Source organism: Heterocephalus glaber, unplaced genomic scaffold (assembly GCF_053883595.1).
Source record: "Heterocephalus glaber isolate CG9 unplaced genomic scaffold, H.glaber_assembly_v1.0 deba00001463, whole genome shotgun sequence".
Lineage (NCBI taxonomy): Eukaryota > Metazoa > Chordata > Mammalia > Rodentia > Bathyergidae > Heterocephalus > Heterocephalus glaber.
In genome coordinates, this window is record NW_028258310.1 from 4,112,946 (window position 1) to 4,185,034 (window position 72,089).

The following is a 72,089-nucleotide window of genomic DNA, read 5'->3' on the forward strand; positions in this document are numbered from 1 at the left end:
AATATATATTTATTGGTACATTTTAGGTATAAAATACATTTACATTTATCATTGTTTGTACCAGAACATGATGCATCTTAGTTTTTATTTTTTCTCCCATTACCTGTGCACCCTTCAGTCCCTCCATCCTTCCCTATCTACACAGAGTTCGATTCATTTTTTTTTTCCTCGTAATTTTTTTCTTTCCATTCTTCCCTTTCCTCTTTCCCTTCCACCATCCCCAAACCCTTGGACCTTTTCTTATTTCAAATTATCAATTATTCATTTTAATCATTTTCCTCCTTATTTACACATTTAATTTCTCACACTAGAGAAACAATTTGGTATTTACATGTGTGTCCTATTTATTTCACTTAAGAGTATGGCTTCAATATGCATTCATTTAGCTATAAATGTCTCTAGTTTCTCATTCTTTATGGCTGAGTTGTACTCCATTTTATAAAAAAACCACATCTTCTTTATCCAGTTTCCAGTCGATGGGCATTTGGGCTGTTTCCAAGCTTTAGCTATTACAAACTGTGCCGCTATAAACATAGGTGCATATATATCGTTGCGGTATGATTCTTTTAATTCTTTGGGGAAGATTCCCAGTAGGGGAATAGCTGGGTCAAATTGGACCTGTAGTCCTAGTTCTTTGAGGTATCTCCATACTGATTTCCACAGTGGTTGCACCAATCTACATTCCCATCAACAATGGAGAAGGGTTCCTTTCTCTCCTCACCCCCGCCAGCATTTCTTATTGGTTGATTTCTGGATAGCAGCCATTCTTTCTGGGGTGAGGTGGAATCTCAGTGTTGTTTTCATCTGGATCTCTCAAATGACCAGTGATGTTGAACATTTCTTCATATATTTACTTGCTGTTTTTACTTCTTTGTCTGAGAAATGTCTGTTCATTTCAGTTGCCCATTTTTGAATTGAGTCTTTGAATTTGGGAGGTCTGATTTTTTTCAGTTCTTTCTATATTCTTGATAGTAGACCTTTGTCTGAGCTATAGCTGCTAAATGTTTCTTCCCACATTGTAGGTTGTCTCTTAGCTCTGTTGGTAGTTTCTCTTGCAGTGCAGAAGCTTTTTCATAGGATGAGATCCCAGTTGTTGATTCTTTGTGCTAGCTCCTGTGCTACTGAAGATTTGTTCATAAAGTCTTTTCCTATGCCAATGACATCAAGGATTCTACCTAACTTATCTTCCAGCAAGTTTAATGTTTCTGACTTAATATTTTGATCTTTAATCCACTTCGATCTTAGTTTGGTGCTCAGTGATACATATGGGTCTAGTTTTAATTTCTGACAGGTTGAAATCCAGTTTTTCCAACACCATTTATTAAATAGGCTATCTTTCCCCAATGAGGGTGGTTGGCTCCTTTGTCCAAGATGAGGTGACTGAGTATGTCTGCACTTGTTTCTGCATCTTCTAATCTATTCCACTGATCTTCAGGTCTGTTTCTTTGCCAGTACCATGCTGTTTTTATCACAGTAGCTTTGCAGTATAGTTTCAAGTTGGGGATTGTGATGCCCCCAGCCATGTCTCTGTGGCCTAGAATTGCTTTTGCTATTCTAGGTTTCTTCTGTTTCCAAATGAACTTTTGGATTGTTTTCTCTAGTTCTGTGAAGTATATTGTTGGAATTTCAATTGCCATTGCATTGAATCTATATATTAGTTTTGGAAGTATGGCCATTTTCACTATATTGGTTCTTCCTACCCCAGAACAAGGGATGTCTTTCCATTTTCTTGTATCCTCTTCGATCTCTTTTTTCAGAGTGCTGTAGTTTTCAGTGTAGAGGTCTTTTGCTTCCTTTGTTAGGTTGATTCCTAGATATTTCATTTTTTAGATGCTATTGTAAAAAGAATTATTTCCCGAATTTCTCTCTCAATGGGTCTGCTATTTGCATATAAAAAGGCTATTGTTTTTTGTGTGTTGACCTTGTATCCAGCTACTCTACTGAATCTGTCAATTAGGTCTAGAAGACTTTTGACTGAGTTTTTTGGGTCTTCTATGTAAAGTATCATATCATCAGCAAATAATGACAGTTTCACTTCTTCCTTTCCTATCTTTATTTCTTTTATTTCTTTCTCTTGTCTAATTGCTATGGCTAATATTTCCAGAACAATATTGAACAGGAGTGGTGATAGTGGGTGTCCTTGTCTTGTTCCTGATTTTAGTGTGAAAGTTTTAAGTTTTTGACCATTAAGTATGATGTTGGCTATTGGTTTTTCATATATAGCCTTAATCAAGTTGAGATAAAGACCTCCTATTCCAATTTGCTGTAGTGTTTTTATCATGAATTGGTGTTGGATTTTGTCAATTGCTTTTTCTGCATCTGTTGAGATGATCATATGGTTTTTGTCCTTGACTCTGTTAATATAGTGTATTACATTTATTGATTTATGGATGTTGAACCATCCTTGCATTCCTGGGATAAATCTGACTTCATCAGGGTGTATGATCTTCTTGATGACACTCTGTATTCTGTTTGCCAGTATCTTGTTGAGGATTTTTGCATCTATGTTCATTAGGGAGATTGGTCTGTAGTTCTCTTTTTGGGTTGGGTCTTTCCCTGGTTTTGGAAACAACGTAACACTTGTTTCCAGGAATGTATTTGGAAGCCTTGCTTCCCTTTCAATTTTCTTGATGAGTTTAAATAGTAGTGGTGATAGTTCTTTAAATGTCTTGTAGAATTCAGCAGTGAAGCCATCTGGACCTGGGCTTTTTTTTGTTGGTAAGTTTTTTATTACATTTTCAATTTCACTCATTGTAATTGGGGTGTTTAGAATTTCTATATCTTCTTCATTTAATTTTGGCAATTCATATGTATCTAGGAATCTGTCCATTTCTTTTGCGTTTTGCATTTTATTAGAGTACAGCTTCTCAAAGTAGATATTGATGATTCTCTGGATTTCTGCTGGATTTGTTATGACTTCTCCTTTTTCATTCTTAATTGCATGTATTTGAGCCTTTTCTTTCCTTTTTTTGATAAGGTTGGCTAAAGGTTTATCAATTTTATTTATTCTTTAAAAAAACCAACACTTTGATTCTTTTTTTTTTTTGTATCATTCTCTTAGTCTCCATTGTATTGATTTCTGCTCAGATCTTTATAATTTCCTTTCTTGTATGAGCTTTGGGTTTGTTATGCTCTTCTTTTTCTAGGAGCTTGAGGTTCTGCATTAAGTTATTTATCTGAGTTCTCTCTGTTGTCCTAATATGGGCATTCACTGCTATGAATTTCCCATGTAGAACTGCTTTCATTGTGTCCCACAGATTCCTGTATGTTGTACTGGCATTTTCATTTACTTGTGGAAACTGTCTAATTTCTTCTTTAATTTACTCTGTGATCCATTGGTTGTTCAAGAGGGTGTTTTTCAATTTCCATGTGTTTGTGGGTGTTTTGCGGTTTCTTATGTTATTGATCTCCAATTGTATTGCACTATGGTCCGATAATATACAGGGGATAACTTTGATTCTTTTACATTTACTTAGATATGTCCTATGAGCTAGAATGTGTTCTATTTTGGAGAATGACCTGTGTGCAGCTGAAAAGAATGTGTATTCTGATTTTGTGGAGTGGAACACTCTGTAAACATATATTAAGTCCATTTGTTCAGTAGATTCATTTAGTTCTAGAATTTCCTTGTTAACTTTTTGTCTATATGACCTGTCTATTTGTGATAGAGGGGTGTTGAGGTCCCCCACTACAATTGTATCAGTGCTTATTTGGTTTTCCATGTCCATTAATATTTGTTTTGTATAGTTGGGGGCATTCGTATTTGGTGCATATATATTTAGGATTGTCATCTCTTCCTCTTGGATTGTTCCTTTCACAAGGATGTAGTGACCATCTTTGTCTCTCTTAATTAGTTTTGGTTTGAAATCTACTTTGTCTGCAAATAAGATTGCTATGCCTGCTTTTTTCTGGGTTCCTGTCACATGGAGAACTGTTTTTCATCCTTTTCCTTTTACTCTATGGATTTCCTTTTGAGTTACATGTGTTTCTTGTATACAGCATATTGCTTTGTTTTGCTTCTTAATCCATTCTGCCAGTCTATTTCTTTTGATTGGTGAATTGAGGCCATTAATATTGATAGTTATAATTGACAGATATTGACTCATCCTTGTCATGATGTTTTACTGTTGTTGGCTCTTTTATTTCTTATTTCCCCCCCTTTCACTTTAATGTCTTACCTTGCATGGTCTCTTGTCTCTGCTGGGCCTCATGGAGTTGTGACTTCCATTGCCTTTTTCTAGGATATTGCTTAAAATTGTTTGGAGTGCTGGTTTTGTGTTCATGAAATTTCTCAGGTGTTCTTTGTCATGCAGGTATTTAATTTCCCCATCAATTTTGAAAGATAATTTTGCTGGATACAACAGTCTAGGTTGGAAGATTTTTTCTTTTAGGGCTTGAAATACTTCACTCCAGGCTCTCCTTGATTTGAGGGTTTGTGTTGAGAAATCTGCCGTGATTCTCGTGGGCTTTCCTTTGTAGGTGATTTGTTTCTTTTCTCTAACTGCTTATAGAATTTTGTTCTTCTGTTGGGTTTCTGGGATCTTGACTATTATATGTCTAGGTGTAGATTTTTTTTGGTCATGGCTGGATGGAGTTCTATATGCCTCACTTATCTGTACATCCAACTCTCTACCTCTGTCTGGGAAGTTATTTACTATTATTTCTGTGAACAGTTTTTTTTATGTCTGTTGTGCTTTTTCCTGTTTTTTCGTGGACTCTCATGAGTCTTATGTTATTCTTCTTTGCATCATCTAGCAGCTGTTGGATTGATTTCTCATAGTCCCTTACTATCTTTAAGAAATCTCTGTTTTCATGGTCCTTAACCACAAACCTGTCTTCTATATCTGATATTCTGTCTTCAGATTCTCTTAGTCTGCTCTGAATACTTTCAATGGAGTTTTTAATCTCCTGAATATCTGTTTGAATCTGTTTCATGGATTCCATTTCTTTCTTATGTTGAGCAATCATGTTTTCCATTTCTTTCTTATGCTGGGCATTCATGGCTTCCAGCATGTTTCTGATCTCATCTATTTTCTTATCTGTTTCTGCTCTAGAGCTTCTAATCATGTCTTTCACTCTGCTCATCATGTCCGTATGTATCTGGGAGATTATTTCTGTTTTGAAATTTTCTAGAGCCTCATACATCTGCTTTGTTACTTCCTGTGCTATCAGTTCAGGCTGTCCAAGTGTTTGCTTATCAGAGTTTTCCACCTCATTTCCCCCAGAATTTCCTTTTTGTGGCATCAAAGCCTGCCTTTGTGCCCTGCTCAAGTGTCTTCTCATTTTTGTTTTTGGCACTGTCCTTGATTTAATTCCTGGGTCAATATTTCAAGATTGCTGAATGTAGGTATCTTTGTTGCTTGTGTTTAAAACCCTTGTGGAATGATTGCTTTTCAGAGGTGTCTTCTAGATATGGCTTGTGTTTGTGTTTTGAGACTCTAATGACTCTGAAGCTATTATATTTTTCTTATACCAGGAAGGAAAACTTATTAGATCAATCACAACATGTTAGCCCAAATGATATAGTCAGCAATACCATAGCATTAAGCACAGCTTAGAAAATGACAATTTGTGGTAGTTATTAATCTATCACTTTTAATTATGTGAGTTAAATTAAAATGAAGGACCAACCCAACATAAGTTTATCATGAATAAACTCTTCAATATAGCATCTTTCCCCTTCGGGATGGGGAGCTAAATGGAGTTGGGGAGGGAGGGATAGGTAGAAAGAACAGATAAGATTAGCAGTGAGGCCAGAAGACACAGAAAGATAACACAAACTCTAAGAAGTTGTTAAAGGCAAGAGAAAATGGCAGAATGAAAGAACAAAGATGTGAATAGAACCACCTAACAGCAACAGGGAGGGTAGATACCAAATTTACTTTCCTTTAAACTTAATGATAATCAAGAGAAGGAAAAAGAGAAGAACAGCAAGGGAGAAATCCGAATTCAGTGCAGAAAGGAACAAATGGGGAGATGAGGGGCACTGTGGGACAGTGAGAGAATGAGAGAGAGAGAAAGAAAAGACAAAGAAAAGAAAGAAAAGTAAAACTTTGAAGAGTTAAAAAAAAGGAAAAATTAAGAATTAAAAATGAGAAAAAAAATTTTTTTTTCTTTTTTGCAAATAGCAATAGAAATTATGGGCCTCCTTCAGGGTATGTCTCTGTTGTCACAGTAGGCAACGTAGGAATCTCTGTGCATACACAACTCAATGAGTCTCAGCAAGCCAGCAGCAGACCAAGTACAGTGGTCTGATGTGCCTTTATTGTAGAGGTTCTCTTTACTTTTCTGTTGAGCTTCAGTTTTCTTCCAGAAGCCTGAGAAGCCCTCTTTCTGTTACTAACTTCTGCTCTATCTTGTGGCCCTCAGGGCAAGGGTCTTTATAATCTCCTGTGCCTCTGTAATGTGGGACCAGGTAGCAAAAAAGCCAGAAGGTAGGCGGTGCACTGGGCGGGGGCGGCGGCACAGGGTGTTGGAGGCACCCGCGCGGCTAAGCGGACCTCACTGTGCCGTGGGCGTGGCCTGGGACGGCTGCAGGAACCCCAAGCTGCTTGCCTTGTCTTACCGGGCGATCCAGCTTGAGAGCAGAGCGTCGGGTGAGGGTGGGGCTGCAAGACGCCTCCTCAACCTCACTTCTGAAAGCAAGCGTTACCATGATCCAAACAAAAAAGAAAACTACAGGACAATCTCCTTAATGAATACAGATGAAAAAAATCCTCAATAAGATACTGGCAAACAGAATGCAGGAAATCATTAAGAAGATTATATATCATGACCAAGTAGAATTCATCCCAAGGATGCAGGGGTGCTTCAAAATAAGCAAATTTAAAAATGTAATACATCATATTAACAGGGTTAAGGACAAAAATGATCATCTCAATATATGCAGAAAAAGCATTTGATGAAGTCCAACATCCATTCATGATAAAGGCCCTACAGAAAAATTGGAATAGATGGTCTTTATCTCAATCTGATAAAAGCCATCTATGACAAACCAACAGCCAACGTCATACTAAATGGTTAAAAACTGAAAGAGTTTGTTCTCAAATCCAGAACAAGACAAGGATGTCCACTATCATCACTCTTATTCCATATAGTTCTGGAAAGATTAGCCAGAGCAATAGACAAAAGAAAGAAAGAAAAGTAATAGGGATAGGAAAAGAAGAAGTTAAATTATTGTTACTTGTGGATGACATGATATTCTACATAGAAGATATCAAAAACTCCACCAAAAGACTTGTAGATTTAATGACCAAATTCAGTAGCATAGCTAGATCCAATTCAACACTTAAAAATCAATAGCATTTCTGTACACAAATAACAAACTCACAGAGAAAGAAATTAGGGAAACCACACCTTTCACAATAGCATCCCCCCAAAATGAAATACTTAGGGATAAATCTAATGAAAGAAGTAAAAGACCATTACATTGAAAATTTCAGTACTCTGAAAAAGAAGTTCAAAGATGATATGAGAAAATGAAGTTATCTCTTGTTCTTTGGTAGGAAGAACCAATATAGTGAAAATGTCCATAATTTTAAAATTGTTACACATATTTAATGCCATCTTGATCAAAATACCAATAGCATATCTTACAGAATTAGAAAAAATGATGCTAAATTCATTTGGAACCAGAAGAGACCTAGAATAGCAAAAGCAACAAAGGCAAGGCCGGAGGCATCACAATCCCTGACTTGAAATTAAACCAAAAAGCTACCATGATAATAACAGCATAGTACCGGCAAAAAACAGACCCAGGGATCAATGGAACAGATTAGAAAATGTAGAAATAAGTCCAAACACACTTGGCCACCTTGTCTTTGACAAAGGGGCAAAACACCTTCACTGGAAAAAAACCTCTTTAATAAATAGAGCTGGTCCTGGGATTTAGCTCAGTGGTTTCGCCGCCTGCTGTTCGATCCCCAGTACCAAAAATAAATAAATAAATGGAGCTAAAAAATTAGCGGTCCACATGCTGAAGATTAAAACTAGACCCATGTCTCTCACCATGCACTAAACTAAAATTGAAATGAATCAAAGATCTGTATATCAAAACTGAAACACGAAATCTACTGAGAGACAGAATAGATAGAGTTCTTGAAGACATAGATGTAAGCAAAGACTTTGTGAACAAAACTCCTATCACACAAGAAATATTACAAATAATCAACAACTGGGATCTCATCTTACTAAAAAACTTTTGCATAGCAAAAGAAACCACCAACAGAGTGAAGAGACAACCCACAGAGCAAGAAAATATTTTCGATAAACATTTTTGATATATTAGTCCTCAAATGACTAATATCTAAAATATGTAAAGAACTAAAAAAAATCAGATTCCCCCTCAAATTTAAAAAACCCAGTCCAAAAATGGGCATCTGAAATGAATAGACACTTCTTAGTTGAAGAAGTAGAAATGACTAAATAAATATATGAAAAAAATGTTCAACATCACTGGTCATTCATGAGATGCAAATTAAAACAACTCTGAGATTCCATGTCATTCCAGAAAGAATGGCTGTTAGCAAGAAATTAACCAATAAGAATTGCTGAAGGGGCTGTGGGGAAAAAGGAACCCTACTCCACTGTTGGTGGGAGTGTAGACTGGTGCAACCACTGTGGAAATCAGTGTGGAGATTCATCAAAAAAACTAAAACTAGAGGCTCCATTTGACTCAAGTATTACCCTTCTAGTATCTTCCCAAAAGAATTAAAAGCATCATACCACAGTGATACATGCACACTCATGTAAATAGCAGCACAGTTTGTAATAGCTAAATCTTGGAAACAGCCCAAATGCCTGATGAATGAATAAAGAAGATGTGGGGTTTTAAAAAAATACATAGTGGAGTACTATTTTGACATAAAGAAGGATAAACTTGAGACATTTCTAGGTAAATGGATGCACCTTGAGACCATACTCTTAAGTGAAATTAATTGGATATATATGTTTAAATATTGCACTATTTCTCTGAAGTGAGAAACCAAAAGGGTAAATAGGGACCAAAATGTATAATAGATCTTGTGAAATAACAAGACAATGTTCAAATGGGAGGGGGAACCAGGGAGGGAGGAAAGGGAAAGGAAGGAAGGGAAAAGGAAAAAATTGAGAATAGATGCAAAACATGAAAACAAAACTTCTGTAAATAAGGAGAAGAGAGGTTAAAAGGAGAGGAAAGGTTTGGGGAAAAAAGAATCAAAATATGTTTTGTACAGGTACAAATTTCGTATGATGAATGCTATCATTGTGTATATCTAAAACATACCAATAATATTAATTAAAAAACAAAACTGAATACCTCATTCGAGAACCTGTTATTTGGGCTGTCAGTTGGATGAGAGTGGTTCTGCCATGTGCTGTTGGGCATGGTGGTTGTAGGTAGATATGCAGGTCTTGGACATTTGTTACCCTATTTATTAAGGCACTATTTGAACACCCACTATGGACCAGGTATTATTCTAGGTTCTGGGAATATACCATGGAATGGAATAGTCATTTTCCTTGTAGAATTTATATTCTAGTGAAACAGGTATGCTAATATAAGCATAATAAACCAAATGGTAATGAGTGGTTTGCTATGAAAAAAATAGAAACCAGGATAAAGGGAGAAGGTACTGAAAAAAGTGGGTTCTGTACTATATAATGTGGTCAGAGAAGTTTATGAAAAGATAAACATTTGAGCAGATATCTAACAAGAATAAGGGTGCATATGTCTACTGAAGAGATAAGCATTGAGGTCAGAGAAAAAATGCAAAGTTCCTGAACCTAGGCCATCTTTGATGTATTCTAAGAAGTAAGACAGAAGCAATGAAATAGAAGATAAATGCAAGGGAGTGGCAATTATGGTGCCAAATGGTATTTGTTGGGTAAAAATAAAAGTGAAACCATGAGGGGATGAGGCAGTAAAAAAGTGATGTGATAAGATTAATGGATTGTAGACCCAATAATTTAAAATTTATCAGAATCAGGATAGAAAAATAGCATAGCTTAAGGGAAGTAGTTGGTAGTCAAAAAGTAGAGAAACTAAACTTAAGATCATGGGTAGAATATAATTAAGAGTAATGTCAAGGTCCAGGATGTGAACCTGAGAATAACTAACTGAAGAACAGATGACTCAATACGAAGGAGAGGAAATGAACAGCTGAATATCAAATGGAAGACCCAAGTAACCATCAAAATTACCAAGGATTTAAATAGGATTAGTATTGTAAAGAAAGACAGTAGTCCAGGTCCTTAAACTTTCAGTGAGTAAGTGGAATAGATGACCAAGGAGGGGAAGGTGGCACAGTCTGGTGTAATAAGTTTCAAAACTAAGGAATTAAAGAGGAAGGGGGGACAACATTCTGAAAGAATCACAGAGGAGCAAAGAGAACATTTAATCTCTGAGCAGAAAGTGCAAGGTTAAACAGGTTTGGAAAAAAAAAAAAAAGAGATGGAACTGGAGAGAACTGCTGTAGAAGGTGTACTGTTAGAAGAGAGCCAAGTTTCAGAGTTTCACAAAAATAAGGAAGGTGAATATAACCCTGATTTTATGCATATGGGACATTGTTCTAAGGTCAGCTCATGAATTCCAGAAGGCACAGAGTCGGGGATTAGGAAGTTGGGGAGGGTTAGAGAAGGTGCCCAATTAAGGGAGACACAGATGATGGGGAACAAATGAAAGCAATGAGGAACTGCATCACAATAAAAGGGAGAGGGCTTCTTACTGTGATTAACATCAAAGGAAGGTGCAGCAAGTTGGACTTAGTCCAAATGATTTCTCAAGAAAATTGAAGCAGAGAGGCTGGACACATGGGAGAAGGAAGTGGAAGGATACAAGAAACACCAGAGCTTTCAGTGGTCTTTATTTATTTATTTTTTTTCCTGTACTGGGAATCGAATTTGGGTCCTTGAGCTTGGGCAGCAGGCGGTGAAACCACTGAGCTAAATCCCCAGCCTCAGTGCCTGACACACAAGGATCCTGTGGTAAATTAAAGATGTCCTAAAATAAGAAGAAAAATTGTTCTTTTCGGGTTCATCTCGACATGCTGTTAAGGGTACACCAATACCCAATAAATGATGAACCCAAAAGGGTTAAATCAGATACTCTGGAATACAGAAAATGAAACTGCAAGCTCTAGCAGTTTCCCTAATGCCTGGTTTTGAAAAGGCCGAGGGATCTTTTCCTGCTCCACAGTATGTTCTCAAGGACACAAGAATGCTTACTTGGGTCAATCTACCTCTAAAGTTGGATCCCATGCTAAGAACTGCAAGGGAATTTAAATAACTCTTTTTTTCAGACAATTTTTCTGCCCTTTTAATTTTTCATCTCTTTTTCCCTTGAGAGCATAAACAAATTAAATGCACACTAACATCAGTGCTCTTCTTGACATGATCATCTACTAAGCCCCACCTACTCTCTGCCTCTTCCCTGGCTGCTCTAGGTTACCTCCTCAAAGCACAGTTTCAAAGCTATGGTTCTAATTCATATAGACCTTAATTTATGAAGTTGTTTCTCATTCCTCCGGTAGGAGTGGAAAAAACGTTTCCTCTACCTTTAGATTCAGTGGCTGTTTCTGAATTAAACTTATAAAAGACAGATGAAGAGAAGTAAAGGCATACCCATTTCATTGATGTTGTTACTGTTTTGTGTGTGCAGATACTCAAAGTAAAGAAGCAAAAACCCAGGGAAGTTGTTAGACTCAGAAAGAGTGATGAAACTTATATACCATTTATACAAAGGGTAATACACTGTGGAGAAGGGACTAGGTAAAAATCAAAACTCACTGGGCTTCTAAGGGTGATAAATTGTGAGAAGATAAATACATGGAAAACCAGGATAATTTAGTCAGCTTCTTTGTTTTCACTCATTCTGGTGCTTTCTTTTTTTGTGGCCCTAAAACTCCCCCGAGACAGATTTTACAGCAGTACCCATTTTTCAAAAGTTTCTCCTTACAGTCAGATAAGTGTTACTCTGCTATATCTGTTGATTCTCAAGTACCAAAGTGGCATTTTTGAAGGTGACATGTTTTGATCCTCTTTATTCACAAGGAAATGAATTTCTCAAAAGTTTGTAACAATTAATAATGAAATCTTGACTTCTTGAAAGACAAGTATTCTAGAACTGAATAGAATAAATTAAATTCACCTACTCTAGGACTATACTTCAATTCTCTGCATTCAGTTACTACACTCATAGAGCTTTATGTGCCTTTTTTTCTGAGCTAAGCACTTCCACTTCCTGGATAATGTAATTTTTGGTGATTCACCATTTTGAACTCGTATGTGTTGCCTGCTCACATAGTGGGCTTTTGAGCACTTTTACCCTAGCATCATTTTTTTCCCATAATAGCTAGAAGTCAATGAAATATAAATTAGCCAGATTCTGCTCTAATAATTCTTTTAAAAATTGGGATCCCTTTTATTCAATAGGGGAAGAGAGGAGGCTATAGGGGTAGAGAATCAGTAAAGATATTGTGTAACCACTAATACTTGAAAGATAAACTTACAAATATGTTTAGCTGTCATTTCAGGAATCAGAAAACAATATCCAGAAACAATTAAACATGACTCGGGTTAATGTGAGAAAAGTGGGAGAGTAGTCCAGAATCCCAAACATTTGTCCAGTGGGTTCAACACTTGGAATAATCTTTCCAGAAGACTTAGAGGCCAACTGGAGGTAAGAGGGCCATCAGATGAGCGAAGGTTCTTATGGGATGGAACATTTGTGTGGAATGGTGAGGAAGAGAGAAAGGAAACATTTAAAGACAAGAAAGATAATAGTAAGCCTGGCTACAAGAAATGTATTAGCCATGATAGCAGTTTGAAAGAAAGATGGCTCAGCCAAGCATTTCTTTTTACTAGCTGCCAATAGATGATGGTGATAAAAAACTATCACTATGAGTACAACTGGACACTATTGCCTTGATTCAAGCTATTGAGTCAACAGTTTTATCTATAATTGCATTTATAATATTGCATTTATAATGAAAAAAATGACTTAGTATGACTACAAAAATATCTCTTAAACTTCAAATCCCCTAGAAAGGTCTTGGAGACTCCTCGTGTCTGCAAACCTCACTTTAAGATGACAATATATGTTCTAATTTGTGATCCATATGATAATCACTTTTTCAATATTCATTCATAGGTAAGATCTCTCCCCCTTCCCCTGCTATGGCCTGCCAGTGTTGGGTGGTAAAGTCGAGGGGTCACCTCATTTTCCTCTCACTCACTATCTATTCCCCCAGTCAACAATTGTTTCCAACACTTCCAGAGTTGGAAATCTAATTTGGTACTTTCTGGGCTATCCACAGTAAATGGCTTTCCTAGTGATTTCAAGGATTCTTCAGGGACCTCACACTTATGGCTAGGAATTTCTCATCTGAAGTTCCCTTGACTAGCCAGAGATGTCTGTTCTTATGGGTCATTTTTTCCTTCCACAGTCTCTAAGATTATGGTTAGCTTCAGCTGATCTCTGCCCAGGCTGTTTATAGTCCAGTCTACTCCCTGTGTTAAAGAATTTTCCTCATTTCTATAAATTTCTCAAGTATTTAGTAATATCACTATAAAATGTATAGAGTAGTCTCATAGTAACTGTTTATATACCCAACCTCTGACCTGGCCCATAACATTATGAACTATTTATAGTCAATATGATTTATCATAACCAAAATTAACCAAAAGATAATCAGTACTTTATTTTAGAGTGGACAAAATAAATTATTTAACCACTGTCTATGTTTCAGTATAACAAACCCAATTTTATGTACACAAATATCAACACATTATTTCATAAAATTATACTTGTATTTATACATCATTTATTTAATAGATTTTATGGTTGAAATCTAAAAGACTTGACCTATTTTTCATGACATTTTCTCAGAAAAAATTATCTATATATTGAACTTGTAGAGAATCTAAAATATTTCAGCAAGATATATGAAAAGGAATTATATATTTAAAGCAGATCAATCACTAATGCATACTCATTGAAATTTAGTGCCAATGTAGAAATCTTTATCTTTTATAATATTCTTAAACCTTAATAAAGTGCTTTAAATAATTGATTTTATTTTAATTAATATAAATAACTTTTAATAAATCTAATTTAAATGCCTATTTAAGATTTAATTTAAAGGGCTGCTCTGTAAACGGAGTGGACTAACCATACAAATGTTCTTAATGTCAGAGATGATTTGTGCTTTAAAATCCTCAGGGGAATAAATAGGTAAAAAGAAAAATGGATCAACACATCCTTAGCAGCTAAACCATTATTTACTTACTAGGTTTAGTACACAAGAGGGATATTATCAAAGCACTCACTGCTATGATAAAATTAAATCACGAGCATTTTTCACACTCAACAAAAGAAATTTGTCATATATATATATATGTCATATATGACATATATATATATATATATACTTCATTTTAAAGAAAAAAAATTACCTGCTCAGCTTAATAGCCTACCTTAATCTGGTGATTAAATTCCAAGGATGAGTGATCTTGAGCTGCCATAAAAATACAAAGTGTATCCATATATTGGATTTTATTAATCTCCTGATTTTGACTGTCTTGCTTTTATTCTTGAAATAAACTAGAAAAGTCCATTTATGCTTACCTTCTAAAGCATAATTAGTATGATTAAAAAGTTGTGGTAACTTATGAGCTATAAAACTAGTAAATTATATCCAGACTGTAAGTAGAACTAATTATAAAGCTGTTGCTTAAGGTGTTTATACTAAAGAGTATTAAAGGGATTAGTCCAAAGCTTTACATCCTGCAGCACAGAATTAATATGCAGGATTTAAACACTCCAGTTAATTCAGGTACAGCAAACAATTATATGAAATAGGAACACTAGACCCAGCTAATGACCACACTAGTCCACCAAGCTAATTTATAATGGTGTACTTATTGACCTCTCTGCATGCACACCAAGGACTGTTTTCAGGCTAATTCCTGTCTGCAACCACTGTCATAGCCCTGTGTCTAGGCATCCCAGACAAGAAGCACAGACTCTGCTTCCCACGACATCATTACTTGCTTGATGGCAGTAAAGCATCTCATCTTGCAAGAAGTTACATATGAATGATGAAGTGTATCTCATCTCCTTTTTCAAGAAACTACAAAAAAAGAAAGAAACTACATTTTGTAAGAACTTATTATAAACATCTCTAGTCTTTTCATCAAACAGTCTCATTATGCTCCAAACTTAACCTTTTGTGAGTTCGTGGGTTAACTGGAACAAATGTATGGAAGGAGAGAGAGACTAGATAAAAATAATAGCTATTACAGTTTAAGTTTTAGAATTCCTATATATGACAAGGTATCAAACCATACTCTAGTACCACTGTCCAGTTTTCTCTAGGATTTATTCTAAGTAAACTCAGTCTGGGTCTTGTAGATTTTATTCAGTCAAAAAAATTGCTTTTGGAAACAGTTGATAAAAACCATATAAGCTTTTTATTGTTGTCATAAAGAGGTATCAAAATTAAAAAGCAAAAATTACAGGGTAAGACAACAAAACTACTAGGAGCATCAAAGGAAGTGAAAATGTGTCTAGGCAGAGGGCAATTATGAATGTGGGAAGGACAATGATAGGGAGAACAGTGAGCATGTGCTGAAGATACTGGGCAACAGGATCTGGTGGAATTTTGATTTTAGACAAGCGCTTAGGTAAAGAAATATTGGGATGGGACTTCCAACCCCACTATGTGCTTAAGAGTCATCCTCTCCTTCCCTAGCCTCTTTTTAATCATCCTGGATCAACTCCAGCTGGTCATCCCTCCTCCCCTTCCCCCTCGCCCTCCCCTCCCTGTCCTTCTGTAGATCCTCTCCTCAGCAGTCACCTACAGCAGCAGCCTCTGACTCTGTCTTCACATTAGTCTCATCTTTCTTCAGGGAGGTGCTGGGCTGCTCCTCTTCTGTTTTGTCTCTGCTTGCTTGCTCTGTTCCTTTTCAATTTTCTCCAGGATTCCAGTTAAGAATCTACTTTTAGTTTTATCTGGGTCAGCCCCTTCTTAATGGCTTGAAGGTCATCTCCTTTCAAATTCCCAAACTCAGAAGAAGATTCCTGCTGTTCACTCAGAACTCAAGCCACTTTTGCCCTTCTGAGGTGTTTCCTGACACACTGGCATTTTGAGAGCACTGAAGCCCGGGGGGGGGGGGGCAGAGGTGGAGGAGGAGGAGGAGGAGCAGCAGCAGCACATGCTGGTTGGTAGCTGTAAATCTGGTGTATTAATCCCATGGAAAGTCATAGTCCAAGCCAAAAGAGGAGTCTTGCATCTCTGCTGTAGTTCTCTAAAGACCTGCTTTTCCTCTCTTCACTTTCAGCTCTGCAGCCAGATTAACATCTAAAACCTGGCCAGTAATCATTCTGCCATCCTCTCCTGCTACAGCAGCCCCAGGGTTTCTCTCATTAACATACTGGACAGAGGCAAAGCCCTTATGAATGGAGCAACCCACAGTTTTGCCATATTTGGAGAAGATTACCTCCACATCAGATTTCTCTACCACAGGATTGTTGACATTCCCAATGAACACATGGGAAATTATGCAGCCAGGATCTGTCTTGTTGGTAACATTGCTAGCCATCCTGTTTGATGGTAAGGTTGCTGACAAAGACAAATCTGTAGCTGAAGATCAAAAAATCTCCCAGGAGAGGGATGAGAGAAGACACTGGATTCCAAATCTCCTACTCCCAGTTTCTACGTGGAGACATTGACTGCTGCTCTAGGTCAGCAAAGTGGCCGCAACTGCTCAATCTTTGCCTCTTCACAAAATGCTCAGTCAAAACTTTTAACAAACAATTATTAGGCTCTACCCTGTGTAGTATGGAAGATTTAAAAGACAGAAATTGATAATACAGACCTTCCTTCAGTGAACCAAGGAACATGCACTGTAGTAGGAAATACAAGATGATCATACTATTAACTATGTATACATTTGAGAGAGAGTTAAGAGGCACAAGGAATGAGATTAGTTCATATGAAGAAAGATGATCCCATAGGTGGAGCAGCTGTGCTACAGAAGGCATTAGACCTAGACCCCAAAGATATTGATTAGACTTTTAGTCTGCTCATTATACTTGTCAAAAATTTTTATTTTATACAGATCTAACAGAATTATTGAACTGGGATGAAATTAATTTTCCATATCCATGTAAAGAATCATCCTTGCTATTCCTGAGCATCTACCAAAGACATGGCCTGCATTGTGGTCCACTGAGAGAAATCACAACTTGTCTCATTTTTTTAAAAAATTGTTATTCATTCATTGACTTATGGCTTCTTTAGCCAAAAACTCTTCTGTTCTAAGAGAGGGTTACACAGCAAACAAAAGCGAAATGCCATCTTCTCTCAATGGAGATTTTAAAATCACTACTCTGGCTTTATCTTCAAGGAAGAGTAAAAAGGAAAAATCTACAGGCTGGATTTTATGGCTGATGAGCTGTTAAACATTCTGTATGATCATTCATATGAAAATATGGGGGTTTTGAGGATGAAGCCCCTCAGGAAAATTTGGAATACACTGGAGACTTACTGAGAGGAAGGATTCTTACCCCAGGGTCCAGATACCCACCCCTAAAATTTGACCATTAGCCAGTTCATAATAGGTGAAATTCTGATACTGATTCTGGGCCGGAAAAGTGAGTCCAGATCCTCAACAAAATTTCTGACCACAAAGTCAGACAGAGGCAAATAAAATGACACAAATGAGTCTTAGGAGTCAGAACTTTCTAACTAACCAGGACTTTCCAAGAGGAAGACAGCTGGTTTTTTTCATTCCCCTTCCCTGTACTCCCTCCAGTGTTAGCAGCTTTGCAGTGGCTTTTGGAAGTATTCAAATCTGAATAAGACATTTAATAGGAATACATCAAATTTATCACTCCTTAGAATAAGAGCCCTGATATAAAATTCCTAAAATTATACTTAGCAGGTATATAATAAACATTGCTGAATGAATGAATGAATTTACAATGAGTCATTTTCATCTCATCCTAAGACTTGGGTTGATGAAACTCAACAAACTGGAGGTAATACATATCCAGGAAAGAGGAGATTCAAGGGAATTCTCTTCAATATTTGAAAGTCTTTCTTTGACAATTATTTCAGAAAGCGTTAAGAAATTCTACATACCTGATTATAAAATTTGTATTTACTGGTAGCAAATAAAGGACTTTTCATTCTAAATTCTTTAAGCTAAAACTGTCTTCAGAGGCCATCAGAACTAAGAGTAATGTGGTACCTGGTTTAATGAATAAAGCTTCTCTGAGCCAACCTTCAACAAGGAGGCCATGCCAAAGTCATGCAAATATTGAGCTATATGATGAATAACCTGGTTTTGTGTAGATTACCCAATTTTACAGTGATATGGAAACAAAAATATGTATATTTTATACATCAAAATTTTTAATGAGAAAATAAATAATTTCAGGATCTGTTAGAATGAAGAAAATGTCCTAAGGCCTGTTCTATCAGGAGAAACCTGCAAGGCATGAGGAAAGTAGAACAGGGAAAGGGAAAGGAAAAGAAAGCCATGCAAAGCAATTTCATTCCAATAAGGACATTGGACAGAGGGAAAAATAATGAAAATTAATGAAAAACTCAGATCTATGACATAGACATAATTTGAGGAGAATTTGTGCCATTCACATACTAGCTGCACATCAAATATTTACTCAAAAATGATTCAAAAGTGGAAAATCATGAGGATAAAATACATTTGAAAATACATTTGAATAGTGTAGAGATAGAACCATGATAAACAAATTTAAGAATCATGACATTAAAAGGTTGCACTTACTGCACAGAATTCAAATCTTTGAGTAAATTATAACTGTCCTACTCATAGAAATATCACATTCTTGATGTTCTGTTTCTTCATCTATATAAGAAATTGTCCTTATTCTACTTTTAGGGAATGATTGGCTAGTCACATACATCAAAGTGATTTGAAAATAAATAGTTTTTATAAGTAATAGTTATCCTTGTTAAAGAAATGTAAGGCATTTCAAGATGTTTTGAAAATGATACTTTTTCTTCTAATGACACTTGTTTCTCTCTATGCTATTGAGCACAGATGGATTCTGAGATTAGTTAAGTATCACACCAGCTCGAATAATATGGTAGTTTTAAAGATGCAAATGTAACTAATTTGTGTATGAACTTTCTCTCTCAGTAGAGTGTATTGTTTAATTTTCTGAATTTTAGTTAGTTGGTATTTCAGAATGAATGCTCTTTGCTAGTAAGGATCCTGCCTGTGAAAATCTCTTTGAGTTTTTCAAACTGTAATAAAAGATCAAACTTGTGAATAACAAAAGCAGGGTCACATATCAAGTAGATATGCATCAGTGTGAAAGAGAATGAATTTGAATTTTAATGTAAGATAGAATTTTTGAATTAAGATAAAATAAATGCCAAACTATAGGCATATTTGTGTGGAACTAGTGAAATGCATACCTCTACTGTGGAAATATTAAACAGTGACTTCAAATTATCTAGCCAGATGAAAGAAAAAGATCTTGATTCCAAAATAGATCTGGAACCACAATTTAATAATTACAGTACAAGAATCTTCCAAAGCTGAATTCAAACAAGAACTCCATGTGGATCAACACTGGTTGTTTTAAGATTATCATTTTATCCTTTTCTTTTTGTTTACAAATATCAGTTGTCTCCCCACTCATGAATAATAACTATGACACCATCCTGACTGTATATAAGGGGGGATTTTTGGTCACGTTTGAGTGTTGGGCAATAGAAATTTGAATTTGAATTGACTTTCATGATCTCTGTCCAAGAGTTTTAAAAATTATTGTGAAGGGTCTGCAGATTTATAGAAATCTGATCAGAAAAGGAGTTCATTTAGCTATTAATGTCTCTAGTTTCTCGTTCTTTATGGCTGAGTAGTCCTCCATTTTATAAAAAAAAAAAAAACACCACATCTTCTTTATCCAATTTCCAGTTGATGGGCACTTGGGCTGTTTCCAGGCTTTAGCTATTACAAACTGTGCCGCTCTAAACATCGGTGCACATATATTGCTGTGGTATGATTCTTTTAATTCTCTGGGGAAGATACCAAGCAGAGGAATAGCTGGGTCAAATGGGACCTCTAGCCCTAGTTCTTTAAGGTATCTCTGTACTGGATGCATATTGAGGCCATACTCTTAAGTGAAATAAATAGGACACACGTGTAAATACTGAACAGTTTCTCTAGTGTAAGAAACTGAAAGTGTAAATAAGGATTAAAATGATTAAAATGAATAATTGATAATTTGAAATAGGAAAAGGTCCAAAGGTGTAGGGGTGATGGGAGGGGAAGGGGAAAAGGAAGAAGAGAAAGGAAAAATTATGAGAAAAGGAAAAAATAGAAACAATGTCTTTGTAAATAGGGAAGGGAGCACAGGGAATGGGGAATAAATAAGAACCAAGATACATCATGTACAGGTACAAGCACCCAATGATAAATATAAACATATTGTATACCTAAAATGTACCAATAAAAGAATTTTTTTAAAAAAAGAAGTTCAGAGCTTTTAATAAGAAATCTAGAGTTGAAGGTTAATCACATGTCATATTCCAAACAAAACAATTAACGTAGACCACTGTATATATTCTCCTTCTCTTGGTCACAGGAATTTTTAGATTATTTTGGCCATTGCTTTTGATAAATTTGATGTAGAGACAGCATAAATATTGAAATGGTGATGAAATGAACTGAGGAGGTTAAAGTATGTGAATCACTTCAAGGCAAAGTAAATGTCCCTGGAAAATGGATAAAAGGAAAGGAAGACAGCAAGTATGTTTGGCTTGCTAAGACTTTTAAATTCTCCAATGTTTCCATCAGTACTAAGGTGGTGGCTTCCACTCCTGTGTTGATAACCCACAGCATTGGTTCCCATGTTTTCATACATGCAGACCTTACTGTGAGATAATGTACACTTCTGGTGGGACTTTCTTAAAAAATTGTTAGGAAAAATCATGCTACACATAATAGATCATGCATGACAAAATGAACATTGTGTTTCATTTCAGCCATCTGTTAACATTTTCCTATATGTTAAAGGGGTTTTTTTCCCCATGTTTAACTAAAATACGAAGGTGTCCTAAAGTAGTTCAGATTTCAAAGAACTTTATTTAGCCAATAACTACATGGAACAGTCGTATTTATGAAGCTTAACTAAGAATGATATTATTCTGTGAGTTAGTGTATCAAATAAAATGTCTATTTCATGTATAAGTAAATTATAAAATTAAATTGTATTTGCATTGCTTAAACTCTGACTTTTTTCTATTTGCTTTCATGTGTTAAAATATGGCAGGAAGCTTAGTATTTATGATTTATAAAAAACACTATTCCTTTTATTTAGCATTGAATAGCAGATTTTGAAAGTTTTAATAGCATGAAAAAAAATCTCCAAGAAAAGAGGAAAGAAGAACAATGAAAAATAATGAGAATGGTAAAGGAATGAGATAAATTATAAAAAAGAGAATGAAAAGGAGATAAAACAGAGTGCAGGTTTCTCTCCAGAGACAATACCCAAGGCTTTCCTATTAATATTTTTTAGAAGCTTGACCTGAGCTCTCTTAGAAAGGCCTCCTGTGGACGGATAATCACCTGTCTTTGCAGACCCATCACCTACTGCACAGTACTGGAGGCATCAGAAACAGAGGTCACCCATGCAGGCATTCAGAACAGTCAATCTTAATACTCAGCAGAGCAATAAAGGCCAAAGCCAGATTACTTCATGTACTAGGACATCGATTTTACTCAGACCACCTTCTGATAATTTGAGAAAATGCAAATTATTTATTTAATCTCTCAACATGGTGATCATCCTATTCTCTAGATAGAAGAAATGCATTTTAGTCTAAATATATAATTTTAAACATTACAATGGTAAAACAACCCTGCTAAACAATCATTTTGTCCTTGTAATCATTTTCAATTAGGTCACGTTGAAAATTTAATCTTTATGCTTTTCGTCACTCTCACCTATTTAATTCCTTGGTGTGGCATGGCAGTGCAGGACTGAGTGAATCCTACCACACCTTTATGGCAGTGGCCATGAGAAAATCCTTATGTCCTAGGGTTCCTTGTACATCCTAGGGTTCCTATGATCTATGTGACAATAACCCCAGTCCACTTCGCTGTAGTTTGCTCTGGTGTCATAATTAAACCTGGTATAATTCTTAAAGGGCTCCGGTTTTCTTCCCTTTCAGCCTTCTCTGAGCCCTTGTCTCTTATGCCTGCTTATTCTTTCCCAGGCTGTGCTCCCTGCTGACTTAGCCTCACAGGTTCTATATCTTCCATTCAGTTCATGGCTTAGGAATCTATTCCCAATTGTACTGTCAGGTCAGTGCTACTATCACCAAGAAATCTCTAAAGTGGGTTCACTAACTTATAGGTTAACTACAAACCCTTAAAAGTTTAACAGGAACATATGAGTCCTCATGAGGCATAGTATCCATTGGCTACCAAACATTAAGCTCTGGCCCTCATTCTGCCATATCATTCATTCCATGCCACTAACTACCTTTGGTAGGGTCACTTCTCAGATAAACAAAGGTAAAGGGTGACTGAAGAGATAATTCCTTCTGTAGTCCAAAAAAAATGAATCAGATAAAAGCTTCCATCTCTAGGGACTGCCCCCTCCAACAATGATATATCAGTGAGGGAGAAAGAGTGCATATTGTTTTATCTTCTGGCTCAATCTCCTACTATTTCTCAAGGATTCCAGGACCAAGACATGGGATTTTCTCTGCCTGATGAGGATCTACCTTATACAAAACTTAAGACCTGCCTTCTGGTTACTGACATCCCAATGGAGAAGAGAAAGGCATCCAGGGGAAAGGAAAGGGGCCCTTGGAGTCTGGTTTACCATTCCTTTATCTCACTGGAAATACTATTTTGAATATCTGAGGCAAACTATTCATTTTCTTTCTTCTTTTTTGGTACTGGGGATCAAACTCAGGACCTTGCACTTGCGAGGCAGGTGCCGGAACCACTGAGGTAAATCCCTGGCCCTCATTTTCTTTCTTAAGTCTAAATGTAACATCCCTTGTTCATCACTCCCATTGGCCTCTACACTGTAAGACTTACAGAACCCTTTGACAGAATGCCATAAGGATAAAAATAAATGCAAAACAAATTTTACTAATATCTTTCAAATTATTTTCTCTGTTGAGTTTTATATTCTTTTGGTGGAAGAAGGAGAAAGAAACAGTGGATGAACCTCTAGTGGAGCTCTCTTCATCTATTCTTCCTTTTTTATGCCATTTCACTATTTTCTCCAACCATCTTTTCATGGCATCTGACAGTTGGAAGCAGCTGCCCTGATGAGAAATGATCACTCAGTACCAACCATAATAGTGATAGAGGTGATCTTGGAGAAATATTCTTACACAGCAGCTCTGACCTTGGCTCTTTTTGTGTGCTCTTGGATTTCAGGTCTGTTGTGAATTTCAAGTGTCAGTTCAGCAACAAGAGAATAAGGTTAAGGAAATAAAGGGCTAAAACCAACAAACCCAGCTGATCATGATGATGCACATACAAAAAAATGCTATTTGGAGAAAGATTCTGATTCTTTTCTGAACAACTATAGAGTGGTGGTGTGAATGGCTGAGACAGAGCAAACTACTCTGTGGGTCATTAGATAATCCTAAATCTCTTTTGAACTCTTCTCCCAAATTCCCTTTTATTGATGAAGAAATCTCCTTTTGACAATTTGTGTTGTGTGAATAGTCAAATATCTGTTAGGAGTAGGTAGACCAGAAATGAACAAACCAATCCCCTGGTTTGAATCCATGCACCTTATTGGTTTAGACCACCATGTACATAGTTATTTAAATCCAAAGCAGCCCCATGGAAGAAGTATACAAAAACACCATAACAGCAGAAAAGAAGGTGGAATCAACAGCAGTGAGAGACACTGCAGTAGGTTTCAGGGAAAAGGTCATCTCTGGCTCAGCTTTGAGGAGGTGGAGAATTTCAATAAGTGGAATGAATGAAGAGGACATTTTTTTTTAATTTTTTTTATTCAATTCTTTTATTGGTACATTGTAGGTATACAACACAATTACATTTCTCATTGGGAATTGTACCTTTACATAATGCATTTTGGTTCTTATTTTTTCCCCATTCCTAGCCCTCCCTTCACGCCCTCCACCCTTTCCTATTTACAAAGACTTTATTTCCATTTTTTTCCATTTCTCATCATTTTTCTTTTCCCTTCTTTCCTTTCTCCTGCCCCTCCCACTACCTCTACCCCTTTGGACCATTTCTTCCTATTTCACGTTATCGAATATTCATTCTATTCATTGGTACATTTTAGGTGTACAATATAATGACATTCATCATTGGAAATTTGCACCTTTACATAGTGTCTCTTGGTTCTTATTTTTCACTCTTGCCCAGCCCTCCCTTCAACCCCTCCAGTCCTCCCTATTTACAAAGATTTTGTTCCTATTTTTCCATTTTCTCATATCAATCCCATTCGCTTCTATCCTTTCCTCTAGCCCTCCCACTTCCTTCCCCTTTGCCCCATTTCTTCCTATTTCACATTACCTATTATAAATTTAGTCCTTATTTACACTTTCAGTTTCTCACACCAGAGAAACTATTCGGTATTTATTCATGTGTTGCCTATTTATTTCACTTAAGAGTATCGCCTCAATGTGCATTCACTTAGCTATAAATGTCTCTAATTTCTCATTTTTTATGGCTGAGTCGTACTCCGTTTTATTAAAAAAAACCACATTTTCTTTATCCAGTCTCCAGTTGATGGGCATTGGGGCTGTTTCCAAGTTTTAGCTATTACAAACTGTGCTGCTATGAACATGGGCGCACATATATCACTGTGGTATGATTCTTTTAATTCTTTGGAGAAGATCCCCAGCACTGGAATAGCAGGATCAAATGGGACTTCCAGTCCTAGTTCTTTGAGGTATCTCCATACTGATTTCAACAGTGCTTGCACCAGTCTACACTCCCACCAGCAGTGGAGCAGGGTTCCTCTTTCCCCACAGCCCCGCCAGCATTTGTTATTGGTTGATTTCATGATAGCAGCCATTCTTTCTGGAGTGAAGGGGAATTTCAGTGTTGTTTTCATTTGCATCTCCTGAATGACCAGTGATGTTGAACATTTTTTCATGTATTTATTTGCTATTTCCACTTCTTTGTCTGAGAAATGTCTGTTCATTTCAGATGCCCATTTTTCGATTGGGTCTTTAAATTTGGGAGGTCTGATCTTTTTGAGCTCTTTATAGATTTGAGATAGTAGACCTTTGTCTGAGGAAGAGCAGGTGAAGATTTTTTCCCACATTGTGGGTTGTCTCTTCACACTGCTGGTGGTTTCTCTTGCTGTGCAGAAGCCTTTTAATAAGAAGAGATCCCACTTGATTGTTTGTGCTAGTTCACAGGCAGCTGAGGTTTTGTTCATAAAATCTTTTCCTACACCAATGTCTTCAAGGGTTCTACCTAACCTCTGTTCCAATGGGTTCAGAGTTTCTATTTTAATATTTAGATCTTTAATCCATTTTGATTTTAGTTTAGTGCATGGTGAGAGATGCAGGCCTACTTTTAATCTTTGGCAAGTTGAAGCCCAATTTTTCCAGCACCATTTATTAAAGAGGCTATCTTTCCTCCAGTGTGAGTGTTTGGCTCCTTTGTCAAAGATGAGATGGCTGAGTGTGTCTGGCATTGTTTCTGCATCTTCTAATCTGTTCCACTGGTCCTCAAGTCTGTTACTTTGCTGGTACCATGCTGTTTTTATCACAGTAGCTTTGTAGTAGAGTTGCAGGTTGGGAATTGTGATACCCCCTGCCATGTCTCTGTTACCTAGAATTGCTTTTGCTATTCTGGGTCTCTTCTTCTTCCAAATGAATTTTTGGATTGTTTTATCAAGGTCTATGAAGTATGCTGCTGGGATTTCAAATGGAATTGCATTAAATCTATATAGCAGTTTTGGCAGTATGGCCATTTTCACTATATTAATCCTTCCTACCCAGGAGCAGAGGATGTCTGTCCATTTTCTGATATCATCTTCAATCTCTCTTTTCAGAGTGCCATAGTTTTCAGAGAAGAGGTCCTTGATTTATTTTGTTAGAATGATTCCTAGGTATTTCAGTTTTTGTATGCTATTGTGAAAGGAATTATTTGTCCTATTTCTCTCTCAGTGAGTCTGTCATTGGTGTAGAGGAAAGCTATTGATTTTTGTGTGTTGACTTTGTAACCAGCTACTTGACTGAATTTGGTTATTAAGTCTAGAAGACTTTTGGTGGGGTTCTTGGGGTCTTCTATATAGAGTATCATGTCATCTGCAAATAATGACAATTTGACTTCTTCATTACCTATCTTTATTTATTTTATTTCTTTCTCTTGTCTAATTGCCAAGGCTAATGTTTCCAGAACTATATTGAACAAGAGTAGTGATGGTGGACATCCTTGTCTTGTTCCTGATTTTAGTGTGAAGGATTTTAGTTTTTGACCATTTAGTATGATATTGGCTGTTGGTTTTTCATAGATGGCTTCTATCAGTTTGAGGTAGAGACAGTCTAATCCAAATTTTTGTAGGGTTTTTATCATAAATGCATGTTGGATTTTGTCAAATGCTTTTTCTGCATCTATGGAGAAAATCATATGGCTTTTGTCATTGGCTCTATTGATATAGTGCATTACATTGATTGATTTTCGTATATTGAACCATCCCTGCATCCCTGGGACGAATCCCACTTTATCAGGGTGTATGATCTTCTTGATGATCTTCTGCATTCTATTTGCCAGTATCTTATTAAGGATTTTTGCATCTATGTTCATTAGTGAGATTGGCCTATAGTTCTCTTTTTCAGTTGGGTCTTTCTCTGCTTTGGGGATCAAGGTGATGCTTGCTTCCAGGAATGAATTTGGGTGTATTGCTTCCCTTTCAATTTCACTGAAGAGTTTAAACAGTAGTGGCAGCAGTTCCTCTCTAAATGTCTTGTAGAATTCAGCAGTGAAGCCATCAGGGCCCAGGCTTTTCTTAGGTGACAAGTTTTTAATTACATTTTCAATTTCTTTGGTTAATATTGGGTTGCTCAGAATTTTTAGGTCTTCTTCGTTCAACTTTGCTATTCATGTGTACCTAGGAATCTGTCCATTTCTTCTGTGTTGTCCATCTTATTGGTGTACAGGTTCTGGAAGTAAGTATTGATGATCCTCTGGATTTCTGCTGGGTCTGTTGTCATTTCACCCTTTTTATTCCTAATTGCATGGATTTGGGCCTTTTTGTTCCCTTTTTCTGATAAGATTGGCTAAGGGTTTGTCAAGTTTGTTGATTCTTTCAAAGAACCAACTCTTGGCTTCATTGATTTTTTGTATTGTTCTCTTAGTCTCCATTGCATTGATTTCTCCTCTGATCTTTATAATTTCCTCCTTTGTATGAACTCTGGGGTTGTCCTGCTCTTCTTTTTCTAGAAGCTTGAGTTTTAGCATCAGGTTGTTTAATTTTGCTCATTCTGTTTCCTAATATGCATATTCACTGCTATGAATTTCCCTTGTAAGTCTACTTTGATTGTGTCCCATAGATTCCGATATGTTGTATTGTCATTGTCATTGAATTGAAGGAACTGTATGATTTCTTCTTTAATTTCCTCTGTGAGCCCGTTGGTTATTTAGAGGTGTTTTGTTCAATTTCCACATGTTTATGAAATTTTTCAAGTTTCTTTTGCTATAGATCTCCAATTTCATTGCACTATGGTCTGATAATATACAGGGGATAACTTCAATTCCTTTGCACTTACTTAAACATGTTCTGTGTGTGAGTATTTGGTCTACTTTGGAGAATGACCCATGTGCAGCTGAAAAGAATGTGTATTCTGATTTTGTGGGGTGGAAGACTCTGTAAACATCTGTTAAGTTCATTTGTTCAAGAGTTCGATTGAGTTCTTGTATTTCATTACTTGTTTTTAGTCTAGTTGATCTATCTATTTGTGACAGTGGGGTGTTGAGGTTCCCCGCTACAATTGTATTAGTGCATATATGACTTTTCATGTCCATTAGTATTTGTTTTATATAGTTGGGTGCACTAGTGTTTGGTGCATAGATATTTATGATTGTCATGTCTTCCTCTTGGATTCTTCCCTTTACAAGGATGTAGTGTCCTTCTTCGTCTCTCTTAATCTGTGTTGGTTTGAAATCTACTTGATCTGCAAAGAGGATAGCTACTCCTGCTTTTTTTCGGGTTCTCATCACATGGAGTATTGTTTTCCACCCTTTAACTTTCAATCTATGAGTTTCCTTTTGAATTAAGTATGTTTCTTGTATGCAGCATATTGTTGGATTTTGCTTCTTGACCCATTCTGCCAGTCTATTTCTTTGGATTGGCGAATTGAGACCATTAACATTGATGGTAATAACTGAAACATATTGACTTGTCATTGCCATGACTTTTTCTTTTTGTTGGGTTCTCCCCCTTATATTTAATTTCTTGTCATGCCAGATGGGTTCATTCTACTTTGCTTCCTGGGGTTGTGATCCTCAATGTCTGTTCCTAGGATATTGTGTAAAATTCTTTGGAGTGGTGGTTTGGTATTCACAAAGTTCCTAAGGTGCTCTTTGTCATGAAAGTATCTTATTTCTCCATCCATTTTGAAAGATAGTTTTTCAGGGTACATCAATCTGGGTTGGAGGCTGTTTTCTTTTAGGGCTTGGAATATGTCACTCCAAGCTCTTCTTGCCTTGATGGTTTGTGTTGAGAAGTCTGCTGTGATTCTGATGGGTTTTCTTTTGTATGTGATTTGTTTCTTTTCTCTGACTGCTTGGAGAACTTTGTTCTTCTGTTGTGTTTCTGGAATCTTAACAATTATACGCCTATCTGTAGATTTTTTTTTTGATCAAGGCTATTTGGAGTTCTACATGCCTCACTTATCTGTATGTCAAGCTCTTTTCCCCTGCTTGAGAAGTTTTCTGCCATTATTTCTGTGAAGAGATTTTTTTATGTCATTTCCACTCTCTCCTGTTTCTTCATTAAGCCCAATCAGTCTTATGTTATTCTTCTTTGCATCATCTAGCAGCTGCTAGATTGATTTCTCAAGTTCCCTTATAATTTTGAAGCTCTTTTTCTTTTCCTGGTCACTAATTGCAATCTTATCTTCTATATCTGAAATTCTGTCCTCACGTTGGCTCATTCTGCTCTGTAGACTTTCAATGGAGTTTTTCATGTCCTGGAAATCTATTTGCATCTGTTTTATGGATTCCATTTGTTTCTTATGTTGGGATTCCATCATGTTCCTGAGATCCTCTCTAGATTTATTAATTATGTCTTGCACTAGGGGCACAATTTCTCCTGTTATCTGAGAAATTATTTCTGATTTCATTTTTTTCCAGATCCCCATTTGTTGCCAGTTCAGTGGGTCCAGGTGGTTGAGTATCAGAGTATTCCATCTCATTTCCCTTTGGGATGGCTGTAGGTGATCTGGAAGTCTGGTTTTGAGACTTATTTACATGTTTTCTCATTTCGACTGGGGTGGGGGGCTGCTAGCACCTGCATGGATTACCTCCTCTGAGCTGAGAGAGGTGGGACAGGGGCTGGGAGCAGCAGTAGGGTGGTGGCCCAAAAGCCCTTTCCTGTGGGCTGGGAGCTGCAGGAGCAATGGTGGCCGGAACCCCCTTCCTCTGGACCAGGAGCAGTGGGATGGTGGCCCGGAAGCCCCTACCTCTGGGCCAGTAGTGGTGGGAGGGATGGTGGCCCGGAAGCCCCTTCCTCTGGTCCAGGAGCAGAGGGACAGGAGGTGGCCCAAAAGCCCTTTCCTCTTTGCTGGGAGCAGTGGGAGGGATGGTGGCCCAGAAGCCCCTTCCTCTGGACCAGGAGCAGTGGGACTCAGTACCTTTGTCTGGTGGTCTGGTGTCCGAAGAGGAGATTTTTTACACATGTTAGGCAAGAGTTCTACCACTGAGCTATACCCCTGCTCGAGGTGAAATGTTTTAATGAAATCAGGAGTAACTACATGTAGTATACTGTAAAAGGCAGAGTAGGTATAGGGAACAGGAAGCCTACAATTAGGAAAACAACTTGGGTCAGATCAAGAGATGTCTGATAATTTGAACTTCACAACCCATTGGGAATGTAGGAGGGCTTCAAGCACGAGGATAGTTGTTTTTCCAATTTAGGAAAATAATGACTAAGACAAGAAAATAATCTTTCTACATGTGTGAGTTGCAATTAAAAGTTATATTCCTTCTTATTTCTAAAGGATAAGTAAATAATTCCCAAAAGGTGTTATTGGTGCTTTTTACAGCATAGTCTTGGAAATGAGTACCCTTGACTTCTAATCTATTCTTGAAATGTTATCTACCAACAACGTGCACACAGAAGAATTTTCTGCCAAGAATTTCCTTGCCAAAAACTTGTTTGAATTTTGGAAGAAGTCTCCCTAATCTAGCTTACCAACTAGGCCTTCCATGAACTTAACATTTATAGAAATTCATCAGTGGAGAACAGAGGTTGGAAATGGAGGGTTCAGGAAAACTGGTAACTCTATATTTGGTCAAATATTAGACTCAGCAGACATTGGCTGTCTCAATAAAATAAAATCTTTCCATTGTCACCTCTTCTTCAAGGAAAGCTGGCAAGATCTGGTTCATGATTCTTTTCAACTTAAAGAAGAGAGCAGGTACCCCTAGGGAGACACACAAACAGGCTGGCAGCAGCAGGAGCAGCTCAGGATGGAATCTGGAGGAAGCACAGCTAAAGACTTTCAGGTGTGCAGTCCTCAATTCAGAAGGTCCTGGACATAGGATGAGCTCCTGGCAGGAACTCATCAGTGTCTGTATGTGCTGAATTTCTCACACTAAAATGGATAGCTCTCAAATTTTTTTGTGAACTAATAGCTGTTTTTTATTCTCAAAATAGGCTAATTTACTTCTTACTTGAGATCATGATTCCTTTTTTAGAGCTGTACAGATAGCTAATGGTATAATAGAAAAGAGATTTGCAAACAACAGGCCTCTGTAGCTGGCAAATATTATGTAGGAAAAACTCTTTACTGATTTCTGAAAAGCCTTATAAAATTCACCTGTATATGTGTAGTCAAATGACATTCCTGTAGAAGTTTTAAGTTTGTCATGGTTTTTTCTTCTTGACAATGCAATGAGTTCAAAAGGGAAAATTCTATAGCACCCAATTTAATCTCCTTGGTAAACTGTAGTGAATATATTAAGCAACTTCTCTGAACTCACACAACAATAAAGCCTGACAATGAACACAGTTCTGTGTTTTCTCATCAGATGGTATGTGTTATGCATTTGATTCCTTGTGACAGTGTGTGAATAGTCCTCATACAATAGACCTGCCCTTTCTGCTCTCTCTTCTGCCCATCTAAGATTGAAATAGTAGTGTTTCCATTAGACTAAAACATGTATTTTCCCAATATCAAGTTATACTCCCCTGCTCTTGTGTTCATCAGGTTTGTTATAAGATGCAGAAATCATTTAATGGCACCCTTTCAGGGGACCTTGCAATGATTTTCGACAATGGCAGTTTCTCTAAGGAATTGATAAAGACCCCTGAATAAATTCAATTCTACTCAATAGTAAGCATCAGTCATTGTGGTGGATTAACTAATGGTCAACTTGGAACACCCAGTTGAACAGAATCAATGTGGTTCTGGATGTAGAGAACCCATTTAAGGATTTTTGCCAATGGTATTGAAAGAAAATTGGAGGGGAAGATCATTTGCTGCTGATTTTCTTGGAGAAGCTTGATGCAGCTTGTTTTCTTAATACTGACTCGTCTCTGTTCTCATTGTCAGAGGAGCTGGGGTTCTCCCTGTCACCAAGAATGGCTGCTGTTCTTGTCAGGGTAGTTCTAGTCTTTGCCTTGAGCCTGGCTTCCTGGCTCCAGGGCAGATCCCTCAGCCTGGTGGCACAAATCCTTCACCCACTGGTGCATACTTTGTGGCTTCCACCACTGGTCTTTTGGGCTTCCCAGTGCAGATCCTGGATATGGACTTGCTCTAGGCCACTGGCTGGACTTGTGGAGGACATTACCTTGGGCTCTAGACCTTTAGCTGGACTTGTACAGGACATTGTCATGGGACCCAGGCACTTGGCTGGATTCTTCGGATCTCTGGTGTGTGGATACATCTCTTGAACTCCTCTGCATTTGACTTTTTGAGTGAATATTATAAAAATAATTTTATAAATTATATGAGCCTTATTAAATCTATTCCTTTGCAAACCCTGACTATAGCAGTCATCATATTTAGATATTTTACCCTACTCCCCCTGTGTATCTATCAAAGGAAATCTGATTCACCACTTAGTGCCTGACATGAAAAGCCCATCCTTTTAGAAAACATGAAGGTTTTTTCCTCAAATAAATCCATTCATTAAAAATCTCTATTTTTGTCTATCACTGGGATATTTAGAGGTAGGTAATATGTTCTTTAATGAATGTGGAGTAATTCACTACCTGGAGAGATAAATTGGATAATAATATCTACTGTGGGTCAGATTTAGTTTTAAATATAATCCTAATTTTTACAAGCTGTTTTGAATAACATTTTAAAAGAATTATTTGTGTAGTTAGTTGGAAATAAAGCTAATAAATACTGAAAAATAAAAAGTTGTGGGTTTTTAAATTTTTCTGAAACTTTTTATCTTACAAAGTCAGTAACAGTCGTCAGATTGCATTGCTTAAAAGTTTAACAGTTAAAGGTAAAAACATAATTATTCATATGCATAATATAGTACAACAAACTTAGAAATATAGATCATTCTTGAAATATATGGCCTTAGATTTACCAGTTTACATACCATGAGAAAACTGAAAGGAAAAGGAAATCATCCTTATCAAATATTCCCTCTATTCTCTTTCCATGCCTCCACTTTGAATTTTCTTGCCTTGTAAATTAATTCTCCATCTTCACTGGGTATGAAGGAAATACTTTATTGATATGATGTTAAACATACATTAGACCCTATATTTTTGTACTAGTTATACCAATTTTGATATCTGTAATTCATGTGAATGCCTTCTAAAGTAGAAACACTTATCAGTGCGCTGACCTTTTAACTACCATAGTGATTCACACCTTAGAGTCAGCATGAGTCTTTAGATGGACTCACTAGCAAGGGCTGTTGGGATCTTCCCTGCTGAGTCACTTGAGGCAAATCCTCACTTGCTGACCTAGAAAACCTTCCAAGACCGCTTTCTCTGTAGTCATAAATGTAATTGGAGATTAAGAGAAGCTAAGAAGGTCAGAACTTTATATTATGCTGATAGTGAGCTTGTATTTGGATCCTCTACGCACAATTTTGGTGAGGATTATTTCAAGAAAATTGCATAAATGGAATAATATAGGGTACAGGATTTTTGAGGTCACTTTTTCATTCAATATAATGACATTAAGATTCATCCAAGTTGCTACGTGCATCAATGGTATGTTACTTTTTATTGTTGAGTAGTGTGCTAAGGTATATGAATAGCTCAGTTCAACCATTCACTTGATGAGTGACAGAAGAGCTGTTTACAGTTTCTGTCAATTATTAATAAAACTGCAATGAACATATATAGGTGAGTTTTAGTGTGACTGTATATTATTGTTTATTTTATATAAGTGCCATGGAGTGCAATTGCTAGAACTGATAATTGCATGTTTAATTTTTTAAGGGGTTTACCTGTTTCAATTTTAGCAGTATATATTTTATTTCAAATTAACATGAATAATCTTTAATACATATTCAGAAATCTCTGATATTGTAAATGTGGAATATAAGCCATTATATCTTTACTATGAAAACTGAATGACATAATTTAAAATATCACTACATTAATATGTTGAGATAAACAATAGAGAAACAATAGAGAAAGATATAAAATGGGACATCAAAAATTCAAAATGGAAGAATGGAGTGTAGAATTTTATTAGTTTTCTCTGTGTGTGTGTATTCATCTTCCTCTTTTTATAGTTAGGTTATATCATTATAATTTCAAAATAGCTTATAACTAAAAGAAGGTTCTTACAATTCTGAGGAGAGCGTCTAAAGGTCCAAAATCAAGGTGTCAGTAGGGTTGGTATCTTCTGAGAACACTTTCATTAGCTTGTGGATGGTTGTCTTGTGGTATCTTCATGTGCTCTTTCCTCTGTGTGTGTGTCTGTGTCTTAATTTCCTCTTCCTATAAGAGCAGCAGTCCTTCTGAGTTAGGCCCTCCCTAATAACCTCATTTAATCTTAATTTCCTCTTTAAAGGCTCTATCTCCAAATATAGTTACATTCTAAGATATTGGGAGATAAGACTTTCACATACTGGATTTTGAAAGAACAAAATTTAGTCTATAACAAATGGTAACATTCTACCATATCACGATGACTAAAACCCCTGCCATACACAACATGCACATTAACAAAAAGAAACTAAATTGCCTTAAAAATACAATGAATTTTCTTTTTAATAATAGTCTTCAAACTTGTAATCTTTTCCTTTATTAACTAATTTGGTCTTATGTCAACTAAAACTGAGTAAAAACATAGGCAATTCATCTTCTAGGTGGTTAAAACCTTTTCAAGCTAATAGTAACTTAGCAAATAATATTAAATAATTTATGCTTCTTTCTCATGAATAATAGCATTTTTACAGCTGTGATTTCAAGTTTAATATAGAATTTTTTGTCTTCTTAGGTTAATAGACTGATTTTGTATTTTAAATATTTTTATTGCTACAGGTTTGTAGTACACAACAATTACATTCATCGTGGGGATTTGGTACACATGCATAACATTTCTTAATTCTTTCTTTAACCTCCTCTCTCCCCTCCCTACCTCTCCCTGTATCTCTCAACCCCCTTCCCCTGTATGCTTTCTTGAGCAGTTCAGATTCGCAGAATAATAAACAGCAAGTGCAGAGTTTATCATATATCTACTTCCCTCCCACTGGCCCTCCCAGTTTCTCCTGTTAATATATTGATTTAGAGTAAAGCAATTGGTACACCTGATGACTCAATATTGAAATACTAACTACATCCCACAGTTTACATTAGGATTCACTCCTAGTGTTGTATAATCTATGACTTTTGATAAATGTGTAAATATCTGAGTCCACCATTAGAGTGTTAAAAAATAAATTTTTAGGGAAAATATTTTAATGGGGGTTATGTGAAATATTTTATTCTATTTTTACTCTAGTTTTCTTTCTATGAAACTCCCTTCCATGATTACTACTTTGATTTGGGGATCTGAGGGAAAAATTCTATAATCTCTACTTATATTTTGATTTATGGTTACCATATTGACATATATAATCTTTCCATGTGAAATATCTCTGAAGATATTTTTAAATATTTCCCCGTGATGAAGCTTTACTTTCTGAAATCAGTTATAGCAGTCATCAAAATAAAGTCATGTAAATCCTAAAAGTGGTCAGATAAAAGTTAAAAGCACTTTCACAGTCAAATTGTAATATTTTATTCAATTATGAAGTATAGTTACATAACAAAGCATAACTTTAAATATTATTCTTTGGAAATCTATACAATCAGCACAATGATTATTTTGGTGAAAATTTTAAAAGTGTAGAGAAAGATCATTCAGCAGATTCTGCTGCCAAATAATCAGACAACTGGTAAGTATTTGAAGAGAAGCTATAATAAACTCTATAGCAAATTTAAAATAAAACACCTTTAATTAGTATTTTCAAACTACAACTGTAATGAAGTATCACAGATATGAAAAATAATGTAAAACTATGTTTTAAACAATATTTGTACTGAGGAATACTTTTTACCAAAATAACATTATGTTGGCTTTGGATACAATGACATAAATGGAAACATTATTTGTCTGTAAAAATATAACATGTCTTACTATGTGCCTACCTATTATGTGCAAGGCCCCGTACATATCACTAGATACATAGTGTTACATTCAAAGGGCTGTCTCTCCAGTGAGGCTGTGTACAGGAAAGCATGATGTGATAAATGTGACAAAAACATGCACAGGGGTCAGAAAAATAAAGGGTCAACTTTAATGTCTGAGAAGGTCTCCTGGATAAACACTAATCTGAGTATTAAAAGATAAGAGGGTGTCCTTCAAGTGAAGAGGAGAGGACAGAGAAGGCATCCCAGGCTTGGGCATCATCATGGTTAAAAGACTTTAAGCAGAAGACTATTGTGATTGAATATGTCCTCTGAAAAGTGCAGTTTACTGTGAAGTGGCAGAACTCTATGTCTGGACACATGTAAGAATCTCACCGTAAGTCAAGGTGAGAAAGAGGAAATAGTATGAATGGGCATGGAGAGAAATGGATTGACTATAACAGCTTCAGGGGAAGAAACTGACATGACACATTTATTTTTGAAACTGCATCCAGGGAAGCAAGCAAAAGGATTTCCAGAGAAGTGACTTGAATAAGGAGGTGAGGGGTGAAGAGTGCCATTTACTGGGATTAAGCAGTCAATAAGAAGAATCAGGAGTAGTCAGGAAGGGAGAAAGTTGGGGGCAAGGATTGTCAGAGTACACCTGGGAGGGCAATGGGATAACATTTGTTTTCTAATATGTTGGTTGACATGAAAATAGCTAACAGATACCTAGTATTCACATAAGTTCATTTTAAATCTTAGAAGAGATTATCTCTGATAATATTGTTTAAAACCATTCAATTATACCATAAATCCATAAAATTATCCATGGTGAGCAGACAAGAGTCAGATAATAAATTGGCAGTCTCAAAAAGAAAAACAGTGATGAGAGTAAATGGAAAAATGCCTATAAATGTAGAAAGCCAGAAAGGGCTTATATCGCATGAACTAAAAGTAATTAGCCACCTCTCTGGCAAAATCAGGCATGTGTTCTTTGTGTTAGTTTTTTTTTGTTTGTTTAATAGAAACAGAATCCATACAGGGGTTTGAGCTGCCACCATATTCTAAAGGACTGAGTATTCACCATGCTATATAGAACATATGCAGGAATTTCTCTTTTCTTTTTTAAATATATAAAATAATAAATGAAATAACAAACTTTCAAGTAAGAAAAATCTTTATATGCCAAGATTGAAGCAGACATGCAAAATAAGAGAAAAGAGAGAAAGCAAAATATAGTTCTCCCAAAGGGATAAGGCAAATCATAATGTAAGTTAAAAACTAAAGCTTTAGTGTTTGCTGGAGAATGTGAAACGAGATTCACACATAAAAAAGTTGCTACAAATAGAGTTTTCTACAAGAATTCAGTATAACTCATCACAAAAACCAGAATAAATAAAACTTACCTGGGCAGTATATGTCTTAGGTGATTCATAATTATAATTTATAATGTATGCAAATGAGAGTTTCATATACGCCTTTTTGGATAAGTCTTGAAATTCAAATGAGAAATTCTTATGAAAACAGGTCTGGCTTCTTAGACGCTTTTGGATTCCCAGGATACACAAAGGCAAATCTTTTTTTTTTTTTATTGGTACAGTTTAGGTATACAGTATAATGACATTCATCATTGGAAATTTGCACCTTTACATAATCTCTCTTGGTTCTTATTTTTTCCCCATTCTCCTGCCCTCCCTTCAACCCCTCCATCCCTCCCTATTTACAAAGATGTTGTTTCCATTTTTCTACTTTCTCATTATTATTTCCATTCCCTTCTTTCCTTTACCCTACCCCTCCCACTTCCCCTTCCCCTTTGCTCCTTTTCTTCCTATTTCACATTATCTATTATACCTTTTAGCCCTTATTTACACTTTCAGCTTCTCACACTAGAGAAACTATTCGGTATTTACATATCTGTGTCCTATTTATTTCACTTAAGAGTATGGCCTCAATGTACATCCATTTAGCTATAAATGTCTCTAGTTTTTCATTCTTTATGGCTGAGTACTACTCCATTTTATAAGAAAACCACATCTTCTTTGTCCAGTCTCCAGTTGATGGGCACTTGAGCTGTTTCCAAGCTTTAGCTATTACAAACTGTGCTGCTATGAACATGGGTGCACATATCTCACTGTGGTATGATTCTTTTAATTCTTTGGGGAAGATACCCAACAGGGGATTAACTGGGTCAAATGGGACTTCCAGTCCTAGTTCTCTGAGGTATCTCCATACTGATTTCTACAGTGGTTAACCAGTGTACACTCCCACCAGCAGTGGAACGGGGTTCCTCTTTCCCCACAGCCCCGCCAGCATTTGTTATTGGTTGACTTCATGATGGCAGCCATTCTTTCTGGGGTGAGGTAGAATCTCAATGTTGTTTTCATTTGCATCTCTCGAATGACCAGTGATGTTGAACATTTTTTTCATATGTTTATTTGCCATTTCTACTTCTTTGTCTGAGAAATGTCTGTTCATTTCAGATGTCCATTTTTGGATTGGGTCTTTAAATTTGGGAGGTCTGAATTTTTAAAGTTCTTTATAGATTCTAGATAGTAGACCCACAAAGGCAAATCTACCTTCTAAGAATACTTCCAACTCACAGTGCACATAAGACTTACAAAGAAATCATTGTTCACTGAAGAAGAATATTCACTAAAAATTACAAGACAAAAAGACATAAATCACTGTACCAGAATCAGAAAAATATTTTTAGTACATTTGGAATAAAATCTTAATTCATTTTGAGAAGCTAAGCTATAGAGAATGGAAAAGGGAGGGTATAAGCTGTAGAGAAGTATGAATTTAAAAATGAGAAAGATTATGTTTACATGCTGAGTTATTAAGGTGAAAATAATATCATTTGAAAAGTGGAGAGCAATAAGTGTTAAAATGTATCTGAAGAAACACTTAGAATATTGTTATGGCTGTGTCTAGATGTCCCCCAAAAGTCTCATGTGGTCACAGGTGGGGCTTTTCAGAGGTGGCTGGATCACAGCGTGTGATCCTGGGATTAAGTATGTGATGCTGGTATCAAGGGTGTGTGATTACTAGCCTAGTCTGCTGACTGGTTTGGCATAGTTCTGGGTGTGGAGTATGGGAGGGCCCACCCTGGGTGCTGCCTGCCCTAGGGGCTGTAACCTGGATAGAATGCAAGGGACAAAAAGAGTTCTGCTGTCCTTGTTTTCTGCATCTTTACTACTTTGCTGCTTTGTTGCCTTCTGCCTGCCATAAACTGTTTCTCCACTATGATGCCTGCCTGCCATGTCACCCTGCCTTGGAGCCAGACAACTATGAACTGAAACCTTTACAAACTGTGAGCCAAATAAATCTTTCCCTATTTAACTTTAGGTGTCAGGTATTTTGACTCAGCAATAGGAAAAGTAACCAAGATAAACATAAATGGAGAAATGAGCTTTAAACATTATGATAAAAATTGTTTTGCAAAAAGAGGAAATAAAATGTACAGAGAGAAATATAAACCTATAGAAGTGTAACAAAAAGCAATTTTCAATTTTGTGATATTATTTCACTTACTTCTTAAACCAATGGTGAGATTTAGATATTGTTTATTTAATTAATTTCATTGGTACATTTTAGGTATACAATATAATGACATTCATCATTGGAAATTTGTACTTTTATGTAATGTGTCTTGGGTCTTATTTTTTCCCCATTCCCCTGCCCTCTCTTCAATCCCTCCACCCCTCCCTATTTACAAAGACTTTGTTTCCATTTTTTTCCTTTTCTCATATTAATTCCATCCCCTTCTTTCCTTTCCCCAACCTAGATATTGTTACTAATCTTAGAATAAGCAATTATAAGGCATGCAAAACAACCATGAAGACACAACCGATAATGAGGAGAAAAAAATCAATTTTAAAAAAGTAGATCCAGAAATGATAGTGATAATGGAATTAGGAAAAATAGATTTCAAAAAACTTTTATAAATATATTCCCTATGTTTAATATATGTAGTGTCTTGGGTCTAGACGTCCCCCCAAAGCCTCATGTGGTCATAAGTGGCTAAATCTGGAGTGTGTGATGCTGGGATTAAGGGTGTGTGATTACTAAACCAGTACATTGATTGGTTTGGCATCACCCTAATCCCAGTAGGCTGGATACAATATAAGGGACAGAAAGAGGCTTGTCTAGCCCCTTGTTGCTTTTGCTGTCTTTCGTTACCATGAACTGTTGCTCCTTTGCCATGTGCCCCCCTGCCTTGGAGCCAGCTGACTGTGGACTGAAATATCTAAGAACTGTGAGCTAAATAAACCTTTTCCTCTTTAACTTTGGATGTCGGGTATTTTGTGTCAGCAATGAGAGACAAGTTACTAAGACATATAGAAAAGCAAGAACATGACCAGAAGTGAACCGGAAAATTAGTAACAATTACATAAGATGTGAACTGGACAGGGTTAACAGTAGATTAGTCACTGCAGAAGAAAAGACTAGAAATCTTATAATATAGTATTAGATGCCATATCAAATAAAACACACAGAAAAGAAAATTAAAAATAAGATTTAACAGGCTTTAAGATAATATCAGAGTCTGAAATATGTTCAATACAAAATTAACAATTGGAAATTTTCCAAACTTGCTGAAAATAATAAATCTACAGATCCAGGAAATGAAACACCAAATGCAGTAACATGAAAAAGAGGAAAAAAGTAATGACAAAGAACATTATTATTATTATTTTTTTAGGTCTGCTTCTGCTACTCTAATGTTAACATATGCAAAGACTTTCTGTGCATTTCCTTGGTCATCTTTTCATGTGATGATCTCCACATCAGAAACTTCTCCAAATCTGCTGAACTGATTTTGTAGGTCCATCTTAGAAATAGCTTGGCTAAGGCCACCCACCAAAAGGTGCTTTGTTTCTCTGTTGGCTTTCATGAAAACTGGTTATATACTTGGTGTAGTCACGCCGTCTCCGAGCCTGTGCCGCTCAGGCCGGTGTCTGACAAAGAACATTATAATCAAATGGTTAAAGCCAATTATGAAGAATAAATCTTAAATTCACATCAAGAAGGGAGGGACATGTGTGAGCAGGAAGAGATATACACACAGAAGAAAAGAATGATAGCTGACATGTAGCCAGCAATGATGTGAGCCAGAAGACTGGATTTTCCTAAACTACTCATAGGAAAATATAATCAACCTAGACTATTCTACCAACCAAAAATATAGTTTTTAAAATCAGGACATACAGATTACAGTATTTTAACAACATACCTGTAAAAAGGAATGCTGTGAATTTGTTAAAGAGCATCCTTCAGACAGAAGGAAAACAATACAGTATGAAAACCTGTATCTGCTCCAAAGTATGAGTGAAATGTAACTCTGAGTAATTACAAAATGTTTATTTTTGTTTTCTGACATATTTTAAAGATGATTAACTATTGAAAGAAAAACTAATAGCAGTGTATTGTAGTGTTGAGTTTAGAACATATGAAAGCCAAATGAATGACAACAGCAGCACACAAGGCCGAAGAGAAGTGAAAGCCAATTATTGACAGGATTGTGTGTATTTGTGAACTGGTGTAATTTTCCTGGGGTTATACTGTGATTAAAAATATAAAATTTTAAGGCAATCAGACATACACAAAAATGTACAGCTAATAAACCAATAGAAAGAAAAAATGAAATACTAAAATACACTTAGTCCAAAACTAAAAAAAATCAGAAAAAGATTAAAAAATGAGATAGTAGATTTAAACACAACTATATCAATAATTTCATTAAATGTAAATGATGTACACTTATCAAATAAAAAGACATTATCAGCATAAAACACCAAGATACATCCTTTTGTTGCCTATAAGAAACTCACTTTAAATATGAAGATATAAACAGTAGGTAAAAGAAAATAACAGGACTCAAAAAGATAATAATAATGGTGGATCTCAGCCTGAATTTGTTGAACCTCAAAATTGTACATACACCATAGAGAATCAAAAAGCTTAGAAAATGCAAGTTGAGAACTGTAAAGCAAAGCAATCAATTTAAATTGGAAGTAGAAATCCAGAAGTTCTGAGACTTCTCATTTCAAAGAATGAGATAGACTGAATAATCTAGATAATAAGGAAATATAGTATATAAGCTTAGTTATCTGATGACAGAAATGTCAATTTCCTAAGTGAAAATAAAAAGCATCATTGAAAGCTAAAAAAATTCAAGAAAGGTTATTTAAATAGAAAAACTGAAAATGTAACATGATTTGGAGCAATAGTGTATAGAAAGATAATACAAAATTAATTGGATATGAGGAACTACTTTTTCCAATGGCCTTAAATTCAGGACTCTGAAATTATAGATAAAATAGCAATAGTAGCACATATTTAAGTGGATCATGGTAAATGTTTTCTTGATAATAACTTAAACTCTACATATTGCTTTTCAAGATTTTGTTTGTTTATTGTACTCAATAGGAGGTGAATTTCTGTTTAAAGGGCAAAAATTAATTTTCAACCTTGTTAATGTTGAAAGGGATAAAGAGAAGGTGATAGAAAAATAAGTGTGCTAATAGTAGTAAGTAATCCAATAAAATTTTAGAGATTTATTTGAAATATAGAACTGAACTATGGAAAAATAAATTAGCATGTGTAAATAGAGGGTAAAAAGTGAAACACTCATTTTAATAGCATAATCCCATAGATATCATTACTTATCGATAGATGTAAACATATATAAAAAGAACTAAAAATCACAATATTAAACAAAAACAACTTAGGAGAAAGGATAAATATTTTATGAGTATAAGCTATAGTATTTGATTTATCAAAAATATCTAAATATTATTTTTATTTATTTTGGCTACTTAGTAAAATAATTAGCAAAATAATTCATAACATTACCCTTTCATATCCTTGCTACAATGTCTCTCTTGGCCTCCATATTGTCATGTAAAGAGTCTGTACACTTTTAAGGGATTCATATATAATACTAATTTCCCATTATTAAATATTCCCATGTACTGTATATTTGGTTATAAAATAATACAGGTTCTTGTCTCATGATAATTTTTAGTATGGGCAGTGCACTTTTAAAAATCATCTACAATATGAGGGCTTGACTTAAGATTCAGTGTCCTCTCCATCATGACCCAAGAGATTTTTCAAATTTACCTTCCTTTTAATTAATACATGAACCATTTATCACTGCCATACTGAAAGCATATGGATCTGTCCCTCATCCACATAAACATTCAAGGTCATATTGAGGACTTTCAATGTGCCATTCACTGCAATTGAAGGGTTATAATATTGTGTAAAACTCAGCAGCTATGGAACACTCAGTGAAGAAAACTTGCTATTCAAGAATAATGATCCATCCAACATCTTCATTTCCAAATTGATGAATACCATGGTGGATAATAAGAAAGCTAAGCTGAAAAGAAGACAGATTGTAGAGTTTCTTCAGCTGTTCTTACTCTCCATCAACTTCAAATGCTATACACTGTAGGATCTTCTCTCAGCAAAAGTATAAATCCATATAAAGTGGGCCTTTGGGGAATGTTATGAAAAGAGTAGAATAGAAGCTTAAAATGTTAAAACAATGAATCTCAAGGGCACAGTGTATAGAGCTTTCATTGGAAATTTCTTTTTCTGACAACCCCTACTCGGCTTTTTTTTTTTTTTTTAGACAGGGTCTCACTATGTAGCTCAGACTGTCCTTGAAGTCACAGTGATCCTCCTGCCTCAGCCTCCCAAGCTTGGGATCACAAGCTTGTGCCACCACACTTGGCTCAACCACTACTCAATGATAATATCCCCTCCACTTACAATGTTTACTTATATTGTTCATTTAATCAATTAACTGCATTGTCTCATGGAAGTACATTTTAATCTCATTATAATTTTATGTGTGCATCTATATTATATACATATAGATATATGTGTGCAATCAAACTATATGGTGAATATTTAAATTAAAAATAATTATTATAGTAAAAGACATATTGCCATTAACTCCCTCATTTTGAACACACTTGTCCCATCATTCCTGCTAGTTTCTGTTTTTATGGGTAATTTTATTTTATTTAAATTTTATCTCAATTTCTAAATATATTTTTTGTTAGTACACGTTGTTATACCTAAAGATTACATTCATTGCAGTTAGTTGGTATGTGTACATAGCACATTTTGATTCTTTACTTTCTGAAGCTGTTCTGGGAGTATTGTTTAATGAGTGTCTTTATGAGATGTGATCAGAGAGACAGTGAATGCTGTTGCCGAGTGCTATCAAATGGAAAAGTGGGCTGGTAAAAACAGTGAGTTCTAATCCAACTTATTCACTAGATATGGCATACAATCTCTGGCTCTTCCCCAAAGTCAAAATGACCATGAAAGGTAAACAGTTTTGAATGGATTCAGGATGTTGAAGTAGCTATAAGAGCACAACTAAAGATACTCATGAAAGAGGACTTTCAGAACTGCTTTAGGATGTGGCAAGAATGATGAGATAAGTGTGTTCAAAACAAGGGGGAGCACTTTCAGGGGGATTAATAACAATACATTTCTTATTATAAGCACTTTTTAAAATTTAAACACCCACTCTATAGTTTAATCAGACTTCATACACAGGATTTTTTTTTTTACATTTCTTTGTAACCCACAAAGTCTCTAGACCAGTTATTTTTTAAAGAAATTCCAAGGTATTTATGGAGGGATTCAATTAATATTAATATTAATAACACCAAAATAAACAATTGACAATGAACAATATTATGAACAAAATATAAACAAAATAACAAAATAGACAAAATAATTCAATATATTAATCTATTGGTAATTTCTTTAAAACTATAGTGCAAACTAGTAACTGAAGCTTTTAAAGTTATGAACCATTTACTTGATGCTAAACAGATACTGTCACCAAAGAACTTATAGAAAGCTATCTTTTCATCAAATTTGTTTTAATAAATAATGAAATTTTGGGACAGAGGCTAGTAGGTGTTTCTGCCAATCATATAAGTTTGTTTTGACAAGTTATTATGTCTATGATAAAGATTTTAAAATCATAATCCTAAAAACAGTTATAATTTTCAATTATGAGGTATAATTTGTATTATCAAACACTAACCTCCTTACTTTATGAGACTGATATTTGAAAGATAGATGGTAATACTTTATTCCATAAGGCAGATGTCAATATCATTCTTCATTCTTGGCCAGTCTTTTTACGAAAGTAAGTGCCGTAAGCCTGGGGGTACTATGTTGCATCTAATTAAAATACAAAAGAATCTTTGCATCAGAGATTTCAACATTAAATACATTCATTATATGTTCTGTTTGCACTGCTAAAGTAAAATTATGGCTAAATAATCTCCACTCTTTAGGACCTGTGTGGATTTTAACCAAGCAGTATCTGGGTTAATAGAGAGAGACAGAGAGAGAGAGGGAGAGAGAGAGAGGCAGAGAGAGAATATAGTACTACAAGCAGCACAAAAGCTCTAGATAATATCCAGTTCCTGAAGCACAGAGCTGAAGGTACATCTTAGATACATGTTATTGCTTGTTAAGGAAGCAAAGATGTTCAAGGATAGCACCTTTTTGATTCCCAAATCACCCTAAAAGGACAATATAATAATTCTTCATCAATTTTAACAGTAATTTGATCAAATGATTAAATAAAAATGGAAAGATTTATTATATTAACACACAACCTGGTTACAAACAGACAATGGAGAAAAGAAAGTCTAGTTGAAATATGTCTAGAACAGCTAAGCCTTTAAGAAAAGGACTTAAACCTGCTAAAACATTAACTCAAGTTTAACTGTCAGTTACTGTTTGTTCATTGTGAACTTTAATGAACCTGTAAGGAATACAAAAAATACAAAAAGGTATGATCCTTGACCTAAAAAAATTTATAGTCTAGTTGAGGAGATCATGGTAATACTCAAGGAATGACCATAATGCAACCTAAAGGAAATTAAATGTGATACTAGCATTATTTTAAGTCTACAGGAAACTCAAAAAAGAGAAAGTCAATGTAGACTAAATTTGCCATGTCAAATTTCAAGGATCAGGTGAATTTTCATCTGATCTTTGAGCCATGTGTTAACCAGATAGACTCCATATAGCATAATGTGTTATTTCACTTGAATTTTGTGAGCATCCAAACTAAGCACTAGAGTGAATTTCCCTGTACCTAAAGAAGAGAAGGAGGGCAAATGTTCAGATAAATTGGCTTATTGTGGGAAGGCCTGAAAAGATTGTCAGGAAAGTGTGCATCTCATCCTTGAAAGACAGAGATGCTTGTATAGGATTAGAAGAGCAGATTGAGATAATAGAATGGAATTCCAAGAGGAATGATGTGATGTGAATGCACAGGAAAACCTCAGGAACTTGGTAAGTATGAAGCCATCTAAGTAATCTTGGTATCTGAAGATCTGAGATTAAGTCAGGGCCCTGACAGATAGAAAGTGTAGAAAATGGTGGGGGATTCTGCACAACAATCTCCTCACCTTGCTGATCCTTCAGTTTCTACCTACTCAGGGTCTTAAAGGTCTTGTAAGCCAGTGCTCCATGTCAATGTGTCACCTGGAAAGTTCTTACACAGGATATATTCAGGAGCAGAGCTTTCCAGGCCTTGGGACATCATGGCACAGTAGAGATTAGGGTCACCCACTGAGCGAATTTTCAGAGGACAGCTTGATAGCAGCAAGAAACAGGACACAGCAGAATGTAAATATTCTGTTACTAGGGTAAAGAGCTGAGAGTTGAAAGAGAAGTAGTAGACCTGCTTTGTTTTGTTTAGCCACCCAAGAAAAGGTGCATTTGTATTTCTTTCCAATGTTAAATCTAAATTAACCAAATTCACTGGCTTCTCAAAAGTCTAGACTACTCTTACTTTTACCATCATTTTCCTTTGTTATTGTTAGTGTGATTAGCTTTATTATTGAAATCAGATGGCAAAAACAAAAATAACCTAACTGTTAAAGTCCTCAAGCCATATTTGACTACAGTTATAAAGTTGGTTCCTACTCAGTAACTTAGGAAATTAAAAACACTAAATCTAGGATTTTCTCCACTGGGACCTAATCCAGTCCAATTTAGAAGTTGAGGATTTATAAAGCCTTTTCTGAAAGAAATGGGAAAATGTCAGCTACAATTTCTTGCTAGACTTGAACTGAATCTATTAACCTTGCCCAGAGAATATAATGTTACAGTTATCTCATTTACAATGTTATTGCATATGATTTATGGCCACAGTATCAAGCCTCAAACTAGGTTTTGTAGTTTTAAGTTAAATTTACATGTCTGTCATACAAATGATTTTTTCTTGCTCAGATAAAAAGATATTAAAAAGTGATTTATAATATTTCAGTTGGGTGGAAATATACAGTATGACTTAGTCTACTGAGGGGAAAATATTAGACAGCTATTATGAATATGTACATTCACACTGCTTCCCATCTTTTAATGTATGCCTGGTTATAAGCCACTAGACATCTTTGGAATTGCATTATATTTAGAATATAATGGAACACAAATCTATATGAAAATCAAATTTAAAAGAATAACCAAAAGGACAAGGGAAAAAAATGTATCTTCTGTGTAGTTCACCAAAGATCATGACTGCTAAAACTCACTTATATATTACCATTTTTGCATATATCCTTTACCTAAAATAATGTAATATAATGGTCTTTAAATGGGCCACACAGAACCTCTCTGACATTGTTACCATTATTGAAACCCAAGAGAATTTGCTCTACCACTAACACTAAGAGTTTGAGATTTGATTTGGGAGGATACTGTGTTTTATTGGAAATATTTATTCTGCCATTTGAAAGATATTACATCCTACAACTTAAATTCAGTACCAGACAGAGACCAAGGATTTAGCAACACTTTTACTAGCAAACAAACAATATCTAGTATCCTGCAAATGTAAATTAAAACAAAAAGTCCCTTATGTGACCTTTATTTAGGTCACACAGCATATACATATATTTATAAATTACACAATGTCAAGTACATTTCATAATTTGAGTACAATTTAAAAGCAAAATATCTATCTGCTGTTCAAGCTTTGTTCATTGGTAAGAAATACACATTAATTGTTTCATGGCTATATATTATATATATATATTCAGCTAAAATTTAATTATATAAAGATAAATAAGTAATTGTTTTTCATATTTGAGAGAGTTTAAAAATCTATTACAGTTGTATTATTAAAGTTTCTGTGCACTAGTTAAATTCTCTTGAGCTTCTATTGCTAAAGAGTTAAAATAAGTCTTGACAAGATAGGGATTCATTTTTCTAGTAAACCTGCAATCTGAGACAGGCATAGAAATTCTATGCATCACTGGGAAATTTGGTGATGTCCATCTTTCTATTCTTTAATCTTGGGCATATAGCTTTCATTCCCAGAATCACATTGTCATAGCTGTACTGTAACCCTCAGGGTCACTCCTCAGTCACCTCATTTTCATAAGACAACTGCTGGTGTTCGAGATGTCTCACCCACATTTTACTTGAGCAAAAGGATAAAGGAACTGTGTTCAGAATGATTTGGCCTACTTCAAGGAATTTTTAGTGAAACTCATCTGGATATTTCTGCTTATATCTAAAAGAAATGCTGGAAAATAAGTTATTTACTAGAACAATGCTACTGATGGTACTCTAGAAGATCTAAACTATTATGTGGATAATTACTTTGTTGGTTGTTATACATAAGTTTATGAAAAATTTTGTATGTGGTATCTGTACAGACATAGATAGCTCTATGTATATATTTATAAATATTACCCTCTCCATGTGTTATCTTAATTTTATTTATTGCTTTTAATTAAATTATGCCTTCTATGAATATTAATCATTCTCCCTTTTTATTGGAATTTTCTTTGTGTCTTTATGTGATCCTATATTTTAATCTTCATAGTCACCAGTTCAAATGAGTTTCATATAGAAACCACAATGTTAGATTTTATTTCTTTTAACTCAATCTGGTATATGTCTTTTAATGAGAAAATGTGGTATGATTATGTTTCCTACAAGAACTATATGTTATAATATTCCCATTTATTTTATATTTATTTTATTGTACATTTTTCCCCTTTTCTTTTTTCCTAATTTTGTTAGTTTCTTTTTTCCTAATTTTTGTTTTCCTCTTATTATTTTACAAATTCAATTGTGCATTTTCATTCAAATCATAGTACTTTAAAAGATATACAAGTTCAAGTGTATTTTTACATACATTAATTACTGTCTTAAATGGCAGAATGCTAGATAGCTACTATTATATTCACCTTACTTTTTTTACCTTAACAGGAAAATCAGATTTGTTTCAAAATTCCCAGACTCCCTTGCAGCTAAGGATGGTGCATGATAAGCAAGAAGAGGCAGTTGTGGATCTTAGGAGTGCTACTGAAAGGAGCTGGTGTAGCTGCTTGTATATAATGTTCTTTGTCTTTCTACACTTCCATGGCTTCCTGCTTAAAGCACAGATGAGACACCTGAGCTCTGGAATGTGAGGCAATCTTATAAGTGTTTACACTGTACAGACAGCAGAGCAGAGTGATGCATGAAACATAGGTCCTGGTGATACCATGTGTGTCACCCGTGAAGCCCTGGACCGGGACTGCACTGTATGCCATTTTAAAAGAGAAAGAAGGCAAACTAGTTCGTTTACATAAATAGTAGAGGGCACTTAGTTGGAGGCTCTCTAATAAGCTAGAACAATAACACTTTGTACACCTTTTATTGTCCTGCTCTAACAGATTCTTATGACTCAATTATTACTCCAACTAAGACACTTTTTCTCACAAGATACTTTATTTCTTCTTTTGATCCTTCCCATCCAAATATGACTAATAAAATACCTTTATCTTTTCTCTCCCATATTTCTCATTTTCCCAACATCCTTTGGAAACACATTCATGCCCATTCTTTCCTCCCAACTTCTACTCCAGAATAAATAAGATAATGTAGAAATTAATAAAAGTTTTTGTGTAGAAGGTCCTTTTTATCTAAGACTTTATTTTTGTATCATTCAATTATCAATAACCCATGCTTTGTATCCACTTAAGTAGTTCATCATCATTTTTTTTTAAGCTTTTTCTAATGGAGGGGGGTCTTTTCTATTTTGTTATTCTGTTAAATTTGATGATTTCTTCCTTCAGATGAGATAGGTGGGATATAACCCTTAAAATCCTACATCTCTAGAAATTATTCCTTTTTATATTCATAGGTTCATAACATATTGTTTAGGTCTAAGATTCATGGATTTCAGTTTTTGCATCGCAACTCTCTGTGTTTTCCACTACCTTATAGCTTTAAAAGTGATAATGACATCTCATTAAAATTTTTTAACTTTTAAAATTCCCATTACTTCACTACTACTTTTTTGTTGGTCACATTTTAATTTTTTAAAATAAATTTATATTTAACATCTTTACATATCTATCCAACCATAATACTTTTAAACAATTTTCTCTGTATTCTCTATTTATATCAGAGCAATTCCATCTGTTTGATAGTTCTCTTTTTATGTGAATACTTTTTAAGTGTATTACTTGAAAAAGCTTTGTCAAGCATTACTTTATAATCTTGAGTTATCCATTCATATTTAGATGTGAACAAATTGAAGTTGACTTTAAACTTTGTATAACTTGTATTAGTTTCCTGAGTAGTCACCTTTACTTTGAAATGAGTAGAAGGAAGTTAAATAGCTTTAGTTGTGGATTCCAGCTTGTCAGAATAACCAGGTATTTTCTTTCTGGCTTATTTTCATTAGAGGAAAAATTTTCAGTATCTTGTTCAGTAGACATAAATGTTGCTCATGCTATTCATGCATGGGAGAGAGAAGGAATGGCTGGCATCAACTTTTGTGCATTCAAACTTGCAGTTGATGCCTCTCTGCACTCCTATTCCTGACCCACACTTCCTATGAGTCCTGACCCCTAAACCTCAAGTTTTCAAATTCTTCTGAGAGGAAGTCTGTATCTTCCACCACACATATTTATTTCTCTTTTGTTCTATTAAGGCAACAGCTAGCAGTGAACTTTTCTAAGAACAGGGAAATAGTAAATTAAATTCAAAATTATATTATCAAATTTGATTTATAATTGCTTTGCTGCTGTTCAGCAAAATCTCTACTTTATTACTTTGAAACACACAATATACTCCAATCAAAATATGAATGTTTAGGACTATCATTAGCTTAATGCAATGGTTTAATTGGGCTACAAAGTGCATTGTATCACAAAATAGGTTAAGATTCTATTATTTGTATGTTTTTCCAAAAATCATTTTTATCATAATGGAAAATGTGAATGAACCTAATGAAAACAGAGTTTCCTCAACTTTCCTTCAATGTAATTGTTATTTTACTGCTAATAGGGATACCCTAAGAGAAATAGTTCCTTGAACTGAAATCTAAATGTAAGATTTTAATGGTTCCACAGTTTTAACAAAAACAAATGATAACATATGTGACAATACTTACAGCTGGAAGAGTCAACCAATTCCAATTTCATGGTCAAACAGACAAAAGAGTGAGCAGGGACCTATGTCAGTTTAAGCTCTGAATTTGCTAGCTGACTCTGATTCATCACAATCAATTTCTGTGACTAGGAATTATGTTGCCTTTACTAGACAAGTATCCACACAATCAAAAGGTCATCAGGCTCTAGTAGAGGGAAAAAACAATGAATATGCTACTAGTGTTATGTTTACTTTTTAAATAATTTTATGAAACATAATTACTGGTAGGATATTTATATTTTTCACTTTGTTCACTCTAAATAATTTAAGGTGGAATTTTAGCTAGTTGGCAATGTTCATATATTTGGCTGCCAGTTAATCTCATATACACAGTAAAAAGCCACATTACTGTGAGAATCTCATTATAACAGCAAAAGATAAATTTCTGCATTGGTTTTACTTCCCTGATTCTTTGTATGCTTCCTGGTTAGGCAAGAAGTTTAGAACTTCTTAGGAGAGAAGTATGGGATTCTTCTTCCTGCCTGTGACAATAAATCTTGACTAGAAATTTGATTGGCTTGAGTGGTGCCTGGAAGATTAGTAAAGCACACTTCCGGTTGAACCTGGGTGGATCACAGGGCCATGACCCTGGGTAGTACCACTGGTTCCTGGACCCTGCCTCTCTGGCATTTTCTCCCTACACTCTGGTTCCCAGCCTCCTTGAAGTGAGCAACTTTGCTATGGCACACCCATCCTCATTGGTATTCTGCCTCACCTCAGACTCACAGCTAAAGAACCAGGCCAGCATGGACTGGATGTAAACCAAATAAGCCATTTCCTCCTTTATACTGTGTATGTCAGGCATTTTATCCCAGCAATAGGAAAGCTGACCAATACATTGCCTAAAAAATTTTGAAATCAAAGTATCATTGTGGCTAAGAAAAATTATGCCTTAATGAGTGGCCCATGAAGTATTTAGTGCTTTGAACTAAAGAAGCAGCCTTAAAGTTTCTCTGACCTTCCTCCTCTCCATGTTATTTTCCTGCTTTCTCCCTCTCAGAGTGTAAGGAGAGGTTTTCTCTAGAATTCCTTTATCTGACTGAGGAAGTTCTTCCAGGACAGTTTTTGTCTAACATTCTTGTGTGCACATGCTTAAAATAAATAAAATAATGAATAAAAATAAAATAACCCTCAAATAAATTACAAAAGAATTCAGAATTTCCACAATATAGAATTTAAAATGTCCAGTATAAAATCCAAAAGACTAAACATACAAAGAAATAGGAACCCATGACTAAATTTTGATAAAAGGAAAATCAATTGAAATATACCTAAAGATGACCACAATATTAGAAAAAAAAAGACGAGGACTTTAACCTAGCTATTTATAATTATGTCAACTGAAGTAAAAGAAAATATAGTAATAATTAATGAAAAAGATAGAAAAGTCATAGCAGTGAAATGGAAATTATAATTCAGGCTTAGGGATATAGCACAGTAGTAGAGTACTTGCCTAGCATGCATAAGGTGCTGATTTAATCCCATCACTAAAAAAATGGTTATATAGGTAGACAGATTAATAGACAGGCAGATAGAATTAAAGTCACATGTATGACCTTAAATGAACATCTATAATTAAAAAATACATTATCTTAGGACTGAGTTCTTCAACTTGAACATAAATTAGTAGATATCATCAAATCTGTAAAACAGAGAGAGAAAAAAATTAAAATGAAAAAATCTGGAGGATTCCAGCATTATCCTCATCTTCCACAAAAATGAACTGAAGCACCAGATGAATAGCTGATTTTGAGATCAGTGACTGTGGGAGAAACCAAGGACTCAGTAGGGAGAGACTGAAATATTGTAAGACTTGGAGACCTAGAGAGCTGGCATCAAAGAGGAACAGAACCCTGTGCAACTATGGAGCTGTTGCTATGGTCTGCAGGGAAACTCTCTTTGCAGGAGAAAGGGTGAATGGGAGATTCCCAGCAAATATCATCCACAGAGACACCAGCAATCTCACCTGTCAGAAAGTTTCACAGTCACCACAAACTTATGGCCCAGTTAGAAAGGTAACCTGGTGTCTGCACCACACCTTTGCTTTGGATGAGGAACTTCCATTGTCCTCTCACCAGTTCCCACAACTAGGTTTGTGTAGATAGTTGCCATGTGGAGAAGGGAGCTACGTCTGAATTTATAATCCTCTGAGAATCAAAGATTCCCACAAATCTACATTTTTGTGACTTTACAAACATTCCACCAGACTAGCAGAGGGAGCTGCAGCCTTGCTAACACAACTGAATTCAGCAGAGCAGCTGTGACCCAGCATTCTCGCTGTTCAATGTCCTCCCTTGCAAGGGGCAGGTGCTTCAGCACAGCAGAGAATGGAGACTGCTACCCTCATAGGAGTGATAACAGCAGTGCCACTGTGGTTATGCTATCCTATTCTACACTCAAGTTGCCTCTTGTAAAGTTATTCTTTATTCTTCCTCTTTTGCCCAGCATTGCAACATCTAAAGAAAAGCACCTTTTAATGACAAAGATATGAACTGTTGGAGTCAGCCATCACAGGAAAAGCAACAAAAGAAACACTGGTTCAAAGACCTCCTAATCAGTAATTTTTTTTCAATTTTTAAGAATCAGGAATGTCAAATGGTATTCAGATAACCTCAAAGTGGCAGCCAAATACTTGCTGATCCTGTTCTTCATTAAAAGTGAAGTAATATTTACTTCCAGAAAAATAACATGTTTACATAAAAAATTTACCAGGAATGGCCTATAAGATGAAGGCTGGTTGTTATTGCAAGGATATTACAGCAAAAGAGAAAGAAAAACATCCTCTAAATTGTGGGGAGCGGTGGTAGCTAAGGAGAATCCATTTTGAATCTTACCCTCCATTGTATGGAGACTATGTTATGAGGAACCGCGTCCTTACCTAAATTGGATGTTTACCTTCAGAGATTGCCCTGGAATGTGATGAACGTTCTGTAGCCCCGAGAAACGGGAAGGCCCATGAGGGTGGGGAATTGCCAAAGGACTGGAAAGCAGGGAAGCAGGTGTCCCTGGATAAGGGTCATGATGTAACAACCAAACTCAGCTGTAACAACCAAATTCACCTGTAACAAACTCGAGGGTTGTATAAAAAGGGAAGAGAAAAATAAACTCGTAGCTCGGTCTTAGGAGCCCGGACGACTCTTTTTCTTTTGAAGTGTGTTTTTTCTTTCATCCTCACCCCTCCTCTCAGGTACTGTTCGACTAATGACGGCGGGCCCCGTCACTAAATGATGGAGATGGCTATCAAACTTGAACATATGACTCACACTGAACCTTCCCGTTCTTCTTTCATTCTATAAAAATTCTTTGTATGCCCAAATTCCTTGAGACGGTCCCTATAACAATAGCCTGGGCATTTTCTAATTAGCTAGTTCATCCTAATAGCTTTTTTCTCTTCCCATCTACTCTTGTCTCTCAGATATTTGTTTTGAAGTAGTAAGCAGAATTTAACCTTGGTGAATAACATCCTTAGGCACTAAGAGGCCAGGTGTGGGTCCTCTGGGATCTAGGGAGGAGGCCACATGTGTGGGCTCAGGCCAATGCCACGAGTGAAACAAGCACCCATGGAGTTCCCTGCTATGACTTCCCTGCTGCAGGCAGCAGCATGTGGGTGCACACCACTGGTGGGGCTGAGAACAAGTTTCAGGGGTAGATTCACCTCTACCTCATGTCCTGTGAGAGTGTCACTGTCACGTGTACCATGATTCCTACAGCTACTCCTCCCCCTCCCACACCACTTCTGCCCTGACAGGGCCGGAAAATAGCACCAGCTAGAACTGCTTAACCTGCCAGAGCTCAGAGCAGGTACAGAGAATGGGTACTCTGCTCTCTGCTGCTGCTTCATGTGCCATGACTGGGCTTAAGACTCTCACCACTGTTGGAGTTGCCAGTGCTACAGACCCTTGACAGCAGCACTGCTAACCTGAGGAGCACCGGAAAAAATGATTACCTGACCACTCCCACCACTCCCATTGTTAAAGTGGTCAGAGTGGGCACTGGTATACACAGTGCTGTGTGTACCTTGCCTGGGCTGGTAAAGTGACCTTAACTCTACGTGACCCCTAGAACAGTGGTGTAGAAACCAGCTTACAAGCTGAGCTTGAACCTGACCAAGGGGTGACAAAGAGAGAAAAATAAAGAGACACAGAAACAAGTTAAAATCTGGGGGACTAGGGTGTTCATGTCTCCCTTTCACATAGAGCCCCAAATCATTGGTGTGCTTTGGCTTTATTCACTCAGACACAGGCAAGAGCAATTAAAGTTCCACAGGATTCATCTGTCTCCCATCCTCCATGGTAGTTCTCCAAGTAAACAACTTAACCTCAGGTGTTTTCACTTTTCCCTGCAGAATGTTAGGACACTTGCATGCCCTCTTCTCAGTACTCACCAAGAAGGCCAATTAGGCCTCATTCTTCCCATCTGATCTCCACACAGCAGTTCTTTTACCAGCACCATGGCATTTAAAATGTTCAATGTTGTTAACTATAAAGAAGCCACAGAGACACTATACTACACTGCCCAATGAGAACAAAAGCCACCATCACATACCAACTGATACCCCAACACACATCTTCAGGAGAAAAACACTTACTATAAAAGCCAGCCTATGAAAGTGGTAAAGATAACTGATCTACCAGTTGCACAAATCTGAGCAGGATTAGAGGAAATAGGAGTGTACAGATAAAAGAACACATCCAAATTAACACAACTCTGCAAAAACTAGCTTCAAAGATAACAATATTGAAGAAATCCCTGGTAAAGGATATAAAAGAATGATTGTATATGTGCTGCCGAAGAGAGCACAAGGATATAAAAGAATGATTGTAAAGATGTTCAATGAGATTAAAGAGAACACAGCCAGTGAAACAAAACTGGGGAGACAATGAATGAAATGAATGGGAAATTCAGCAAAGAGATAAGACATCTTTTACAAAGGACCCCGAAAATCTTAGAAATTAAGAGACTGATAAATCAAAAATATAGTTGAAATCCTGAACAACAGACTAAATTGCATAAGAACAAATATCATAAATTGTAGACAGGTCTTCTGAAATATCCCAGAAAAAAAAAAAAAGAAAAGAAATAAAGGAAAGATATCTGAGCCCTTTGGGAGCACATTAAACAAGTACATTTTTGGAGTTCTAAAGGGGAAGAGAAAGGAAAGGCATAGAAAATTCTTCAATGAAACAATAGATAAAATTTTTCAAATCTTGGGCAAGATTTACACACCCATGTAAATTTGGCCCATAGGAAGCAAGCTAGACAAACAGAAAAGATCCTCAGCCTTATAGCTTAATATATTAGAATCAAAATGTGAAGATACAAAACCAAAAGAATTATAAAAATTAGAACAGAAACCATATTTAAAGCCCCATTTAACAAACAGCAGATTTCTCAGCAGAAACCTTACAACCAGGAAGAAATGGAATGACATATTCTTGGTTCTGAAAGAAAATAACTGTCAACCAAGAACACTATATCCAACAAAGCTATACTTCAGAAGTGAAGGAATAATAAAGACTTTTAAAAGACAAACAAAAACTAAGGCAATTCATCACCACCTGAATGACTTTTTAAAACATACTACGTCCTACATCTAGAAGCAAAAGAAACATAACTACCATCATGGAAACACATAGATATATAAAACCCATTGGTAAAGTGTACACAAAAAGAGAAATAGAAATGAATTTGTAAGATTATTACAATACAAAAAAACTACCAATCACAAAGCTTAACAAGAGAACAAATTTTACTCAAAACAGAAATTTATCAAAATGACAGAAGAAAGTCCTTACACACTTATAATAAATATAAATGTAAATTATTGAATGTGGAATATAACAAATTGATCTCATGGATTTTAAGACTAAATAACAGTAGAGTCTGGTAAGATTAGATGGACAGAAGGGATAGGGAAAGTTTGATTTATGGGTACTAAAATGAACGAGGAGTAAGAAGTTCTGATATGCTATTGCACAGTAAGGCAGCTATAGATACCAGTTGCATACTGTATAGTATCTCAACAGGTTAGAAGAAAGAATTTTGAATATGTTAACTATGACAAGATGATAGGCTTTTTATTAGATGTTTAATTTAGTTAAATATTATACAACATATATACATATATATAAACATCAGATGGCATTCCATTATTATATACATTATTATATACAATTATGTTTTTATGTATGTTACATAATTTCTTTAATGAAGAGACTCAACTACCTCTAGGAATATATCAGACATATACCATAGAGATATATATATATGTATATATCACAGATATACCTGTGATACATGTAATTGGAGTCAAAGGAAGAAAGAAGACGAAAAAATGAGTCGACTCGCTAAAATTTTGTTCAGGCTTAAAGAAACAGGTTCATTTACAACTGCAAAATGCCCTGCCAATTCCAAGCAGAATCAATATCAAGAAAACCATACCTAGGTGCATCACAGTCAAACTGCTGAAATAAAAATTATGGTAATATGTAAGCAGTCCAAGGAAGAGGACACATCACATATAGGATAGTGATACAAATTGAGAGAGGCACTCCTTTCCCTTCATTCAACTATAAACACAACACCACCTTAATGACTACCCATGACTTATGAGGTGGCAATGCTCAAGGTGGCTGGTCATCCACACCTGCGAGAGACAGAATGGGAGGCACCTGGAGTTGGAGGTGTCTGACCACTATGGGAGGCACCTGGACTGGAAATGTCCTACCCCAGTGGGAGACACCTTCAGTTACAGGTGCCTGACCACAGTGGAAGGCTCCTGGAGTTAGAGGTGCCTAACCACAATGGAAGGCTCCTGGAATTGGAGACGTCTGACCACAAATGGGACCCACATGGACTCAGAAGTGGTCTGACCACCATGGGAGGCACCTGGAGTAGAAGGTGCGTGACCATCACAGGAGGAACCGGGATTAAAGGTGTTTAACCACAATGGGAGGCCTGGAGTAGGAGGTGTCTTACCACAGTGGGAGGCACCTGAGTTGGAGGTGTCTGACGAAAATGTGAGACACCTACATTGGAAGTGTCTGACCACAGTGCGACTGACCTGGATTTGGATGTGTCTGACCACAATGGGAGGCACTTCAAGGCAGGTATCTGACCACAGGGAAAGTCTTCGAGAGTCGGAGGTGTCTGTCCAAAATGGGAAGCACCTAGAGTTGGAGGTATCTGACCACAATGGGAGGCACCTGGAGTAGAAGGTGTGTGACCATCACTTGGAGTTAGAGGCATCTGACCCCTTAAATCCTGGAAGCCTGAGTTACAGCGGGTTCCTCTTTCTCCTCTTTTTTTCCTTTTGCCTTTGTGTCTGTTCCTACTGCTATAGTCCAGTGATCTTTAATAGACACAGCTACTTACCATTTACTACAAAGTGTATGTTTGACAGTTCTTTCCTTTTCATGCACAAGAACCTGGACTATTTTGGGCCTATTCAACTGTAACAGATGCAATGGAGGGCAGATAACAGTGTGAAAATATCTATGAAGTGCTAAAGGAGAGAACAATCAATCCAGAATTCTATTTCAGGAAAAATAATTCTTCAGGAATTGTCTTAGTTACTTTCTGTTTGCTGGGACAAAACACCCAACACCCACAAATAAAGTGAGGAAAGGTTTATTTTAGGTCACAATTTGTAGAGGTTTCAGTTCATAGTCAGCAGGGTCCATGGCAGGGCAGAATGCCAGAAGAGCATGCAGAGGAAAAATACTCCATAGCAGACCAGGCAGGAAAGAGCAAGCAGTGAGCCTCCCTTTCCCTTTTATTCCAGTCAAGCTACAAGCCCATTCAATGGAGCCATCCACACGCAGAACTATAATCATAATCATATAATCATAATCCACACCCAGAACTATGCTAACCAATCAGTGAACTAATTTAATCACTGCACACCCTTAATCCATGTGCACATATCCTAGATCCAGAGACCTGTGAGCACATGAGGCTTTGGAGGGATATCTAGATAAACAAGACATAACAGGAATGAAGGACAAATGAAGATATTTTTAGAATAATGAAAATCAAGTAAATTTGTTAGAAGACTTGTAGTATGTGGAATACTAAAAGAAGTTCTTTGGGTGAATATAAAAATTATACTAGAGGGAAACTCATCATCAGGAAAGGATGAATAGCAACTGAAATTGAAATATTCAAAAGTAATTAAATGCAATTTTCCTCTTAAGTGATAACATTGTCTTATTGGCAATACGTGTCTGTAGGTATAATGTATGTAACATCTATAGAATAGAAATGTGGAATAAATAGAACTATATATGTGCAAAGTTTATGTATTTTAAGTGTCAAGATATTAACTCTAAGTAGAAGAAAATGTTAACTTATATTGTAATTGCTACAGCAGCCACTGAAACACTTCTGGAAGTAGTAAAGATAAATATATAAATGTTTATGTGTATGTATGTTCTATGTATGTGTCTCTGTGTGTATTTACGGACATGTTCAAATAATCAAAAAGAGGGAAAACATGATAAACAAAAACTAACCAATAAAGTAGATCTATACTCAATGGCATCAGTAATTATATTGTTTTAATACATTAAAAACTCAAAAACAAAGTTTGTCAGAATAGATAAAAGAGAAAAATTGAACTAAATGCCTTCATAAAAATTTTACCTTTAAAAATAGATATAGGTAAATTTACAATAAATTGATGGCAATATTTTTATATGGGCACAAAAGGATTGAAGTAGCTGTTTCAGTATCAGACAAAATAGGCTTCCAGGAAGAAAGGTACTTCCAAAGATAATGAAGGACACTTAATAATGACCCAAAAATCAGCACAGCAAGAGTATGCACTATATCAAATTTAAATATGAACATACTTTAAAACAAAGCTTCAGAATTGAAGAGATAAAATCAATAGGATATAAAGATTAAATCACAATTATGTTTGAATTCTGTTATTGGATCAAAATTCAATAAAGATATACATCAACTAAAATAATAGTCAAACACTTAAACTTCATTGACATTTAGAGGACTCTGAATCCAGTAACTGCAGAATACATATTCATTTCCAATACATATGATGCATTCACTAGGAAAGACTGTATTCTGAGCCCAAATAAATTTAAACGATTAATAAATTTTAAAGTATTCAAGTATAACAGCATGTTATCTGGCCAAAATAAGATTAAATTAGAAAGCTATAACAATACATCTAATAAAATTTAAGATACATGGAAATTAAACAAGCTTCAATAAATGTCAGGCATGATCATTCTGAGGACACCACACTCAGTGTTGTGTTTAGTACAAGAACTTTCCATCCTGTTTGAGGGAATACAACTATAACCCTTCCTTCTCCAGTACAGTATCCTGCACTATAGCCACCTGAATGTAGCCCTACTCAGCTTTCAGATTCTCTCTCTCTCTCTCTTTTTCTCATCTCTTTCTCATCCCTCTTCTCTCTCTTTCCCTTCCTTTTTTATGTATTTGTGCCTACAATGTCAGCACCACATTAGAAGTCTTACAGTGATCCTTTCATTGCAATTTACAAATGATCCAAGGTGCTTTTATATATAATTCCCTTTTACATACAAAGAAATGGACTAAGAAAGCCAATGGGTCTCCAAGGAACATATCTTCAAGGACTGAAGTCAAAATCTAATACCATAAAAAAAAAGCCCTACCCAAGAACAAAGAAATTTAACTTCAGTCTCTGGCTTCTACCCTAAACTTTCTTTTAAGATTTGAAGGAAATATTTTAATCTGTTTATAAATTTAAAATTTAAAGTAGTACTTGATATAATTTTACCTTGCAAAATTAATAATAAATTATAAATGATACAAACTGATATATCATTTAACTCATTGTAAATCATTATTTAGCATGCCATTAAATTAAATATAATTTTCCCAGTAATTACTTAAAGCAAAGAGAGAGGAAATTGTACATTATTCATTTATGTTTTAATGTTAGACTTCTCTAGCCTATACATCTGTGTTTTAATGCTAAAATAATTGTTTAAAAAGGTGTACCCCATCTGGCTGCTTTTTATAGCTATAAAGACACAAAGCTTATAAATCCTGCAGATATAACACAAGACACTAAGTAGGTTGTAATGTACATTTGCAGTATTATTTAAGGATATTCACCTTTGCTATTGGAACAACCTAAACAAATGAGATCAATGAAATGTAAAAGGTCTGATAAGTAGTTACTGGCTTGCTAACCTGTAAAACTTGGAAGACATACAATAAACAGCATATTTATGGTGAAAACTAGGAAAGGAGAATTAACTTACAGTTATGAATGATTAAATCTTAAATATTCATAAAGATATCATTTTACTCCTTGTTGTTAGCACTTCCATTCCTACTGTAGTACTATCACCCACTGATGACACCCATTTTGATCCTATGTTGTCTTTGCCAGAGACACATGGATAAAATCTATGGCTTTTCAGCAAGTTTTCAGTAAGCTAAAACTGCTGACCAAGTGCACTCACCCCTGTGTCTCTCTGATGGCCTTGTATCTGCTGAGTGCCCTTTCTAATCCTCAACCCTGGTCACCAGTGTGACAGGCTGATGAAGCAGAGGGGGATGAGGAATGAGCACACCAATCCTAGATGCTGGATTCTAGGAGAGTTCCTTTCATTCCACATGCATCTTATAAACACTCATAAATGTGTTGACAAACACCAATATTTTCCGTTGCTTCTTGTTACATTTTGAAAATTGATTAAATAAAATATGTGATTTAAGCATCTTAATTTGGTCTGTGAGTCTGTCTGCAGCCTTGAAGAAAGTTTGCAGGGCAGCTTTAGCATCAGGTAATTCCACTCTAAGGCAAAATGCTCAGATAATCCCAAATGCCTAAGAAAATTAACAAACTCAAAGATGATAGCTAAGTATGTAATTGAGTTCGAGGGCTCTCTGCCACCAAATTCAGTCCTATGTCCAGTACTTCTTTTCACATAAAGAAGCTGCTTATGGGATTTAGACTGAAAGGCTGAAATTGCTTTACACTCTAAGTTCCTAGTAATACAATATAATCAGTGAAGCCTGAAATCAGGGTGCGTGATCTCAACACATACTGACACTTTGAAAAGAGATTTCAGAATTGCCTATCAGTTGAATGATTTCTGTCATTCTAAATGAATAAAAACATTAGAAACAGAAACTTACACATGAGCACGCACTAACAACATCAACAGTGAAATGTTTTCTTTATGTGAAAGCAAGCAATGGACACAGCCCTGAATTTGCTGGTAGGGAACCCTCGAGCTCAAAGATCACTGAGTTTTAAAGTAATTAACTTGACCTGTCTCTTCTGATTCTTCTCCATAAAATTTTGGTAAAGATTATACATCTTATGCTTCTTATATTTAAATGATCGAAAAGACCAAACTATCCAAACTATTTCATTTATGTTTTCTAAATAGATACATTTTTTTTCCTGGAATAGAATGTCAAATACTAAGACATCTGTTTGGCATTAAGTTGTCCTTTGGTAAAAAATGTCTTTAATATGTTTCAGTGTCCTAGTATTTTTTTTAATTAAAAGGGCCAGAATATGTTTCAGTATGTTTATAGAAATATTTATAAAATGGACTTTTGATATTTTGAGTCTCTAAAATAAAGAATTTGACTTCTGAAATTCTTGGTAGACTAACACAATAATGGAGGTAGCTAGTTTGTGGAATTTTACGTAATATTTTAAAATATTATCCACTTGAGGGAATCTAAGTGAGGCTGACTAAAGAACAGTTCAGGCTGACTTGTGACATATTTACTACCGGGAGAGCACAGAACAGCTAAAAGTCACCATAACCAAATGTTGTCAAAGTTTTTTGGGGAGAAACTGCTAAAATTTTAGCAGAAAGGAAGGATAACCAACAAAACACCAAAGTTTCTGGGAGGCAAAATCTTGAGAACTCCACTAAATGTAAATAATTGTAAATATGTCTTTAATTTTTTTTCCTTTTTTGCCTAACCTATCACTGGAGTGCCATTTTCTGAAGATTTTTCTGGCTTGGAGAGTGTATTGTGATCTCCAACTTATAGTCATTCATTAGTAAAGTAAAAAGTAACATTTATAGAAAATATTTGGGGCTTTTGGAGAAACCTATGAGTTCTGAGTAAAAAGAAGATAAAAGTGTACAAGAATAACCTGTGGAAGAAAATGAATGTACCTGTGGATTCCCAGAGAGGACTGGTTGATATTCTGCCTTACACCTCATCTGTCCTTTTTGCAACTGTTTCCCGAAACCTTCATTTTGCTTTCTGAAATCTCAACTTTTGAAGACTCTCCATTTCACCATGGAACAATGTTGAACCCATTGTCAGTCACTAACTTGAAGTCCTAAAGCAACCCAGTGAGGGTACTGTTATTACAATTCTGGACCCAACATTGAATGATTTGTTTAATGTGGAACAGGTCACACCTGCCTGTCTTACTTCTTTTCAGTCCTTCCCAACACCAAAATACATATGTCAACAGATGTAAATGAGACTTTGTGGAAGAGATGCAATTAAAGAAACATATTAAGGCAATTAAAAATTATCTTCATAAGTATTGGGGGAAATATTAAAATGTTAAGTCTTTTGGGGATGGGATGTCTGTGAGAACACATACAGTTCTAGTCTTGTTTTCTTGGGTTGGGATTGTATTTCAGTGGTCCAGTGCTTACCTAAACTTATTTCCTCACCTTTGGTCTAGTTCCCATCTCAACAAATCTTTCTTCAAATATCAATCACACAAACTACATTTCCACCTAGGGAACACTATTCATTCATACCAACCCCCTAACCATGACCACTCCTTTCTGCCCACATGATAACCCAACCTCTCAGCACAAAGATAAGATAGCTATTATATTAGTTCATACACACATCAGAGCAAGGCAATCTGCAGAAACATTATTATGGGAATTACAAGCCCTTTAGGACAACAGTCTTATTCCTTTCTACCTAGACTCCCTAGGTTGAGAGTAGGTCTGTCCTCCTAATGGGAGACACCTAAATCAATGGCCTCTTTGCTCCTTTTCTCCTGGGCTCTCTATCTTTCCCTATAATCTCAAAAGAAAATTTTGGAAACAGTACAAGAAGAGGAATCATTTACTGCATGACTTCAGCAAAATACATACCTTTGACATTATTATGGAGAACAGTAGTAGTTTCTTTCATGGTTACCTTCAACAACTACCTTGGGTAGAAGAATGTGGGTAGGGACATTTCCAATTATGCACAATGTATTTGTGTAAATCCAAGATAGTTTTTCTGAAGAAAGCAAAAACACTACCATATTAAATATGCACATTAATAATAAAGTACTTTGCAATTTCAAATATTAATATGCAAACCAAATGTTCATATTATAAGGTTATCAAGTATGCATATAGATATATGTATTCTTAAACTTTTTGGGTAACCAAATTTTATTTATCTTGCCTCAAATTTGACATGTTTTCCCATGGAGTCTCATGAGAAACTAAAAGTGGATGCAACACAATGATTTGAGCCTCATAGCTTTCCAAGTACCTGGAGAACTCTACTGAAGTTGAAGATTTTGACTTTACCAAAACCCCATGCTAAAAACATCTAAACTGGGATACTTGCGTTCATTTCTTTGGAATGGGCCCTTGTAGATAACAACTATCTGAGAAAGAGATAAAACCAATCCCAAACTACCTCAATATAACTGCAGTCTCTGCCAACTTGAAATCTGTGGACCATGAGTGTTACTAGCAGCTTGTCTTGTTTCAACCCTTGAATTCCAGCTTAGTAGAAGCACACAGATAGCATTAGAGGGATAAGAGCTTCATTCATTCAAATGGTCATATTTACAATGTCTTTTGTTTATTGGTCCTTCGTGAGGCTTTTGTTCTGCCTCTTTCCAAGTTCCCCCTAGATGGTTAATATGGGCCACCCTTGAACTAGTTCACTTTTACCACTCCTCACTGTACTGCATGATTTCAATGGCACCACCACTGCAGAATATTAGCTATGGCATTTAACATTCAACATGGTTTACAAAGCACCCAGATGCTACTGGAAGTGCTCAGTTCTTTACTTTATTTTGGCTTTCCATCTGTGTGTGTGTGTGTGTGTGTGTGTGTATACATGCTTTAAAACAGTCTTAACATCACACTTGCCTTGAGGTTCTCACAATGTTAGAATACTTCCAAACTGTGAAAACAAATGAAGAAAACAAAATCATCAAGGCCAAGAAAGGTGATGCTAGTGCTTGGGAATTTGAAGGATGACAAAAGTTAAGTACTTGTAATTAAAAGCAAAATTGACTAGAAATTAAAGGTTACTTCCTTCCTTTCCTGTCAGTTGAGATCAGAAATAAATCCTCAATTGTGCCATGCCAGTGACCCAAAAGGTTGTGAGGCTCTCCTTCAAAAGAGAAAATGTATTTTTCTGAATTGAAAATAGGAATGTAGGGACTTCTTATGATATTGATCTGCCCTTCAATTCAAGCAAAAGCTAATCCCCTGTCCCTCATTACTTAGCACTGTTGTACAGGCATGATAGATAATACTATAATATCTTATACAATATTGTATGCAAGTATTCTGATTCTTGCTTATTCTTTCAAATTTTATTGGTATGGCTTGTAGTTCAAGAATACTTGATCTTGTTTCTACCTTGCTTTCCTTTTTAAAGCAGATTTCCTGATTCTTAATTGGGTCCATCCTAATATAATTGTACCAAAAATGAAGATTCTAATGTTAAATTTTAATTAATGACAGAGCCAGATGTTTGGCATAAGTTTTTAATGGATTGAATTGGGCACTGCTTTATCCCAATATTTGAACATTGTGTGTATGTGTTTGTGTGTGTAGGTTTATGTGTGAGTGTGTAGATTTTATGTGTGTATATGTAAGTGTGTATATATGACCTCTACACTTGAAAAAAACAAGCAAACCAAGAAAGAGGACAATGTTTATGCCAATTTAAGAAACTTAAGGTAAATATCACCATCTTTGGGAAAATTGTTTCCATCATAGCATGACATTTTTCTATACACTAGACCAAAGTACATAATGATTTTCTTCATTCAATAATAAATATTTCATCAGTAAACATATCAAAGTTATGCTATATCTATTTGTGGCACACAAAGTATATCTTCAATTTACACACTGAGATACTGATTTTAAAATGGCAAATGGGTTTTATCTAAATAATAATGACACTTTAATCCCCTGAAAACTAAGTTTGATATAAACTTTGAATTATCACATAATTTTCATGTAAGGGGATTTGATCTCAGTAACCATAATAGAGAAAACAATTAACTAAGATGCAGTTATAAATTCAAGCTTTAAAAATGTATGTTTTAATTAAAGGGAAAGCCAAAGACCTTAACAAATATCTCATCAGAGAAAACATACGGATGGCAAATATATATCTGAAAAGATGCCCTGAAACACAAAAATAATACAAAAATGAAATCCTACCACATACCTATTAGAGTGATCCAAATCTAGGACACTGACAACACTAAATGCTTTAAGGATTTAAAGCTATAAAATCTCTCAAAAATTGCTGGCAGTAATGCAAAATGGTACAGCTACTTTGGAAGACATACACATTCCACATGATCCAGCAGTTGCACCTCTGGCTATTTACCCTGAGGAAAACTTATGCCTGGAAAAAAATCTCCATGTGAATTTTTATAGCACCTTCATTCACAATTGTCATTTCTTGGAAGCAACTGAATTGTCTTGAAGTAGTTGAATGTATAAATAAACTGTAGTACATCCAGACAAAGGACAATTATTTGGTGCTTTAAAAAAATGAACATTTAAGCCACAAAAAGACATGACATTCACTTAATCTACACACTCTGAATGATAATCACATGTCAGATGAATTCATCAAATGAAAATAATACAACACTTACAGTGGATGTTGACATGGATGGGGCTATGATGAGTGGGGAGGCTATGCATGGTGAGTGGTGAGCAGAGGTTGCATGGGAAACCTCTTTTTTCCATGAATTTAAAAATGCTTTATAAAATAAAATCTAACACAGCTTAGTTTAGTTTTTAATAATGTATATTTTAAGACTCAGAAAAACAGTTTAATAGTTAAAAACAGTTTAGCTGGTCGGCAAGCCAAAAGCCAGAAATTACACTCAATAAGCCAACAATCTATAATTCAGCTTTGAAATTCTATGCCACAGAGTTCAATAATTCACTGTTTTCTGTGATTAAATGTACAGACACAATCAGAGGTGACACATTTGCTATATATGCCAGTAAGAGCATAACAACAATAATCAGAGCTTTTTTATCTTTGAAAAGTCTAAGGCTGTTTAATTTTGCATAATAAAAAATGGTGCTAATATATGCTATGGAAACACTGAGAAAACATCAACATCAAGTGTATAATTTTTAATAAAATTATTACAACTGGAGGTATTCTTCAGGCTGATTAATTGATAGGCAACCTTTTAAAAAAATTAAAAAAGGACCTGTCCATATTAAATGACAGTTGGTATTTCAAGATTATTTAGCTCTCAAGGTATTTGTGGGAATTTGAACAAGAATTTTATTTCATAGTTTGGATTTGTATTAATGTATCTCTATATCTAAATTCTCAAAAAAGCTGATCAGCTCATCCAAAAAATATATCTGGCTTTATCAAATATATCAAAATTTGACATATAATCCTATATTTCCTTTCTCATTTAAACATTGTCTTAAATAGATTTCACTTGACTCTTCTGTTTGTAAAAGAATTATTGAGAAAGTTAAGTATTATTCTGCTATTCAAAAACCTGAATATTTGCTGTTACATAGAGCACATATGAATCCTGGAAAATACAAAAAAGATTTAGAAATAATTCCGTCATTAAGAAGTACATATTAGAGTCTATTTGGATAACTTGTATTGCAGTGAAAAAACATGCAAGCAACTTGGTGATTTCTACATGAAATCTCTTAGAGTTTAAAAAAAAATAGAAAACTGACATAAAGAGAGGAGCTCCAGATCAAGTAGGGTCCAACCCTTGCCCTGTCCTTCAGCTGCCATGGTGGGAGACTCAGGGAAGACTGGAGAGCCAGCAGTATTGGGGCTGTTTCTGATGCTTTTGCTCACAGAGCACCGAAAACAGGATGGCATTTTTATGGACTACAGCCATATCAGATAGGGCCTGGCTTTGTAGTTCAGACTGACCCTGAACTCACTATGTAGCCCAAGCTGGCCTTGAACTCTCTGCAATCTTCCTTCCTCAGCCTCCTGAGTGCTGGGATTACAGGTGTCCTCCACCACAGCTTGTAGAAGGATAATTTTAAATTATCTTTAAACATGTATGCTTACATACTTTCAAGAATTTTTTTAGATGATACATATTTTAAGGGAAAAGTACATTCCAGGCCACCATACCACCACCCCCAGGGCCAAGGAGCAGAGCTTCCCCCAATACTGAGAAGGGGCCATCTGAACCATCATGACATCACCCTCAGTAGTGAAGAGATGAGCTGCACGGACACCAGCAACACTCCCCCCCAAGCACCCACCTCTGTTGAATGAGAAACCACGTAAAAAAGTAGCAAAACCAGAATTGCAGATCACCTAAAACAACCTCAAAGGAAAACAGGATGGAACAATCTGATACTCAACCATGTGGACTCCCTGAACTGGCAACAAAAGAGCACATGGAAAAAATAAAATCAGAAATAATTTCTCAGATAACAGCAGCAGAGATTGTGCCCATACTGCAAGATATGATTAGTAAATCTAGAGAGGACACAGATAAGAAAATAGAGGAGCCAAGGAACATGATGGAATCCCAACATAGGAAACAAATGGAATCTATAAAACAGATGCAAACAGATATCCAGGAGATTAAAAACGCCATTGAAAGTTTACACAGCAGAATGAGCCAATGTGAGGACAGAATTTCAGATACAGAAGACAAGATTCCAATTAGTGACCAAGAAAAGAAAGCTTTCTTTAAAATAGTAAGGGACCATGAGAAATCAATCCAGCAGCTGCTAGATGATGCAAAGAGTAATATGAGACTGATTGGAGTCAATGAAGAAACAGGAGAGAGTGAAGACGACATAAAAAAAAAAAACTGTTCACAGAAGTGATGGTAGAAAACTTCCCAAGCAGGGGAAAAGAACTTGACATACAGATAAGTGAGGCATATAGGACTCCAACTAGCCTTGATAAAAAAAAAATCTACACATAGGCATACAATAGTTAAGATTCCAGAAACCCAACAGAAGAACAAAATTTTACAAGCAGTAAGAGAAAAAAACAAATCACATACAAAGGATAGCCCATCAGAATCACAGCAGACTTCTCAATGCAAACCCTCAAGGCAAGAAGAACTTGGAGTGACATATTTCAATGCCGAAAGGAAAACAGCCTCCAACCCAGATTGATGTACCCTGCAAAACTATCTTTCAAAATTGATGGAGAAATAAGATACTTTCATGACAAAGAGCACCTTAGGAACTTCGTGAATACCAAACCAGCACTCCAAAGATTTTTAGACAATATCCTAGGAAAAGACAATGGAGATCACAACCCCAGGAAGCCCAGCAGAATGAATCCATCAGGCACGACAAGAAATCAAACGCAAAGGGGGAGAATCCAACAAAAAGAAAAAAGTCATGACAATGATAAGTCAATACATATCAGTTATAACCATCAATGGTAACAGTCTCAACTCAGCAATCAAAAGAAATAGATTGGCAGAATGGGCCAAGAAGCAAGATCCAACAGTATGCTGCATACAAGAAACACTCTTAATTCAAAAAGAAACTCATAGACTAAAAGTTAAAGGATGAAAAACAATACTCCATGCAATCAGCGACGCCCCCAAAAAGCAGCAGTAGCTGTCCTCTTTGCAGATCAAGTGGATTTCAAAGCAACACTGATTAAGAGAGAAAAAGAAGGACACTACATCCTTGTAAAGGGAAGAAATGGCAATCATAAACATATATGCACCAAACACTAGTTTTCCCGACTATATAAAACAAATACTAATGTACATGAAAAATCAAATAAGCACTAATACAGTAGTAGTGGCGGACCTCAATACCCCACTATCACAAATAGATCAACTACACAAAGCTAAGCAACAAAATGCTAGAACTCAATCAAACTATTGAACAAATGGACTTAACAGATGTTTACAGAGTGTTCCACCCCACAAAAACAGAATACACATTCTTTTCAGCTGCACACGGGTTGTTCTCCAAAATAGACCACATACTCTCTCATAGAACATGTTTAAGCAAGTCCAAAGCAATTGAAGGTGTCCCCTGGATATTATCAGACCATATTGTGATGAAATTGGAGATCAATAGCAAAAGAAACCACAAGAATTTCATAAACACATGGAAATTGAACAACACACTTCTGAATGACCAATGGGTCACAGAGAAAATTAAAGAAGAAATCAGACAGTTCCTACAATTAAAGGACAATGACAATACAACATATCGCAGTCTATGGGACACAATGAAAGCAGCTTACAAGGGAAATTCATAGCAGTGAATACTCATATTAGGAAAACAGAGCAAGCCCAATTAAACAACCTGATGCTGAAACTCAAGCTTCTAGAAAAAGAGTAGGACAAACCCAAAGCTCATACAAGGGAGGAAATTTTAAAGATCAGAGCAGAAATCAATGCAATGGAGACTAAGAGAACAATACAAAAAAATCAATGATGCCAGGAGTTGGTTCTTCAAAGGAATAAACAAAATTGACAAACCCGTAGCCAAATTTATCAGGAAAAGGAAAGAAAAGGCCCAAATCCATGAAATTAGGAATGAAAAGGGTGAAATGACAACAGACCCAGCAGAAATCCAGAGGATCATCAATACCTACTTCGAGAACCTATACAGCAATAAGATGGAAAACACAGGAGAAATGGACACATTCCTAGATACATATGAGTTACCAAAGTTGAACAAAGAAGACCTAAAAATTGAGGTCTCTACCTAAAACTGATAAAAGCCATTTCAATTGGGATTGCACTGAATCTATATAGCAATTTTGGAAATATGACTATGTTGATTCTTCCTACCCAGGAGCAGGAGATGTCTTTCCATTTTCTGATATCCTCTTCAATCTCTCTTTTCAGAGTGCTATAGTTTTCAGAGAAGTAGTCTTTGATTTCTTTTGTTAGGTTGATTACTAAGTATTTCAGTTTTTTGGATGCTATTTTGACAGAAATTGTTTGCCCTATTTCTCTCTCAATGAGGCTGTTGTTCATGTAGAGGAAAGCTATTCATTTTTGTGTGTTGACCTTATATCCAGCTACTATAATGAATTTGGTTATTAGGTCTAGAAGACTTTTGGTGGAGTTCTTGGGGTCTTCTATATAGAATATCATGTCATCTGCAAATAATGACAAATTGACTACTTCATTTTCTATCTATATTCCTTTTATTTCTTTCTCCTGTCTAATTGCTGTGGCTAATGTTTCCAAAACTATATTGAACAGGAGTGGTGATAGTGGACATCCTTGTCTTGTTCCTGATTTTAGTGTGAAAGATTTCAGTTTTTGACCATTTAGTATGATATTGGCTATTGGTTTTTCATAGATGGCTTTTATCAGTTTGAGGTAGAGACCATCTATTCCAACGTTTTGTAGTGTTTTTATCATAAATGTGTTTTGGATTTTGTCAAATGCTTTTCCGGCATCTATTGAGATGATCATATGGTTTTTGTCCTTGGCTCTATTGATACAGTGTATTACATTTATTGATTTGCATATGTTGAACCATCCCTGCATCCCTGGTATGAATCCCACTTGGTC

General features: G+C 35.7%; 1 long non-coding RNA gene and 1 pseudogene across 1 annotated transcript; both read right to left on the minus strand.

The window, feature by feature from the left end:
• Nucleotides 1–15,705: 15,705 nt before the first annotated feature.
• On the minus strand, nt 15,706–16,581 carry LOC101712405 (heterogeneous nuclear ribonucleoproteins C1/C2 pseudogene; annotated as a pseudogene).
• Nucleotides 16,582–39,386: 22,805 nt separating this feature from the next.
• On the minus strand, nt 39,387–58,548 carry LOC110351131 (uncharacterized). Its single transcript, XR_002398216.2, has 3 exons — nt 58,383–58,548; nt 44,907–45,046; nt 39,387–40,782 (listed from the first exon to the last, which is right to left on the minus strand). It is a non-coding gene; the product is annotated as an uncharacterized LOC110351131 (long non-coding RNA).
• Nucleotides 58,549–72,089: the final 13,541 nt, after the last annotated feature.